This window comes from Scatophagus argus, chromosome 18, assembly GCF_020382885.2.
Source record: "Scatophagus argus isolate fScaArg1 chromosome 18, fScaArg1.pri, whole genome shotgun sequence".
NCBI classification, from domain to species: Eukaryota; Metazoa; Chordata; class Actinopteri; family Scatophagidae; genus Scatophagus; species Scatophagus argus.
The window spans coordinates 20,503,590-20,575,264 of NC_058510.1; the positions used below are offsets into that span (position 1 = coordinate 20,503,590).

A 71,675-nucleotide genomic window follows, 5' to 3' on the forward strand; every position below is an offset into this window, starting at 1 on the left:
CCAGTAGGTGGGAGAGACAGAAGAGAGAGAAAGACTGGATCAAGTACACTATATTGCCAAATGTCCTAATGCATTACAAGCCCCATTAGTGAATATTTTGTTTATAACTAGTGGAGAGCATCAAAAAGTCAAATCTATAATGTTTTCTGACTGTTCATGTAGTGCATCAGAAAGCATTATGTGTGCTATTGAATGTAGTCAGAAAACATTTTGAATGCAGTATAATACACTATGAAAGCCAATATAATGCCATTTAGATGTGATGTGATGATGTGATGTAGAAAGTGAATAGAAAGTGTTACTATAGAGTCTGTACTGAACATAATGTAATTTTCGAAGATACCTACTGTATTTGTGTACCATGTATTAGTCATATCATATAACTACCAGTCGAACTTTAGAAGGCATTTTTCTGTGGATTGTGACACTTACTTACCCCTGGTGACTGACTGCAGAATACGTCATAAACTCCTCCCTCTCCACGTTAGCAGACGGGACGTGGACCAAACTAAAAAGCAGCAGATCCACTGAGCCCGACTCTGGTTCCAAATAAAACATGGTAGTGCTTGTATCTGGGATACTGTGCCTTTAATTTTTAATTTTAGAGGAATGGACACATTGTCCATTTTTATATATTGATCCAAAGTTACCAACCTTGAGGCCAGGGCAGTTTTTAGACATATTAGACATAGGCAGAATATGTACAGGTACACACAGGGCCCCTATTCATTTGCATGTATCACTGCATAAGAATCATGCAAATAATCCAGCTCCATGCAAACACAGGAACTTGAAACACGCTGGGACAAAGGATTAGTTGTTGTATCTGTTTCAGGTATATAATAAATATCCCTAGTCCTAAAATGCAGTCAGAACATTGATGAAAGGTTCTCTGATGAGATTTGCACTTCAGTACAGAAATAACAGAGACTTTCTGTCATATGGTGGCCGTTTTACAATAGTAAACCAAGCCAAGTCCTCCTCTGTCTATGCCCTGTGGGTCAGTGGTCTGTCTTCTGCCTTTCACAGCTAATGTTTCACCACAATGTGAAACCTCAGTCTCCTGTTTCCACTCTGTGCGATGAGCCAAGTGACATGGAACAGGGCTTGTGGCAGAAGCTGTGTGCTTCCATTTTTACAAAAATCACCAGGTATCAAATCCTCACAGCACAGGGACATAGGACATTTGATGCTGTTCAAAAATATTGGTTGAGACTATTTAATGAGAATATGTTATATTAATGAACTGAATTATGTTTTTACAGCAACCTTGCTTTTTCACCTCACAGTGTGGAATGTTTTTGAACTACGGTTGCATCTGTTGACAGAATGCCTCATCTGAAACATATGGAGTCCCCAAGAAGCACAATAGGCACTTTTCTAGCTACCACTGTCTTAAGTTCCATTTTATTTCAATGTCCATTATTAAAAAATTGTAGCCAGAACAGCCAGAAGGAACCTTTTAGTTCCTTGATAGCAAGATTAGTAGAATTATTGTTTTTATATTATTTTGTATGGCAATTCTTAAATACAAGAATTAATCAACCCAAATGAGCTTGAGTTGAGAGTTTGGAGGCTTAAATCTGAAGTCAAGTCAGTTTTATGTCAGTGTCAGTCAACACAAAAGTTATCTCATGTCACTCTCCAAACAGAGACCTAAAATCCCCCCATGACTCGGGTGTAGAGATGCAACAGCAATAATAATAATAATAGTGCAGACAAATGAGAACTATGACTAATAACAGTGATGGCATCTACCACAGCATAAAGGCCAACTGCAGTCTATAGGAACCTGTGAGATAAGAAAACATGCTAACATGCATTAATGGGACATGAATGTGTACAGAAGGAGAGGGAAAGGACGAGACAGAACCTGTCAAGCAATTAAAAAAAAAAATCTAATTAATTACTTGCATTCAATTAATGCTCTGTGATTAACTAATTGAAATTACTCACATACATGAATTTTTGCTTTGAAGCTTTTTAAAGGATTTAAATTCAAATGAATATTAGCGCATGGGGGAATTAATGGATAATTGACATGACTTTAAATTTCAGTGTCTCTTTTATTTCAGAATTAGAAATATTTTTTTTTTCACTGTCCATATTCGTACTCCCTTTCCACTCTTTGCTAACCCCCTGTCCTCTACCACTTAAACTGGTCTGCAGTCCATTGCATTCCATTTTGCAAGCGAGTTACAAGGGAATTGGTCACACGTTGACTTGCTCGGGTAGAGTCTAAACGTCTGGTCTAGTGTGGCTTGATGAAGCTGGCAGCTAGGCGCTAGTATCATGGGTAGTGCTAGCTTAGGCCTCTGGTCTCGCTGCAAAATGCTTTGCATTAAGGTGATATTTCAGACTTGAAGTACTCTAATGGTACAAAAATTCCTTACTGCAGAAATTGCAAAGAATGATGCTCTTGTCAACAGTTCCATCTGTGTGTTTTTTAACCCCTTTCTGCAAATAGGAATTCAGCAAAATTTGGAGACGTTTTGTAGACATAGCCTTCAGCATTCATTATCTCATGCTATACATGTAGCACATGGCTAAATGGGGGCTTAAATTAAAGAAGACACATGGGCCAAGACATGTATTGATGTCTAGCTGTTTATTTTACTCATTAAGTGTCCATTTCAGAAGATCATACATAGCATAAAATGTCAAAAAAGTAAAAATCGCCTAACTTTTTTTTAGTTTTCAGTGAGTTCAAGGCTGATAAGAAAAGATCAAACTGTCAAACTGTACATGCCCTGATTCTACATGGTCTTGGAAAGTAAAATCCAAAATTTGAAGTAGATACATAAAAGTACATAGGTGCTACACAACCATTTCCATAGGGTACAAATAGGCGTCTCCAACCTCTCCAAAAACCTCTCCAAAACCTCTCCAAGCTCTCCAAAAAAAAAATTGCACCATACAAAAGGGGGTGATTGTAATATTTTTTTTCCTTCATTTTGAAATAGTACAAATACATTTTACTGCATTCCAGACTAAAATTCACAAGAACTTCAGTACCTATAAATACTATAAATACCTATAAATACCTATATAGTACCTACTAAATAATATGTTTTGGAGTGATTGTGAGTATATAAGTGAAAACAGTCCATACCAGAGCCCCGTTTGCCAGCACAGTTACTTACATACCTGCAATATGCTGTTACCACCTCCTACGACGTGGACGAGGGGTTGGATTTTAGGAGGCAAAAATTGTGTAAAATAAAAATAAATAAATAAAAAATAAAAACTGGAACACTGGAACACTGAAATAACACACTGGAAACTATTTACAACTATTTACAAAAAGAGTGCTTCATTGTGTGCACTGTAGATCATGCCACTCTGTGAAGCAAAGTCTGTCCACAATAATGCAGAGTGGCACTTCACAGGACCTGCACATGAAGATAGTCTTCTTCTTGCAGTGGACACACTTCCTCCTGCCCTCGGTTGCCTTCAGTCTGGGATCTGAAGAGGGGGCTCCAATGGGGACAGGAAAGCACCCTTTTGGCCTCTGCTTTTCCTGGCCAGAGGTAGATGGCCCACCAGTGGCTTCAACGGAAGTCTCTGCTGGTGGACATGGCTGTTGTTGCCCCACATCAGCAAGCTGACAGCACAGCACCTCTCTGTAGGCCTTTTGAGTGAGGGCCCTCTCACCCTTAGCCACTGCCATCTCCTTGTAGAGGAGGAAGCTGTTCACGACAGCGATATCCACAAAGTGCAGGAAGAGCTTCATGTACCACCTCCTGGTCTTCTGGGTGACAGAAAAATATTTGATCAGTGCATCGGACAAATCCACGCCCCCCATGAACTTGTTGTATGCACTGACTGGCTCGGGGATGGGAATGTTTTCTGTTGACCAGATGCCAGTCCGCTTGTTTTTCACCCGCCGTGCGCTGGTCTTCCCTGTGTAGGCTTTGTGGATGGTGGAGCACATTGCTACTTCTCTTGTGTCCTTCCATTTCACAAAAAGCAATGGCCCACTCCTGATCCACCTCATGTCACCCCGGGCAGCGGCTTTTGGCAAGGCGTTGATGGTGGTTCGTGGGAAGCCAAGCCTGCTCTCCCTGACTGTGCCACAGGCGCCGAAGCCAATTCCGTGGAGGTGAACAAACAACTTGGCGCTGGTGTAAAAGTTGTCCACAAAAACACCATACCCAGTGCCGAGATACGGGACTCTGAGCAGGTTCACCACAGAATCAAAACTCAGGCCCTGGCCAGACGGCGTCCTTGCCTTTCCCTCGTAGATGGTGAAGTCACAAGTATAGCCATTTGAGCTGTCCGCCAGCACAAACAGCTTATACCCCCACTTGGTGGGCTTCTCCTTCATGAACTGCTTCATCCCAATTCTTGCCTTAGTGGCAACCATACGCTCGTCCACCGAGAGGTTCTGACGTGGATGGTAGTATGCTCTGCAGGCAGTCAGGATTTGATCCTGAAGTGGATTGAGGCGGCAGAGACCATCAAAGCCAGGCTGGCCTCGAAGCAGGTCATTGGCGACGTCATCAGCTGGATCGCTCATATGAAACAACGCCAGTATTGCTTCATAGCGGTATCCAGGCATAACGGACGCAGGGAAAGCCAAACTGTACAAACGGCCCCTTCTCCACATATCACGCCCAGCTGTTGTCTTCACCAGGCCGTGATAGATGACAAGGCTCAAGAAGTGGTAAACCTCATCAATGGTCACATCACTCCACTTCCTCTTCTGGCCACCAGCTATTTTTTTTGCAGCGTAGATGTTTGTGTTCCTGCACAAAACACGTACAACTTCTTTGCTAAAAAAAAAGCTGGAAAAGATCACATGGACTGTACTCCACATGAGGATCCAGCTGCACCCCAGGGGTCCTCCTGGGACGAAATGGTAGTGGAGGAGGCTCCACATCATCCTCTTTCATCGAGTGCCAGTGTTCCTCCTCCTCCACCTCACTGTCCTCTTCAGCAGAGTCGGGGTGTACTACTGCAGGGGGGCTTGATGAGGCTGTGGTTTTGCGCTGCGCCACAGCTCTGGCACGGCGCTGAGGTGTCCTGGTGCCTGCTAAAGCTGTGTGCTTGTGCTTGCGCTTGCACTTACGCTTCACTGCTGTTGGAGATGATGTAGAGGGCCCTTCCACAGGGTCACTGGGATGAAGGGAGAGAGGGACAGGACTGGCTGGTGGTTCAGCACTGTAGGAACACAAATATTCAAATTCAAAAATGGTTTGATTTATAAAGCATTCCCATTGTAAAGCATTTTTTTTTATTTTGTACCAAATACGTATAAATATAAATATAAATAAACAATAACCCATCAATAACAATAACATAATAACATATCAATGCCTATTGTATTGTACTGCATTGTATTCTATCCTACTGCTAAGTAGTGTTATATACTATATTATCCCTATAATATTCCTATGCTATACTGGATATAACAAGTTGTAAAGGCCACTAGTCTGAAGCTTGGACATTGCTATTTGGACTGATTCACTGCTTAGGTATGAGTATGCTGATGCACAACTTTGACAACATTATAATCTGAAACAATATATCTGAATTTATAAACATAGTCACTTACATGTCGAGGACGACGTCGACACCGTCCTCAAACGCGTCCTCCTCGACGGAGTCTGCACTCGCAGCTACAGACTCAGCATCACTCTCTCCGCTGTCAAAATCGTCGTCTGCCTGAAAAAGTGCTGCGTGCACTTCTTCAAGAGTCAGACGTTTAGGCCTGGCCATGATGTGTAGAGGTAAAAACTTGCAGGAACTGCAAACTGCAAACTTCAAACTGCAAACTTCACCAAACAAACAAAAGTTTGCCAACAACACGGTGACACTTGCTAATTCGCCAGGTTACACATGCGTAATGACGTCGGTCAATGACTCCCGCTGAGTTCAGCTGCGGCGCAGGGCTTTACGCACGCCTCCTGTCCACAGACATCATTGGCGCAGGGCTTTACGCACGCCTCCTGTCCACAGACATCATTGGGGCAATCATGACACCCTACCCCCTAAATGTTCATTTGTCGGTTTACTATTCGTTGAAAGAGGTGTCAATCACTTCAGATGAGCCTGACACCGGCAACAAGGAAGAAAGTTGGACGATGCTTTTGTGTTTACAACTCGGGTGCACGGCGCACACATGAAACACAGCGTCTGCTTCGGAAATTACTCAGCGGATTACAAATAAATACCTTTTGGTTTTGTAGAGGACATCTTCAAGTTTCTATTCATGTATAACCTTACGAGTAAATTTGCGATTGCTGGTCAGAACGAGTTAGAGAAGACCGCGGTGGATTTTTATGGGGAAATACGACTATTTTACACGATGGAATGACTAAGGATATAAAGCATTGTTTTGACCTTTCCCATGCAATGAAGACCAGTTTCCACACGACTAAAAGGTAAATAATGACATTATGCCTTCATTTGCGCTCACTCGAAATGTTAAAACTTTATAAATATGAATGTTTCAGAAGGATGTTACTTCCTGTGTTCGTCAATGGGAATTGCTATGCTAAGCTAATGTGGCTATTTCTGAATAACGTATTTATAACATAAGCCAATTTTCCTTTAGCACAAAGCTCTGACATGACAGAAGATAGATATATGGGTATTTTGTTTGTATTTCGAAAATGGGAGACGTATATGAGCAGTAAATCCCCGAATTTGATCTGGACCCGCCGGCGGGTCCGTTTTAACCCTATCTGCACAAACAGGTTAAATGTAAATGTTCCATTCATTGGACCAAGTAACATGTTCTCATCTGCCTCCATCATGTTACAAAACTCTTGTGGCTGGAGCAGGTCAAAGGACACTGGAACGTGTTTAATCAGTGTTCATTTTTAACATTATTGTTGTTTTGTATTGTATATGTTAAACATTATTTTTTCTGTGATTAATTTATTGAAATTAACATGTTATTTTTTCAGCTCTAATTATATACATTTACATCATAAATAAAATTAAAGTAAAAATAAAATAAAAAAAGTAATAACTGACTTTTTTACATGATATTTCCTCATTTTATGAGTTCTTGCGAACCAGCCAAAAACACAGTTGGTTGTAGAATACTAAAGGTTGAAGAGGGTACACTCACTGTGTCCTCCAAAATCACTTTTTGTTCATTTTAGAGAAGCATTGTTGACCTGCTCTGACGTATATTTTCATGTGATTTTCAAACGACAACACCACAGCTCTCATGTCTTAATTATGGGAAAAGTACATTTCTGTACTCAGTCACTCAGAACTGGGTATGCAGTAGAATAGGTGGGAATCAAACTACTTAGTACATAACCCACTGTACCTGCTGAGCCACAAATGGCATATTATATGATATGAACATATGATGCAAACTGTTTGTACTATTTAAAAAAATAAAATTGAATCATCACCATTCTGACAAGCTTAACAGACTTGAACCGTAGAGTCTTGTCAAGTGAATAATTCAAATACCCGTGATCAATAATTTAAATATACATACTGGAAATCTGAAAGATGGCTCATTCAAAAGGATGAGGAGCCTGACAAATTATTTAAAGGTGCAGTGCACTGTGTGCTGCATCAGGTCTGTAGAGATATCTCTGCTGTGGTTGGCAAAAAAAGAGAGTTACACTGTTTGGCTTCCGGTGATTCATGTTTTCAGGATTTTGTTTTATTTTGTCTGTTTTTTTTCCCCAATGATTATGCTATTTTTGATTCATCTATCCATCCATCCATTTTCTATGCTTGTCCATCAGGGTCGCATCAGGGAGCTGGAGCCTATCCCAGCTGACTACGGGCGAGAGGCAGGGTTCACCCTGGACTGGTTGCCAGTCAATCGCAGGGCTGACACACAAAGAAAGACAACCACACACTCTCACACTCACACCTAGGGGCAATGTAGAGTAGCCAATTAACCTAATGTGCATGTTTTTGGTATTGTGGGAGGAAGCCGGAGTACCCGGAGAAAACCCACGCAGGCACAGGGAGAACATGCAAACTCCACATAGAAGGGCCCAGATTCAAACCTGGAACCCTCTTGCTATGAGGCGACAGTGCTAACCACTGCACCACTGTGCCGCTATTTTTGATTCAATTTTTTCTTTTACAGCTGCAAATAGATACAAAAATCTTTATGGTTTAAACGTGTATGGTCTCAGAAACAATAAAAAATCATTTTTCAAGCAAACAAGTTTGCTTGAGGCATCCTGGTGACCTGGTGGTGGAGACTCTCTCTGGAACAGTTTCCGCCAAGGTTCCTTGTTGCATGTCACACCCCTCTTCCTCCCCTTATTTCCTACGTGTGTCTCCAAAGACATTGACATAAATCTAAAATTGAAATCTAAATTTTCATTATTATTATTATTTCATACAATAAAAATGTTAAATGTTTTTTTTTTATTTCTCAGAAATATTGGTATCAGTCATATCTGCGTAGTAACCCTAAACCTACTGCTAAATACAACTCATTTGAAACTCTTACTCTTAGCTTCTCACACCCTGGACAGCAGATAAACCACTCTTATTTGCTGTGGTGTAGTGCCTTAATCTGAGTCCTTAAATGAATTCCCTGACTTTCTATCATACTTAGCAATAAATTCAGACAAAGTTATTTATTTCAATTTCAATTTTATTTATATAGCACCTTATATGATCAAAATTGTCTCTAGATGCTTTACAGGGACCCAGAGCCTGAACGCCCGAGCAAGCAGACAGTGGCAAGGAAAAACTCCCTTTTAACAGGAAGAAACCTTGAGCAGGACCCGACTCACAAGGGAGAACTATCCTGCTGATAGTCGGCCGGGTGAAGGGGGGGAAGAAGAGGTAGACAGGACAGAGAGGAAGAAAGAGAGAGAGAGAGAGATATTTACATGCAATAAACATCATAAATTACAAAGGACAAACAGGTTGTTATAATTGGAATTCTGAAGACTATGTGTTGTATGTATTTGTTCTTTAGACGATACGTTGTTCAAGTTAGTTAGTTAGCACTACATAGAAAAACAACATGGGCAGATGTTGATAGTAGACACTGAGTTTGTCACTGGGTTTGTCAGAGGATGCAGTTCAACATGTAGATCTGGATGGAGAGATACCTGCAGAAAGATACAGAGAGAGAAAGAAAGGGAGGGAGAGACACAAAACTACGAGGAGAACTGGACACACAGTTAGTGACATAAAATAATGAATTATATGTTGATCTATGAGAGGAGAGGAGGGAAGAGAAAGAACAGGAGAGGAGGTGGGGGAGTAGAGATGGTGGTGGTGTTGTGGAGGTGGGGAAACTGCTCGGTGGATCATGTTTGTGTCCCCCAGCAGCATAGACCTATAGCAGCATAGCTAGAGATTAAAGATTAACAGTTAGTCAGACCTATTCTACCTGTGGCTGTATATCAAGAAGTGACTGTAACTATGCCTACCAGCCCTACACACTTTGTTTGAGGCTAACTATATGCTTTACTAAACAGAAAGGTTTTAAGTCTGGCCTTAAAAGTGGAGGTGGTGTCTGCCTGTCGAACCCAGATTGGCAACTATGGTCAGACGCATTGTTGGCACAGTGCAAATTGTTTCATATATAAAATAGGGAAGCGTATTTAGTGCAAATGTCTTGCATTCATTTTACACAATGCAGATAAGCAAGTTATATGTTGCATTTGCAAATCTGATCTTAAGATGACCCTATCCTGGAACTGGATCCTATCCCAGGCAAGAGGTGGGGTACACCCTGGACTGGTTGCCAGTCAATTGCAGGGCTGACACACAAAGACAGACAGTTTTTTAAATTTATTTCTTTGGTTGCTATGCATTTAATATGGTTGCTTTGATAACATAAAGTAATTTTGGATATAAGACAATGTTGAAAAAAATTCCTTTAACAGGAGAGACAATGAGACACTCAAAGTGTACTGCAATGCAACAACGGATATGCCTGATTTAAACTGACATGGAGCAAAGAATGAAAATGCTCTAAAAATAATCTAAAAGTGCATGCATGTATGTGTAACATGTAGTCTGTGTGCTATTTATATCGAAAACTCCAAATATGGCCTTTGAAAACAGCAGAGAGAAGCTGTCTAACCCTCCAGTCTCAGCTTAGTCTACTCTGCCATCCAACAAATCAAACTTGTTGCAGATCTGTATTGCTAACCTGTAGCTCTCTAAGACTTGACGACAAGTAAACGTAGGGAGGAAGAAGAGAACAGTAAAGGCTGAATCTCCTGAGAGGCCATGATCCAGATTAAAACAAACTGAGGAGGCACCGGCTGCCAGGAGAGTGAAAAAAGAGGAGAAAGAGAAAACTTGAGAGAGAGAAAAGAGAGAGGAGTGAGATTCAAACAGCTTGGCAACGTAAGGAAAAAAGAAACCAGAAGTTAAAGAAATGTAGAGTTTATCACAATTTCACAGCTTTTGCTCTATTGTTGTGAGTGGTGAGTCAGCAAGAAACAAGATGGCAGGTGACCATGTGAGTGATGAGTCAGCAAAAACCAAGATGGCAGCAGAGTGACATGCAGGGTGTGGCTTACGTGGCAGCAAAGGAGGACAAAGGGCGAGGACCCTCGAGCATCACGTGTTCCTTGAGGAGGTTCGTGATCGCATGCTTGGCCCGTGGCTTCACTGCCGGGGAAAAAGTGTGAGGGAGAGAGATATGGATAGGAAAGAAGGAGACAGAAAGAGCCCAATAAACATCCACCTCAGTTCTTTTGAGTCCCACACTATCACCACACAACAGCGGAGTCAGTAAACCGAAGTTTATCTGATCAGCTATTGGTCCTTTAACTGGTGATGCGTGGGCTCACTGAACTGATGAAAGTGGACGACTGGTGACAAAAATAAATGAGTGCAGCACTTGCAAGTTACAAATCATTAGTAAATAACCCTATTTTACAATGCCCCTGCCCAGACACTTTGAGTCGCGCCAGTCCTTCGAAGTTTCAAATTTAATTGTATGCTTAAACGTCCGCAGCGCTGTCCTCAACAGGGTGCTGACGGTCCGTTACGGTGCTGTTAATAGGTGTAAGGTTTAACCCTCCTGTTATGTTACGGGTCAAACTGACCCGTGTTAAAGTTTGAAGATTAAGAAAAAATAGTTACTAGATATAGAAATAGAAATAGATACTGTTCGGGTTAATCTGACCCAGCAGTCAAACTGGGGGTAAAAGGGTGTCAGAAAAGTGAAACTGAAAGTGGTGAAACATTAAAAAAACATTGAACATGTATTTTTTCTTATGAAAAATTGAACCATCATCTGTGAGAGGTAAGGAACACCATCGCACTAAATATTGACAGAATAGATAGTAATGGAGTTAGTAATTAAATATTAACAATGCTTATGAGGATTTTTCTTTTTTTATTTTCAGCCTTATTTTGGATAATAAAATATGCACCAGGTCAAATTGACCTGGGAACATCTTTGCTGTTCCTGACAAATGAACACAACAGGGGGATTAAACTAAATGAAAAATAAACACTTAAGTGAAAATTAAGGGAAGGAAACAACTTTTAATTTTAGATTTTAAGGCCTCACTTGAGTCAAACTGTCTGATGCCAGTGGGGAGATGAATAATATGGGAAAAGAGAGGAGGCATGTATTCTGTAAGGGTAGTACACGAGTTGGGATATAAAGTTTCATAAGGTTAGATGGATATGAAGAAGTGTCAGGAGAAGCACCTTAAAGTCTGATCTGACATGACAGGAAGTAAGGCTAACATTGGTGTAATGTGACAAAATGTTTTGGTTTCAGTTATGATTTCTGCTGCAGCATTCTGATGAAGACTTTTAGAACTAGCCAACAGTAGAACAACTCATTATAAATGAAAGCATAAGTTGAGATCTATGCTTCAGCAATGGACAGGAAAGACCTAATTTTAGCTATGTTGGGTAAGGCAAAAATTGCAATCCTGGTAATGTGTTGATCAAAAGGGTAAGATCAAAAGTAACACCAGGATCCTTGCTTGTTAAAGGCCCCCTTCACAGTTCAGTGCTTGACCTTCACTGTGGACAATCATGTATGTACAGAGTTTGATACTGGAAGGCTTTTCACATTCATCTGCTTAAAGAGGAAAGCATGATTTGCGACATCACAACTAATTTAGAAGTCAATCCAAGTCCATTTTGCAACTTATTCAAGTGTGATGTAACTTGAAGTTGCCAGTGCACATACACTGAGAGTGAACTTACAGTGAAGTAGGACACATCTTGTGTCCAGCAGAAAAATTTTAGAAATGAACAAATTTGCATATTTATTTGTAATATTTAATGAGATGCCTGAGTAGATGCCTTTTTTAAAGCTGTTAATGAAAAAAAAGACAGGAAAAGACATATCAGATCCACGTTATTGTTCCAAGCAGACTATTTGTATCTGTATATATAGAACTGCACAAATGTCTTAGTACTCGTGCACGAAAACAAGGTATCTTTAAAGTCTGAGAAATCACAGATTTGTCAAGGTTTACTGTTTCTTTATTAAACTGGTGTCTATATTGACTGCTGCCAGTGATCATCGCCTTAGGCTTAATTTAGCCCTAAAAGCATTCAAACAAATTGGTGATGTTTTTACTCTGCAGACCTTGAAGAAATGGTTTAGCGATAGAATCAGAGTCAGGAAACAAATATTCTCTCTTATTCATTCCCGTTACATTCTCTATTTAAATTAGCCCCATTTCTCCCTCTCTGTAACTATCTCCATCCTTCTTCCTCAAGGTTGCCATAGCAACAGGGTCCCTGTCTCAGTGTATATTGTCTCCAAAATGAAAAACCAAAAGCTCTGTGCCTTATGCTGGAAGCATAAAAAGATGTGATAATTCTCTGTTCTACCAACCAAACAGGGATAATTGTTGCAGAAAATATGCAATCCCTGCATTTCAAATACCACAGAGGGGTGACGCTGAGTTCTTTTATGTAACTCCAGCTTAAGCTTTAAAAGCACCACCCCCTTAATTATTAATGTAGTGGTAAATCAAAATCAAAAATTCAACTCTGCTTGGTAATCATCATAATTTCATTATATAAAGCCAAAAGAAAAACATGTTTTAAAAAATAATCAGATTGTGTGCAGGCCATATTAAGAATGAATGGAGAGGAAATATGCATTCCTCCTCTCTCTTGTGGGTTTTACAGTGCAGCTGCTGGCCTTGCCCTACTTTCTCTGACTGAAATGATTAAAAAAAGAGAAGCACTGAGATCAGCAGGGATCTTCGCTATTACCAACAGTTCCATCTGAGAGATGTCTCATTTCTGTCTCACATATTCCACTCCATTCCAGTCATCTGTGTTTAGCATTTTCATTACCTTTAAGAGCTGGGCTGCACCAGGCCTTGATATGATACGGACCAAATGGCTGACTGAAGAGAATAACAGCCCTCCATGAACATCTGCCACGTTAGATAAACCAGCTCCTGAAATTAGTGTCTCACCATAATTGACTAACACAAGGGAGACAAACACTGGTCATAAAGTCAGTTGCTCACTTGCTGTCTAACTGTTGCTCACTAAGAAAACTGCATTAACGCGCTAAAATAAAAAATAATAATTGTCAATTGTCAGTTAACGCAAGTGTGATAGTAACACATTGACTTGCACAGCCTTAATTCATTAACGCGTTAATGTTTTGACAGCCCTACTTTTTTTTTCCAACTTTGTTTAATGAATTTTCAACACATAAATGATGTTATAAAAAAAAAAGCACACTTGCAGCGTAAGAAAATTGTACATAAATATATAAACAAACACTTATAATAATAAAACAAACAAAATGACAAAAAAGGGTAGGTCACCTATACAAAATGAAGAATATGACAGTTACACAGATGGCTATTATTATGGTCAAACTGAAGTGTACAATCACATACATCTGTACAAAGCATGTCAAGTCAAGTCAAGTCAACTTTATTTGTATAGCCCATTTTTACAAGCAGTTTGTCTCAAAGGGCTTAACATAACATCAGCGCAAGTTGTCCTTGGTTTGATTTCCTGAGTGGATTCTTTATGTTCAAAGTGAGGGCTTTTGACAGATAACATTCGCCAGACTGTGCAGTCTAGGCTTTTAAGGTCGTTAACAGGTTATAAGTCCCTTACGAGGTACTTGATCTCGTCATTATGTGTTAATAGGGCCATATAAGTGTTGACAGAGGAGGGTTCGATTCCTGGCCATCGCAAGTGGCTTGCTTTTTGTCTGGGACAATGCTCGTATCACAAAGTGCAATTCCTCGTGTAGGAGTGAGAAGTATTGTTGCTGACCTGTGTTATGTCAAAATTCAGGTGTCCGTTCTCAATGAAGCAGAGGCTGGACTATGTGGAAGCAGTTTATACAGTCAGTAGTTTTGTTACTGTTTCCTACCAGAGAGTGAACAGCAGTTACAGAGCTTTCTTTGCTTGTTGATGTACCTCCCCCTTCTTCTCCTCTTCTTTTCCCTCCCTCCTCTTCTTTGCTGAAGTCCTGCCACAAAGTGCTGAGCGTGCAGTGGAGTGGAATTTTCTTGCATTTCTTGCAGAGCGATGGTGGTATAGTGGTGAGCATAGCTGCCTTCCAAGCAGTTGACCCGGGTTCGATTCCCGGCCATCGCAAGTGGTTCCCTTTTCCTCTGGGACAATGCTCATGTCACAAAGTGCAATTTCTCGTGTGGGAGTAGAGCTTCATACACGTTCTGTTCAGTTCATGTCACTCTGATGATTCCCCTACCTGCTCTCTTCCCAGTGCAGATGGACTCATGTGAGACTCAAAATGAAACAACTACAAGCCCACCATGTGAAGTAAAATTGCTAAAAGTTTCTATTCTTGAGTTGTTAATGAGTTCACTGTGGACACCATGTTATATTCCCAGGGTTTCACTTTTTTCTGATACATTTTGAGTGGCGTGCAACCACTCACAAAACCCCAGCTCTGTCTGCCCTGATGCCATGAGATTGTTCTCTGCTTTGCTTTGTTTTGTTTTTGTTTTTTTATTTTTTCAATCAGATGTTCAAATCCTCTGCAAACATAGTCAAAGCGCGTCAATACCAACTGCTACTGGTCGACACAGACGAGATGAACACAGTACACACTGCTGTGTTGTCGTGGCCGAGTGGTTAAGGCGATGGACTAGAAATCCATTGGGGTCTCCCCGCGCAGGTTCGAATCCTGCCGACAACGATGGCTTCAAGTGGCGGCTGGCGTAAGTGATGAGGCTGGGCTGTAAGAAATGGTTGCGTTGCTTTCGCTGGCCTTTTTCAACAATTCTTCGCGTCTGTCCAAGTCAACGACTTACTAGTGCTGATGTCATGGACAGAAGATTAATCCATTGATTTGCGGGAGTCATTTATGAAATGAAGAGCTGCCAAACATTTGCTGTTCCAGGCCTCTGAGCTTTGACTATCTGCAGCTGCCTTTGGTTCGATATCATTGTAAATGAATGCGTTTGGGATTTTTTGTCAAAGCATATCAAACAGTTTGGTGACATCATGTTCAGTGTGTGGCAGTCAGAAGGCATGCGCGCAGTTTTATCGCAAGAGACGCTGCTGAGCTCTGCAGAACGCGAAAGTCTCGGGATCAGAAAATTGACATGCTGTCATTGAATGCCTATTCAAAAAAAATGCCCCAATGTTTTTCTGAATGTGGAAGATGACCCCTCAGTGTGCAACGGATTTTCTCCATGTTGATAAAGTAAAAAATGATGTCCTTTATCCATTCATGGCAGGTTGGTGGAGTCTGGGATTTCCATTTCATAAGAATGAGGCGTCTAGCTAAGAGGGTTACAAAAGCTACTAGGTTCTTCTTGTGATTTGGTATAGCCAGTATGAGGGTGACTCTAAGTAGGGCAGTGACTGCAGATGGTGTAAAAGAAACCGAGGTGATCTGTGAAATAGTATTAAAGATCTCCAACCAAAAGGTATTCAGGGAAGGGCACACCCAAAGCATATGAAAATAGTATAGTAGAACTGACATCTATCACAAATAGGGTCAACGTCACCATATATTTTACACAGTCGCACCTTTGAAAAAGGAAAGCAATGAATAATCTTACATTGTAGCAACACGTGCCCAGCAGAAATGGAGGAAGAATGGACCAGCCGCAGACACTCATCCCAAACATCATCTGTAAGTTCACATTGTAAATCATTCTCCCATAGCATCCTAATAGTACGAAGTGAGGCTGGGTTTAAAGAGTGAATGAGATTATATAACACAGAGATCATGCCCTTCGTTGATCTCTGATCTCTGATCTCTTTAGACATTGCTAATAAAACTAAGGATTTGTAAGTATCTGAAAATGTTATTTTTAGGAAGGACCAACTTCTCTGAAAGCTGCTGGAAAGATGAAAATATGTCATCATTATACAAGTCCTTGATTGTTCTGATACCCCGCGCCCACCAGGAAGAGAACGCTCCATCTACTAGTGAAGAGTGAAATAAGTGGTTCCTTCTCGGGGCCAGTCGAGAAGGAACCAGTAGGCCGAAATATCGTCTAAATTGTCTCCATATCCTCACAGTAGATTTAACAATTATGTTCGTTGAATAGGGAGAAATGGGGTGACTTACAGGAGCATGGACAAGTGCAGGCAAAAGGCTGGTTTGGCAGACATGGATTCCAGTTCTTTTGTATACTGAAAATTGTGAACTGAACAAATTCTTTGAGAGTGAAATACCAGTCTAAAGAATTAGCATGCGTGTGCAGCTCCTGTGTCTGTGTTGCACTGGGTGTATACAGTGTTTAAAGAGATCGTTTTGGCTTTCTCTAGCTTTCATTTGGTGAATGTTGCTGATAAAAAGACACTTTCAACAGCTCGGAGTTACGGAGCCCTTGCAGGATCTCAGTCAGAAAAAACCTGGATCTTCTTGGGCTGTGTCTGCCCCGTACAGAGGTTGGACTTACTCGCAACCTGGTCAGTTATCTCTGACGGGAACAGGCCAACCATTGTTAAGTCAAGTCAAGTCAACTTTATTTGTATAGCCCATTTTTACAAGCAGTTTGTTCACCTAAAAAACACGAAATAGAACTAAATAGAAAAATACAAATCTAAAGTGTACAGAGTAAAGACCAATTATAACATTTCCCATTTTTGACATAATTTTAGTATGTCAATCAAATACAGGTGGTAACATTATTTCTGTATTGTATCTCAACTCTGTGCAACAGCCACCTCAACAGGCCACTAAACTGTGAGTGACTATCCGCCATGAGCTATGACACAACCAGGAGATTTTTAGGTATCCCCTTTTGATATAATTCTATTATATCAACACAAATAAAAATCTCATAATTGTACAGTGGATATGTAAGTATGTCTTCATTACGTTGTGCATCCCATATGTATGCCAGTGTGGAATCTGTTACTGGGAGCTAGCAATTCTTCATTACACCGGCATGCGGAAATGGTAAACAGAGCAATGTTGATTTAATGAAACAATCATAATGTCAAAAGCATAAGCTAAACATTTCATATCAGGAGTAACCATAATGGTACCAGGAACAATCTCTTTCCCAGGAGAGTACAACCTTTTGTAACTCTACTGATAACATTTCTGCAATGAGCAGACTAATCATAAGAGAAAATTATGTGTCTCACACCAATCAACCAATTTATAGGCATCAGGTAGACCTCTGGGAACTTCAACTGCATCTAAGTAGGGGAGCTCTAATACAGATCAAACAAGCTGTGTTTGGACCTATGGGAGCGAAGGGAATCGTAGTTGGCTATGGGTAGCCACAAGGCTGTGTCTGATGCCGAGGCTTTGATGATTTTAACTGGAGCTATTAATGACAAGCTAATACACTTACCTGTCCAGTTTGGAGGGAGTGTGTTTCTCAATAAATTTTTCCACCAGTAGACATCTGAGCAGGCATGGGAACACTGGTGCATTACTAGTAATGCACCAGTATTGACCCAGACATCTTGGCAAACTATAGGGCGATATCCAACCTCCCATTTTTGTCTAAAATACATGAAAGAGTAGTTAAGTCAGTTAACTGATCACCTACACAGGAACAGTCTGTTTGAAGTGTTTCAGTCTTGTTTCAGAGCCCATCACAGCACAGAAACAGCACTGGTTAAAGTTACAAATGACCTCCTCATAGCATCAGAGGAGGCTTGTCTCCATACTCGTTCTACTGGAACAGTGTCAAAAGCAGCGATCACAGCATTTTATTACACAGATTAGAACATGAGACTAGGATCACAGGGACAGCACTAGGCTGCTTTAAATCATATCAGATAGTGCTCAGGCCTATCCTGTTCACCTTATACATGCTCCCTCTAGGAAATATTATTCATGGCATAAACTTTCATTGTTATGCTGATGACACCCAGCTATACTTATTCTTAAAGTCTGAAGAAACAGATTCGTTAGCCAGGCTCCATGTCTTAAGGACATAAAGGCCTGGATGACCACCAATTATTTATCATTAAACTCAGACAAAACTGAGGTCATTGTTGCTGGCCTCAAACATCTTAGAATATCTGATAATATTCTCTTTCTCTGCACGGCATTACTTTGGCCTCCAGTACGGCTGTGGGGAACCTCGATGTTAGCTTCGATCAGGACGTGACATTGATCCATCATATTAAACAGATCTCCTTCTTTCACTTCTGTAATATTGCTAAGATTAGGAGTGTCCTCTCTCAGAGTGATACTGAAAAATTTGTCCATGCTTTTGTTACTTCTAGGCTGGACTACTGCTATTCATTATTATCCAAATTGTCAAAATTACTGCAGCTGATCCAGAATGCAATCATGAATCAGTAAAAGAGATCATATCTCCCCCATCTTAGCTTCTCTTCAGTGGCTTCCAGCAAAATTCAGAGTAGACTTTAAAATTCTCCTACTTACATATAAGGCCCGAAATGGACTAGCCCCATCATACCTGCAGGATCTAATAGTCCCATATATTCCCAATAGATCACTCAGATCACAGAGTGCAGGTTTACTTGCAGTTCCCAGAATTCATAAAACTGGAATGGGAGGACAAGCCTTTAGCTATCAGGAACCCTTACTGTGGAACCAGTTGCTAGTCTGAGTTCAACAGGCAGACACCACCTCCACTTTTAAGACTAGACTTAAAACTTTTCTGTTTTATAGTTTATTCTGTATATATTTAAAGCGTATAGTTAGCGTCAAACAAAGTGTGTAGGGCTGGTAGGCATAGTTACAGTCACTTCTTGATATATAACCACAGGTAGAATAGGTCTGACTAACTGTTAATCTTTAATCTCTATCATAGCTATGCTGCTATAGACACAAACATGATCCACCCAGCAGTTTCCCCACCTCCACAACACCACCACCATCTCTACTCCCCCACCTCCTCTCCTGTTCTTCCTCTTCCCTCCTCTCCTCTCATCAGATCAACATATATTCATTATTTTATGTCACTAACTGTGTGTCCAGTTCTCCTCGTAGTTTTGTGTTTCTCCCTCCATTTCTTTCTCTCTCTGCATCTTCCTACAGGTATTGTTAGGAACTATATCAGGAGGGAAGGAGGATCCAGGTGCGGGTTCTCACAAAGAGATTTATTCACACAAAACCAACAAAAGGTGTCCTCAAACGGAGGGTAAATTACAACAAAAGGAGTCCTCAAACGGAGGGTAAAAATACAACAAAAGGTGTCCTCAAACGGAGGGTAAAAATACAACAAAAGGTGTCCTCAAAAGGAGGGTTTTAAACACAACGAAAAGTGTCCTCAAACGGAGGGTCTCAGAGGAGAAAAACACAACGAAGGGCGCCGTCACTGCCGGGCGGGGAACTGGAGCTGGCGATCTGAAAGAAACAGAGGATCAGGAGACAAAAGGTCTTTTCCAGGAGGAGTTTTAGAATTTTGCCAAGTACTACCGCGAAGGAAAGCTGAAGAACTGGCGGAGAGTGGAAGCAGACCAGGTCCTTAAATAAGGAGCGGAGAACAGGAAACAGGTGAGCAAAATGACACAGGTGATGGCACTCAGCTCCAATTCCCCGTCCTGCCGACACGGCTGTCCCCGGCGTGTCTGAAGGAAAAAGAATAACAAAAAAAAGACCAAAACAAAAGGGAAGATAGCCGAAAATTCGGCCACAATCCTAACAGTACTCCCCCCTCAACGACCGCCTCTCGGCGGGCGGACAGGCCCGTGAGGACGGGCGGAATGAAAAGCCCTGACCAAGCGGGAATCCAGGATAGCGGACCGAGGAACCCAGGACCGCTCCTCCGGACCATACCCAGTCCAGTCCACCAAATACTGGAGGCCCCGGCCCCAACGACGGACATCCAACAGCCGGTTAACCGTGTAGGCAGGCGCGTCATCAACCAAACGGGGAGGCGGAGGGGGCGTGGCGGGAGGCTGCAAAGCACTGGAGAGGTGAGGTTTTACTTGGGAAACGTGGAACACAGGATGAATCCGCATGGAGGCAGGCAGCCGGAGTTTCACCGTCACCGGATTTATGACTTTCAGGATGGAGAAGGGACCAATGAAGCGAGGGGAAAGTTTGCGGGACTCGGTGCGTAGGGGAACAGACTTGGTAGAAAGCCAGACGGACTGACCCTCCCGATAGGGGGGGGCGGGAGTGCGGTGACGGTTGGCGGAACGCTCGTTTGCCTGAGTGGAGCGAAGCAGGGCCCGTCTAGTCTCATCCCACACCCGTCTGCAACGCCGAAGGTGAAGTCGCACGGAGGGAACCGCAATTTCGTCCTCCTGGGCCGGAAACAGCGGGGGTAGGTATCCAAGGGACGCCTCAAAGGGAGACATACCGATGGCGGCGCTGGTTTGGGAGTTGTGGGCGTATTCCACCCAGGGAAGATGGGCACTCCAGGTGGATGGGTTTGAGGCCGCCACACATCTCAGGGTGGATTCCAAATGCTGATTAGCCCACTCGGTTTGCCCGTTAGTTTGGGGATGGTAACTAGACGAAAGACTAACAGTAGCTCCCAACGCCTGGAGGAATGCTGACCACACCCTAGAGGTGAACTGCGGGCCCCGATCAGACACCACGTCACCAGGGATACCATGAAGTCGGAACACATGGTGGACGAGGAGCTGTGCAGTCTCTGAGGCAGTGGGAAGCTTAGTTAACGGGACAAAATGTACAGCTTTAGAAAATCGATCCACAATGGTGAGTATGACGGTGTTACCCTCAGAGGGTGGAAGACCGGTGACGAAGTCCAAAGCAATGTGGGACCAGGGTCGAGAGGGCAACGGCAGGGGACGAAGGAGGCCCGCGGGAGGGCGATGAGAGGTCTTTCCCCGAGCACAGACTGGACAAGCTGCCACAAACTCCCGGACCTCATTACCCATGGAAGGCCACCAGAAACGGCGTTTGAGGATAATCAGAGTCCGAGGAGCCCCAGCATGACATGCCCACTTGGAGGAGTGGGCCCACTGCAGGACCTGAGAACGAGCAGCCAAAGGAACATAAGTGCGGTTAGGTGGACCATTACCTGGATCTGGATCGGTCTGTAGTCCCTCTCGAATCGAGTCCTCGATTCCCCAGGTAATGGCTGCCACCACTCGGGAGGAGGGCAGGATCTCTTCAGGACCAGCCGAAGTCTGGGACGAAGAAAACTGGCGAGAGAGAGCATCGGGTTTAGTGTTCCGAGAACCAGGCCTGTAAGTTAAGGTAAAGTCGAAGCGGGTGAAAAACAGCTGCCAGCGTGCCTGACGGGCATTAAGTCTCTTGGCCGTCTGGATGTAAGATAGGTTTTTGTGGTCTGTCCAAACTAAAAAAGGCTGTTCAGACCCCTCCAGCCAATGTCGCCATTCCTCGAGAGCTAGCTTGACAGCCAACAACTCCCGGTTTCCTACGTCATAGTTCCTTTCAGCTGAGGATAGGCGCTTGGAAAAGAAAGCACACGGATGAAGTTTGCCGTCCACTGCTCGCTGGGAAAGGACCGCCCCCACCCCTGAGTCTGAAGCGTCTACTTCTACAATAAACTGTGAAGACGGATCTGGTTGGATAAGGATGGGAGCACTGGAAAACAGATCTTTCAGGGTACAGAAGGTAGACTCAGCTTCCGGAGACCAGAGGAAAGGCCTTAGGGTGGAGGTGAGACGAGTAAGGGGAGCCGCCACCTGACTGTAATTACGGATAAAGCGACGGTAGAAATTAGCAAACCCAAGAAATTGTTGGAGTTCACGTCTGTTTGTGGGGCTAGGCCACTCCACCACTGCCTGTACCTTTTTCGGATCAGCTTTAACCTGACCTGGTCCGATGCAGAAACCCAGAAAGCTGGTGGACTTTGTGTGGAACTGGCACTTCTCTGCTTTAACAAAAAGTTTATTCTCAAGTAACCATTGGAGGACGGCTCTGACGTGTGCATAGTGGGACTCTAGAGAGGGAGAAAAAATCAGAATGTCATCGAGGTAAACAAAAACGAACCGGTTTAGGAAGTCGCGTAAAACATCATTAATAAACGATTGGAAAACGGCCGGAGCGTTGGTTAACCCAAACGGCATCACCAAGTACTCATAATGGCCGAGGTGAGTGTTGAATGCCGTCTTCCACTCATCCCCCTCACGAACTCGAACCAGATAGTAGGCGTTACGTAAGTCGAGCTTGGTGAACACTTGAGCCCCCTGAAGGAGCTCAAAGGCGGAGTTCAGGAGGGGGAGAGGGTATTTATTTCGTATAGTAATACGATTAAGACCTCGGTAGTCAATACAAGGACGGAGGGTGTTGTCCTTCTTTTTAACAAAGAAAAAAACGGCCGCAAGAGGGGAAGATGACGGGCGAATGATGCCTGCTGTTAATGACTCCTGAATATAGCTCTCCATAGATTCTCTCTCGGGACGTGACAAACTATACAGGTCAAATCGTGATATTGCGGAGGGACTAAAGAGAGGTCGGGAGGAGCCGTAGCCGGAATGCTAACCGACGCCGACAAGGGAGACGCCGATTTGAGGCACCTGGCGTGGCAGTTAGCACTCCAGCTGAGGATCTTACCTGATTCCCAATCAATATGGGGGTTATGAAGACGGAGCCAGGGTAAGCCGAGAATTACCGGGGAATTAGGAGAGGGCAACACCAAGAGACTTATACGCTCTCAATGATTCCCGGAAGTGATCACCTCCACAGGAAGTGTCTGGTGGGTGACGCACGCCAGCAGACGTCCGTCTAGCGCTGTGGCCGGAATGGGAACTCCTACAGGTGAGGAGGATAACTGATTCTGTAAACAAAACTGAACATCTATGAAATTCCCATCCGCACCAGAATCAACTAAGGCAGAAACAGAAATGGAGCTTAACCCAAAATTAATGGTGACAGGGAGAGAAATACGGGGGTTTAAACTAGGTTTAAAGGTGGTTGGACTCACCAGTAACCCCGCTTCTACAGGTGAGCCCCTTCTTTTGGCCTAATGGAACAAACCGAAATATGATGACCCCTCTCCCCACAATAGAGACACCTTCCCTCCCTGATCCTGCGCTCTCTCTCTTCAGGGGCGAGGCGAGTCCTTCCTAATTGCATAGGTTCGGAACTATCCTGGCGCTCATCTCCAACGGGAGGGAAGGACGGCTGGACTGAGGAAACTGGAGACAATGGGGGGTGCTTAGGGGAAGCCTCCCAGCGGGAGCGCCTCACTCTTCGGCGCTCTCTTAGACGGTTGTCCAGCCTGATGGTAAAATTAATGAGATCATTTAGACTGGTAGGTTCGTCACGAACGGCTAATTCATCCTTTAATTGATCGTTAAGACCCTTGAGGAAGATGCCACGGAGTGCTCCTTCGTCCCAGCCTGCCTCCGCCGCCAGAGTACGGAACCGAATGGAGTAATCGGCGACTGAAGACGAGCCCTGGGAAATCTGCAGGAGTCGTTGGGAGACATTACCAGCATAATCAGGAAGATCAAACACGGTTTTAAAGGTGTCAATGAAATCATGGTAGGTCCTGAGGGAGAGTGGGCTCCCTGAATCCTCCGCTTCTGCCCATTCCAGCGCCCTGCCCCGAAGTAAACCAACAACAAAAAAAATCTTCGACTTATCTGAACGATAGCTCTGGGGGCGCAGAGCGAAGACGTGGGAGCATTGCAATAGGAATCCTCTGCATCTCCCCAACGTCCCGTCGTAGGGTTCCGGGTCAGCGGTGTGTGGTTCGAAGGGCGACGGAGGCTGGAGTTGGGATGAGACTGTGGATGGTGAACGAGAGGTAAAAGTGGAGATTTGCAACGAAAGATCATTCACAGCTCTCAAGAGTGGGCTATTCTCCGCCCGGAGTTCACTGAGCGTCTGCTCGTGTTGTCCGAGTAAAACCCCCTGACGTGAGAGGATGTCCCGGAGATTATACCCCTCAGCTGAACCCGCTGGATCCGAGTCCATGGCCAGTTCTTCTGTTAGGAACTATATCAGGAGGGAAGGAGGATCCAGGTGCGGGTTCTCACAAAGAGAATTATTCACACAAAACCAACAAAAGGTGTCCTCAAACGGAGGGTAAAAATACAACAAAAGGTGTCCTCAAACGGAGGGTAAAAATACAACAAAAGGTGTCCTCAAAAGGAGGGTTTTAAACACAACGAAAAGTGTCCTCAAACGGAGGGTCTCAGAGGAGAAAAACACAACGAAGGGCGCCGTCACTGCCGGGCGGGGAACTGGAGCTGGCGATCTGAAAGAAACAGATTATCAGGAGACAAAAGGTCTTTTCCAGGAGGAGTTTTAGAATTTTGCCAAGTACTACCGCGAAGGAAAGCTGAAGAACTGGCGGAGAGTGGAAGCAGACCAGGTCCTTAAATAAGGAGCGGAGAACAGGAAACAGGTGAGCAAAATGACACAGGTGATGGCACTCAGCTCCAATTCCCCGTCCTGCCGACACGGCTGTCCCCGGCGTGCCTGAAGGAAAAAGAATAACAAAAAAAAGACCAAAACAAAAGGGAAGATAGCCGAAAATTCGGCCACAATCCTAACAGGTATCTCTCCATCCAGATCTACATGTTGAACTGCATCCGGCCCCCTGACAAACCCAGTGACAAACCCAGTGTCTACTGTCAACATCTGCCCATGTCATTTTTCTATGTGGTGCTATTATAACTAACTTAAACAACATATCAGCTAAAAAACAAATACATACAATACATAGTCTTTCAGAATTCTAATTATAACAACCTGTCATGTCTATCCTTTGTTATGTATGATGTAGTTCTCCCTTGTGAGCCGGGTCCTGCTCAAGGTTTCTTCCTGTTAAAAGGGAGTTTTTCCTTGCCACTGTCTGCTTGCTCTGGGGTTCAGGCTCTGGGTTTCTGTAAAGCACCTAGAGACAATTTTGATTGTATAAGGTACTATATAAATAAAATTGAATTGAACTGAATTGAATCAGTCATCAGGAATTTCGAATTTCATTCATGAATTTTCCCTTTGTATCCATAATCTTTTCCCGTACTAGCTATAACGAAATGCCAGCTAGGGCACAACTTTCCTCCATGTCCATGGTTTGGTTGTACAGATATATTTTGGCCCAGTGAATTTGGAGGATTCTCAGTTCATGACATCGCAGACCCTGAATTGTACAACACCTCTTGACTCTGGTTGCACTGCAATGTGGTCACCCCAGTTCAAGTTTTGGAGGACTGTCTGACCCTATGGTGTGGATCAGTGGGGGAAGGAATTGATGTATTACCTCTAGACTGGATTACTGTAACTCCCTTCTATCAGGCTGCCCCAATAAATCCATAAAGACTCTCCAGCTAATCCAGAACGCTGCAGCACGACTACTGACAAAAACCAGCATGAGAGATCATATTTCTCCTGTTCTGGCTTCTCTACATTGGCTACCTGTAAAATTCAGGATAGATTTTAAAATTCTCCTCCTCACTTGTAAAGCCCTGAACGGTCAGGCACCATCCTATCTTAAAGAGTTAATAGTACCCTATTATCCCACCAGAACTTTGCGTTCCCAAAATGCAGGGATACTTGTGGTTCCTAGAGTCCTCAAAAGTAGATTGGGAACCTTTAGTTATCAAGCTCCTCTACTATGGAACCATCTTCCGGTTTCGGTCCGGGAGGCGGACACCCTCTCTATATTTAAGAGTAGACTAAAAACTTTCCTCTTTGACAAAGCTTATAGTTAGGGCTGGCCTAGGCCGGCCCCTAGTTGTGCTGCTATAGGCTTAGACTACCGGGGGCCCTCCAATGATGCACTCTTTCTTCCTCTCCCTCTCCTTCTGCACACATTCATGTCCCATTAATGCATATTAATAACTCAACTTCTTCCCTGGAGTCCCTGTGCTTTCTTGTCCCGCAGATTTCTGTCGTTCATGACTGGACCTCCTGCTGTGGTCCTGCTGTGGTCCTGCTCAAAACCTGCTGCAATTACTACTGTTTAGTCATAATTTGATTTAAATCTGTTACAACTCAGTACAGCTACTACCATTATTGTTACTGCTATTGTTATCAAAATCACCATAATACCTTCTGTATACTTCATTGTCATTATCTACATTTCCGATACTTCTGGTATTATTACTGCTGCTATGCATCTCTGCTTGTGTGCTCCTTCTCTCACACCCCACCCCCTCTGCCTCTCTCCCTTGCTCTCTCTCTCTCTGTCTCTCTCTCTCTCTCTCTCACAACCCAGCCGGTCAAGGCAGATGGCTGCCCATCTTGAGCCGGGGTCTGCTCCAAGGTTTCTGCCTTCTAAAAGGTAGTTTTTCCTCGCCACTGTCGCCAAGTGCTTGCTCAAGGGGGAATGTTGGGCTCTCTCTATTTACAATTTAATTAAAGAGTTTGGTCTAGACCTGCTCAAATTGGAAAGTGTCATGAGATAACTTTTGTTGTGAATTGGCGCTATATAAATAAACTGAATTGAATTGAACTGAATGTATTGTGGAGTACTTGTCTGTTCAATCGTTGGCCTTCCCACCACAGAATCGGTGTCATGATGACAAATGTTAATGTAACCAATACAGTTACAGCCGCTCGAGTACTACAGCCTAGTCTCCATAGTGGAGTCTTTTTGGAGAGTCTCGTCAGTGGAGGTCTGTCCAGTCTCTGGTATGGTGTCATTTCTAGAGTCGTAGTCATGGTTGCGAGATTCTCAAATCAGTCCGAAACTCAGTCGGTGTTCTCTCTGTAGGGTCTTGGGTTAGTGCACGATGTGTCTTATGGATCCAGTTGCTTAGTCTGTCCTATGTCAGCCATACCTTCACACAGTATGATGTAGCTTCTGCTCCTTTGTATGGTTCCTTTCACCTGAGGGAGGGCCAACTGAAATTGTTGACCTTCCTTAGAACCCAGCTTGCAACCTCTACAGGAGATGTGTCGTGGTCCTGTTCTTTGGTGAGTATTCCAAAGAACAGTGGGAAGTGTAGTGCTAAAACATTTCATTCAGCCCAAATCTAAGACAAACAGCAGAAGTGAACAATAAAGACGAAATGCATGAAAATGAACATTTTGATGTTTTACAATATGAGTTTATTTTGGACAGAAGTGTCAGAATGTCTCCACAACATGTTTCTCCCTGGAACACTGACACTCACCTCCATCCATTCATATACACATATTTACTGTGGAAATGACTCTGAAGGATTTCTGACAGGTTTCAACCTTCCCAGGATCAATTACACACCAATAACATCAACATTAATATTAAAGTGATCAGGAAAAAATCTTTAGATGATGTGAGAGTCTGGTGTCTGATTTCATTGTATAAAGATGCTTATTTATGTGAGAAATCAGTTCAGATTGTAAAGTACTGAAAACATCAAACTAAACACTACTGTGTGTGTTTGTTTCCCTAAGACTCTCCCTCCTACACAGAACACAGAGACACTGAGGAAAAATCAGACCAGAGCCGAAATCCAGCATATAGTGGTTCAGTGAATGTGATGTTGAAGGTGTGGAGGTGGATCAGTGTGTCAGAGGAGACTTTGTAGAAGGACAGAGTGCCAGCAGGACAGTCCACATACACTGCAACTCTGTGAGAGACAGAGGAGGAGGAGGGGAGATCTGTACTTCTTCTATTGTGCCATACAGAAAAACCATCAACATCAGAGCAGTTCAGACTCCAGGACTGATTATTCCAACCAAACAGACAGTCATCAGTGTCTCCTTTCCTTCTGATTCCTCTGTAAGTCACTGATATGTCAACTCCTCCACTCCACTCGACCTCCCAGTAGCAGCGACCAGTCAGACCAGTTCTACACAGCAGCTGTTTCCAGCAGTCAAACCTCTCTGGATGATCAGGATGAGGCTGCTCCTCTCTCATTCGTATCACCTTCCTGTTGTTGTCAGACAGTTTGAGGTTTGTGTTTACTGTGTTTGTGTCCACTGTGAGTTCACAGGCATCTGATGGAGAGAACAAGACACAATACAGCAGGAGTTTATCATCTAACACTCCTGATGGCTTTATTTGTTGCTTCATTAACAGTTCATTAGATCAAAACTTCAGTGACTTATCTTGTTCTTGATTGATTTTCTACCAAACTAAGAGCTGAATGCAGATACACAAGCTTTAGATTGAAACTACTTAAACATGTGCTGCCTTGTTTTCATGAATCAAAGTGAACACACACTTACACTTCCGCAGACCAGGTTTCAGCCTCTGCTCTCCACCATGTTCCATCCTGGAGGAGGAAACAAAGTCAGAATGAACCTTCAGAAGTATCCTCATCAATGATCTTCATCAACCTTCACACTCAGATCCACCATGAAGACAAAACAGCTGCATTTCTGATTTAAATGTAAAGCATTAATTCACTTTTACCCCAGTTAATTTGAAAGCCCGAAAGGGAGCCAAAATGGTTTTATACCTCCATGATCGACGGGATGGACTCTTTTGGGTCAGACAAATACAATAATACGTCATCCACATAAAGCAAAAGGTGGTGTTCTTGCCCTTTAATAGAGACAGGTGATATCCTGGGTGCTGGCGTATTTTTTGTAGCTAGTGTTTCTACCACAAGGATGCACAATTGTATGAATATGTGTTTTTAAACGATTTGCCAGAATTTTGGTAATCAATTTTGTTTCATTTGGAATCAATAACACTGGTCTGTAGGATGAGGCTTCTAACTCGTCCCTGCCCTTATTTAAAATTAGTGAGATGTTTGCTCAATATAGCGTTTGAGGTAATCTGCCCCTTGCTGCAGTGTGCTTAACCAGGCGTAGCACGAGCGGTGCTAATTCCTTGTAGAAACACTTGTAGAATTCTATAGTGAACCCATCAAGCCCAAGTGTTTTGTATTTTGGAGATTCTTTAATTGCTTGTATAATGCCCTCGATAGAGTTCTCTTTATCAAGTAGTACTACTGCTTCAGGGCTGAGTTGAGGCAGGTTTAGTTGGGAAAGAAATGATTTAATTCTGTCAGTATCATGATTACCATTTGACTTGTATAGCTTTGAATAGAATTCCCTGTAATGTGTGTTTATTTCTTTAGAGTCTGTCAGGATAGTCCCTGAACCTGATTTTATTCTGTGTATAGCCTGCAAGGCTTGTATGTGCCTCAGTTGGCGTGCTAGTAGTTTCTGGTGTTTGTCACTTATGTCAAATTGCATCTGTTTGATTCTATTTAACTGCTTATTGACCTGAGAGAATAAAATTGTATTATATTCTTGTCTCAGGGAGATTATTGAATTCAGGGTGTTGGGGCCTAATGAGACTCGGTATGAATTTTCTAATTCTTCTATTGTGCCATACAGAAAAACCATCAACATCAGAGCAGTTCAGACTTATTGAATTCAGGGTGTTGGGGCCTAATGAGACTCGGTATGAATTTTCTAATTTTTTTTTTTTCAATTTTTTCTGGTTGTGTTTTTTCCTACTTGCCATATAAGAAATGATGTTGCCTCTGAGCACTGCCTTAATAGCTTCCCATAATCTCGAGTATCGAGTCAACATCTCCTGTGTCATTTGTAGCTATAATTTCTGGCAACCTTTCTGACATATATTTCAAGAAGCTTTTATCGTTTAAGATTGTGTTAGCAAATCTCCAGGTGTGAGTGCTCTTACAGTGTTTAAATCTGATATCAAGGGACACTGGAGCCTGGCCACTTATCAAAATATTATGGTAATGCGAGGTTACAACATTGGGAATCAGTTTAATCCAATTGAGTCTAACAGCATGAAGTCGATCCTCGAGTAAGAATTATGTACTGGGGAAAAAAAGGAATAGGCTCTAGTGGCCGGGTTGTACAGTCTCCAGATATCAACAAGGTTTAGACTGTGCATTATGTTTTTTAGGACCTTACTGCATTTGCTATTTACTGGTACCTTCTGTGACTGCTTGTTTAAGGAGTCGTCAGTTACACAGTTGAAGTCACCCCCCAATTATAATGTTTGTGTCACCCACATCTGGAATCCTGTTCAGAACTGTTTGTAAAAACAATGGATTGTCAAGTCAAGTCAAGTCAAGTCAACTTTATTTGTATAGCCCATTTTTACAAGCAGTTTGTCTCAAAGGGCTTAACATAACATCAGCAACATCCTCTGCCCTTCGACCCTCACATCGACTAAGGAAAAACTCCCAGAAAGACCTTTAACAGGAAAAAATGGAAGAAACCTCAGGGTGAGCAATGGATGTTGTACAGGCAGGAAAGCAGTTAACAACATGAGAAATGACATTACTAAAAAGACAAGTAAAACAAAATCTCAACTGTTTAGTTTCACTTTTTGCTACCACCTCAATATGATTTTAAATTGTCAAGTTTGGACCATAAATATTTATCAAGGTTCCTGGAATACCATTGAGTGTTCTTGATACAATCATGAATCTACCATTGGGATTCCCGATTGTGCATCTGTGATCAAATGATATGTGTTTCTTAATAATAATGGTTACTCCTCTGGCCCCAAAATTTGATTGGAATACTTGTGTTCCCCAGCATATGCATAGTTTTTGTTACCAGTGATGGAAAGAAGAGAATTTATCAACTGAATGAAGGTACACAGATTGTCAAGACTGAACTTTGAACCTCTTGATGGTTTTGCATTATATTTCATATTTCAACACTTTATATTATTTCATTCTTATGGCCCAACTGTTTGTCACACAGAGTGGGTGTGGTTATCAGTAAATGATGGACAACAGATCCTCATGTGATATTAGGGTAGCAGGACGAGAGGTCCCATCCTAGAGCTCAGTAGCAGATTTAGGCACGGGCGAACCAGGCAGCCGCCCGGGGGGCATTTTTTCTTAACACAAGGGGGGGTGGCACGAAGCGCTTGGAAAAAAATCTGCGCCGCTACATGGTTTTCTATTATTTTTGATATCACCGTGTGAGGAATCGGCAAATTGGCGCCCCCTGCAGCTGCAGGCGTACCTGCTTGCTGAGAAGGAGCCGTGCACTGAAGCTGTGTGTGAGAAAGGGAAAGAGGAGGGGCGAGGGACAGTTCACTTCTGGGTCTCTCCCAAATTGAACGGGGGGATCCACTGTATAAAATGGCTAAAGTCAGTCACACCTTGACTTTCTTCTATATATCAGGTGCCCGATTTAGAAAATAAAGAAAAGAAGAAGAGGTGAAACAAGCAAAAGATGAAGGTTTGCTATGTTCTCTCTGTATGATCACAGTATCCATGTCATGAATGAAGGGCTAATGTTAATTGGTGGTATATGTTTGTTAGCCTTCTTGCTATGATGCTTGCTATGCTTATACAACAGTAATTCGTCTTAACAAACACCAGATCTAATTTCACCATAAGGTTTTATATTATTGTTTGTTTTATAGGGATAGGCTCCAGCCCCGCCGTGGCCCTGACGGATAAGCGGTATAGAAAATGGATGGATGGATGTTTTATATATCTGATTGTATATATTTTTGCCACATTTATTTATATAGAGCATATTTTTGGGGGGGTGCTCAGAGGTGGTCTCACCTGGGGAGTAATTCAATGTAGAATCGCCACTGCTAGAGCTAGGTGGGTGAGTGGTTTGCCTGGCGCTCAGCGCATGGAGCTACTCTGTTTATGAGGGCAGTTTCCACCTCGTCTCCCTCTTGATCCTTGACGCTGAGGTCCTCCCGCTTCCGGTCACCTCACGGACCTTACATGTCCGGACCACCGCCGGCACAGATATCTGTGTTGATGGTGCTCAAGAGATTAGCGTAAGGGGAACTGCCGACCCCACACTTATGGCCGCGGAAAACGGCTAAATATCGCTGCTAGTTGAGCATGAAGTATCCAGCTCCTCTCCTGTGAGGTGTTGAATTGTCTGATTGTGCTGCGTGACGGGGACGAAGATCCGCTACTGCTTCGTACACCCATCTTCTCAGGTGTTGCACTGCCTGGCCTGACTCCGTGTAACCTTGTGTGGTCATGCGCGGCGCTGCCTCGCTGTGCCCCACTGACATGCCGGGAGGATACGCCTTGGCTTACTCTTTTATTTTGGTTCTTTGTTTTTCTGGTTCTTGTTTAATTAGGATTAATTTTGACTTATTTGTTGGGGTAATCTTGAAGATTTTCTTTTCTTTCTTTTTTCTCTAGGATTAATTTCTGATTGTTTTGTGTATAGTTGTTTTCAATCAATCATTTCAAATCATTTCATTCAGTTGTTTTCTTGTTTTTTTTCTTTTAGGTGCTGGAGCTTGCAGTGGTGTCCTGGTGTCGGTGTTCCCCTTGTTTGCGTGCTGTGTGGCCCCTGGTTTTACTTGTTTCCCCCTCATGTGAGTGTGTGTGCACAGAACATGAGGGACTAGGGTGCTCTTCTCCTGCTCTTTCACCACCTTTTCGCCCCACCTTTTAGTATTTAGTATCGGAACCCCGTCTCTTGCCTCGTAAGTAACGGACCTGAGTGTCTGACTTGGTACGTTGTTGTTTCCTTGGGTGCAATTTCCAGGGTGGCATCAACCCATAAGAATACCCCCCAACTCGTGTGTGTCGCCACATTAGTTAGGAGGCAGACAAACGTGTGTGAGCTCTTGTTGTATGTTCATACCTGAGAGTGTCCAGTCTCCAGTGTGGATCCTGCAGTCCAGCAGACAGCAGCTCCACTCCTGAGTGTCCTGGATGATTGTAGCTCAGGTCCAGCTCTCTCAGCTGGGAGGGGTTGGATCTCAGAGCTGAGGCCAGAGAAGTACAGCCTTCCTGTGTGATCATACAGCCTGATAACCTGGAGACACACAAATATGTACTCAAATATTTATGTGCCTCTGCAACAGAGTTTGAAAATAATAATAAGTAGTAAAGATATTGTGAAATTTTCTTGCACAGAGTTGTGCAGAGCCTCATTGTTTTTCAGTAAATTCTGCACAATAAAAAGCTACAGAAGCTGGGTATCTCCCAATGGCTGGTTATTGCCAGCCTGGCTGTAATTTCCCAGCCTGGGATCAATAAAGTATATCTATCTATCATTAGAGACATTATCCTGTATGTAAAATTAAAAATGAATCCTGACCTCAGAGTCTCCAGCTGACAGTTTGGACTCTTCAGGCCAGCAGACAGCAGCTTCACTCCTGAATCCTGCAGGTCATTGTTGCTCAGGTCCAGCTCTCTCAGACTAGAGGACTGGGAGCTGAGAACTGAGGACAGAGCTTCACAGATTCTCCCTGACAGATTACAGCCATTCAGCCTGAAGGAGAGTTAGCGATAAAGACAAACACTGATACGGTTTCTATTGTATACAACATAAAATATATCATATCTCACTGGCTGTCCCGATTAAGTTAATGAGGAACTATCACTAGAGGGCAGTAATACGACACTGCTGAGTCTTGTCTGTCTTATCCCAATTTCAACCCCAGGGATCTCACACACACACACACACACACACACACCCACATATCAGGTCAAATATCTGTTCTGACAGTGCAATGTATTGATCTTAACATTGCAATATCTCTTTACTGTTTAATCTGTTATTCTGTACTTCATTTTTAATTACATGTGAATGTGAATGTTGTGATGAATGGTGCTCGTGTAATTGTTGTGAGCACATTAGGAAGAACCAACCAAATTAAATTGTACAGTAAGTATAATGACAATACATTGTTTGTATTGTAGTAAATTGTATTGTCACTGTCTTGACAACAAAACAGCAAATCATCTCTTTGAGCCACACAGTAATGAGATAATAATGAAGACAAAATGTTGGAAAGAGGTTAGTTATGAAGAAAACAAAAAAACATTATATATAAAATATTGAAATATATAAAATATGAAAAGTGTAGTATCTCTTCTTTCTGCTGTATAGTTTGTGCCTTCACTTTACCGATCTGTTCAGGTCATGTGGATCTGCTCATCAATCAGGTTATGTAAATTTTGGAAGAAGAAGTGACCTTAAATACCACAATGTCTGTGATTAGCCTGAGAATTAGATTGTGGACGTTCCAAATTGATCTCTTGGACAGAATTGGTAGCACAGTGTTTTTAGTATTTAGATAATCTACACTGTTAAATACTACAAATGTTGGTCATCTGTTTTTAAATACAATGTCAGTCTGGATGTAAAGGCCGATCTCTGAAACAGAAGCTGAATCCTGACCTGAGAGTCTCCACTTTACAGTTTGGATTCTTCCATCCAGCAGACAGCAGCTTCGATCCGAAATCGTGCAGGTTGTTGTTGCTCAGGTCCAGCTCTCTCAGACTAGAGGACTGGGAGCTGAGAACTGAGGACAGAGCCTCACAGCTTCTCTCTGACAGATTACAGCCACTGAGCCTAAACAAAACATACAGGACATATAAGAAAACATTTCATTTTATATTTGATATGACTCACAGCGGTAGTTATTTGAGTAATAAAATGACAATAAAAATATAAAAGTGTATAACTGTTATGGGTCACCCTTCACAAGTTAATTCATCTCATTCCTGTGGAGGGTCAGCGAAAGTGAGTTCCCTGGCAAACCCTGTGTTCTGTGTTTTCTGATGTTCCCAGTGTTGCTTATGGTTTCTGGATCTTCTTTGTTTGGACCATTTTTACCAGGACACACTTCTGTTTTATTAAAGTTCATTAAAGTTCCTCTTCTTCACCTCAACTCTGCATCAGAGTCTGCATTTTGGCTCTTGATCTTTGATGTGATTCTAAAAATTTTCAGGTTTTTCAACTGATCAACCTATCAACTATATTTTTCGACTCTTATTTGACCAAAACACATTATTCGAGAACAACCCGTCACATGTGATCCAGTCAGTACCTGCAGTTGTGTGTTCACTTACAGAGCTTTGCTGGAGGCTTTGACCACTGGCAGCAGCCTCAGAAGAACCTCCTCTGAAGCAGAATATTTCTTGAGGTCAAACACGTCCAGATCTTCTTCTGATGACAGTAAGATGAAGCACAGAGCTGACCACTGAGCAGGAGACAGTTCATCTGTGGAGAGACTTACTGACCTCAGGGAGTGTTGGATCTCCTCCACCAGAGAGCCATCATTCAGTTCATTCAGACAGTGAAACAGATTGATGATTCTCTCTGGAGACAGATTCTCACTGATCTTCTTCTTGATGTACTTGACTGTTTCCTGATTGGTCTGTGAGATACTTCTTGTGTGTTTCATCAGATCTCGTAGGAGAGTCTGATTGGTCTGAAGTGAAAGACCCAGGAGGAAGCGAAGGAACAAATCCAGGTGTCCATTTGGACTCCGTAAGGCCTCATCCACAGCACTCTGGTATAGCTGTGTCTCTTCAGATTCGTCTGTTCTTGTCTCAGATTCCTGGGATGTTGTTTGTTCTTCAGCCAGCAGATTGACACCAGATTTGTTGAACATCTGATGGACATGAAGAGCAGCCAGAAACTCCTGAACACTCAGATGGACGAAGCAGAACACCTTGTCCTGGTAGAGTCCTCTCTCCTCTTTAAAGATCTGGGTGAACACTCCTGAGTACACTGAGGCTGCTCTGATATCGATCCCACAGTCTGTCAGGTCTGATTCATAGAAGATCAGGTTGCCTTTCTGCAGCTGCTCAAAAGCCAGTTTTCCCAGAGACTCAATCATCTTCCTGCTGTCTGGATTCCGGTGTAGATCTATCCCATCTCCTCCATCATACTTGATGTTCTTCACTTTGGATTGAACCACCAGGAAGTGGATGTACATCTCAGTCAGGGTCTTGGGCAGCTCTCCACCCTCTCTGGCCTTCAGCGCATCCTCCAGAACTGTAGCAGTGATCCAGCAGAAGACTGGGATGTGGCACATGATGTGGAGGCTTCGTGATGTCTTGATGTGGGAGATGATTCTGCTCGCCTGCTTCTCATCATCTCTGGATCTTTTCCTGAAGTACTCCTCCTTCTGTGGGTCAGTGAACCCTCTGACCTCTGTCACCATGTCAACACACTCAGGAGGGATCTGATTGGCTGCTGCAGGTCGTGTGGTTATCCAGAGGCGAGCAGAGGGAAGCAGATTCCCTCTGATGAGGTTTGTCAGCAGCACATCCACTGTGGTGGACTCTGTGACATCAGTCAGGATCTCATTATTATGAAAGTCCAGAGTAAGTCGACACTCATCCAGACCGTCAAAGATGAACACAACCTGGAACTCCTCAAACCTGCAGATTCCTGCTTCTTTAGTTTCAATGAAGAAGTCATGAACAAGTTCCACCAAGCTGTACTTTTTGTCCTTCAGCACATTCAGCTCTCTGAAAGTGAATGGAAATGTGAAGTGGACGTCCTGGTTGGCTTTGTCTTCAGCCCAGTCCAGAGTGAACTTCTGTGTTGAGACTGTTTTCCCAATGCCAGCCACTCCCTTTGTCATCACTGTTCTGATTGGTCCATCTCTTCCAGCTGAGGCTTTAAAGATGTCTTCCTGTCTTATTGTTGTTTCTGGTCTTCTGGTTTTCCTGAGTGCTATTTCAATCTGTCTGACCTCATGTTCTTCATTGACCTCTGCAGTCCCTCCCTCTGTGATGTGGAGCTCTGTGTAGATCTGATTCAGGAGGGTCGGGTTTCCTGCTTTAGCAATCCCCTCAAACACAGACTCGTACTTCTTCTTCAGCTTAGATTGGAGCTGACGTCGACAAACTGCAGCAACAGTTCCTGAATGAAAACACAACAAATCAGTGAGTGGATGTTGGTGTTAATGTGAGAAAAGTGGAGTGTGGAAAATCCTCTTACTGCTCAACAGACAGTCAGCCAGCTCCTCATGCTTCATTTTCCTCAGGAAGTGCAGTGTGATCTTCAGGAATGCGTCTCTGCTGCTGCTGCTCCTCTGCTCTTCATCCTCACCATCCAACACCTCCTCATCCTCACTCTGCCTCTCTAAGCTTTCTGGGTAATCTGGACTCAGAACCTTCTGGAACTTCTTCAGCTCATTCTTCACAAAAGTGACAACATTCTCCTCAAGATGCTGGAAAAGAATAAAGCAAAGATAAAAAAATTGTATTGATTTGAGTTGGAACTGAGGTAAAAGTTGTTGCTGGACATTTACACACCATGAATATGGAGTCCAGGTCTGCTGGATTCTGCTGGACAGACTGACCACCGAGAACATCTGACTGTTGCTGCTGAACTCTGTGGAGAAAACAGGACGTATGATGATTACACACATTTTAGCACTTGTTGCTTTTCAAGGATCAGCTGATGCAGTTTTCTGGCACCAATGAGGCCACGTTCAGGTTGGTCTAAGAAGCAGCTCACTGTCACCTGCTGACAAAGTGTGTGGTTGGTCAAACTACAAGTCTCATCCAAATTTCCTGGAAAACTTATGTGTTTCTGTGGACTAAATCTCCTGCTTACAGAAAACTGAAAAGGCTACAGGAAACAAAATGAGTTTGAAAAAAAATTTGCTGGAATCAGCAGACTGAGACCACCGAGCAGCTGCCTTACAGTAACTTTGTAATGACAAATCTGGAGCCACTGGAGTCTCTTTGTGGGCTGACTTGATAGAAGGAGAAGCTGCAAAATATCAAACTCGTCTGCTTTAAACTCTTACCTTCCTTTAGCAGAGTTGCATTCACCTCTAAAGTTAACAGGTCGAAACATGGAATCATCACTCTTCATGGACACACAGCTGGGTACAGGAGAGTCTGCTGTCTGCTGGTCCACACTGATAGAAACACACAGACAAACTAATCCTTCACTTTGATGGAGACAAGCTCAAGCTGGAGACAAAACATTCAAAGCTCTGCCTCTAACTCCTGGAGATGTGAGCATCTCAGTGAAGGTCAGAGAGAGGAAGAGGAGGGAACAGGAGCTCTCCAGGGAGACATGACAAAGGCAGGAGGACAGCAGGGGACGCTCCTCTGTCTCATGAGGATTTGCAAGCCTTCATGCAGGACTGAGGGGACAGTTAATGTGCTCGTCAGCAAACAGCATTTTGACTTCAGTGTGAATGTGATGACGACACACTGGAAGCCTCCCTTTGCTTTCTGATGTGGACTCTAACTGACCCTGATGTCATGTACCTCAAATGAACAGCCTGAAGGAGTCAACAGTCCAGATGTGCTATTGGCTGATTTCAATTGTTCACCCCAGCTCTGTAGTGAGAGTGAACAACAAACTGCTCTGAATCTTTTATAATATAAAAAAGGAAAATAAAATCCAACCTCATCCATTTTGTTCACTTTCACACTTTAACCACTTGATGAGTTGATTAGATGGAACAATCAAACTGAAGGGACAGCATGTGGTGGGGCAGAACAAATCCATGATCATCACTACCTGCTCTCATGCAGCTACTGAGTAAACATGAAGAAATATGAAGTTAATGAAGAAGAATCTGAAGCAGCCAGGATCACCCGGTAAGTTATGGGAAAGTCCCTGCTAACTGGGACTGTGTTGACTTACTGAGTCTCTGAAGGAAGTCGTCCTTTAAAGTGGAATGGTTGAACCACGAACTGGTGGCTCCTGATGGACACGCACCTGGGTTCAGGTTCAGGTTCAGGTTCAGGACCGTCTGGTCTCTGCTGCTGCTCGTGGCTTCAACACAACACACACAGAGCTTTGAGTGTGAATAATGATGGTGGAGTGATGTGAGTGCTGAGCTGTGACATGGAGAAGAGTCATGGACAGTTAGAGATCCTCATCTCACCTCTGAGCTTTGGTCTGGCTTTGGTCAGGTTCCCCACACAGAGTGGTTTTAGAGGGAGGGACTCCCTCCTCTGTCTCCTCACACTGATTCATAGCAGATCCCACACCTTCACACAAACACAACAACATGCTGTCAGAGCTCCAACATTCATGACAACAACATCTCCATCACACTTTACATGATTTCTGCTGCTGTCCCGCTGGTGGACGTCCTGCTGTGGTTTCTGTGTTGTGGCTGTTGGATTCAATTCGACCTCAGAGTACGTGAACTTGGATTCAGTATCAAATCCTGAGCTGAGCTGACATTTAGCTGCAGGAAGTCGCCCCCAACGTGAGGAGAGAACGGTGGAAACAGAAGCAGAACCCGAGACAATGGACACGCCTTCAGTTCCTGTGGTAGAAAAGTCTGTGACCTCAGTGATGGTCAGCATGAAGCTTGTAGCTTCTTCTCCATCATTCACACAGTTAACATCACTGGGTGAAACTGGAGTCAACATGAGGAAATGAATTCATCTGATTGAAACATCATCACATCTTTGTTGTAAAACAGAAAAGAGCTTCCACTTTGGAGCATCGATACTCTGGAGTTTTTGTTCTCTTCTTCCACCTCTACAAGTCTTCATTACATCCACTCAAACTCCACATTTTCTTTAATCAATTTTCTGTCCAACTTCTATTCTCAGCCCCTCAGATTCAGTGGAAACATCATCAGGAATGTGCAACACAAAGTTTGGGTTTATAGTTCATTTCCTGAGTTTAGTGCCTGTGGCTCCATGACTATAAAGAAAGTCTTCATATTTGTCTGTGGAGATTCTCAGTCATCCAGGTCATATTCACTCATAGAGTTGAAGCAAGGCGTCTGGACTAGTGAAGATTAGGCTTGAAGATGTTTCACTGCTAATCCAAGCAGCTCCATCAGAAAAAACTGTCTGGTGGGGAACAAATATATACACCTCAGTGGGAGTGACTATTTTTTTTCAGCTTTTTCAGAACTGATGAAGCTGCTTGGATTAGCAGCGAAACGTCTTCAAGCCTAATCTTCACTAGTCCAGACGCCTTGCTTCAACTCTTTGAGTCTTCATATTTGCTTTGTTCTTCATATTTTTTACTGTCTTATGAAGGAGAAACTACAGCTGAAAGCCCTGACTGAAGTTCTCTGGTGTCTTACCTTGGACTGATAGTCCTGTCCCACCACAGCAACACAAACCATATTAGCATTTCCTGGCTTCATTAACTGACAGAGACGGTGGCGTGTGTTAAACCCAGACTGCAGGGTTCAAAGTTTCCTTTCAGAAACCTCTGGGCTTCCTCACAGACAATCTGAAAGTCTTTCGATTCAGTCTATGGGTCAGGACTAAAAGGATGCTTTGCTACTGTAGACGACGGGGGTCCACCAACTGAAAGATTCACACTTCTGATAGCAGGAGGTTTGTGACACACACCTGCCAATCAGAAACACCAAACCCAGGGACCACAACACGAGCCCCGCCTGCTCGAGTGTCTGCCATCACAACATGAACTTTCCTAAATTTGTTTCCAGGTAAAGACAACAAGCAGCAGGAGTTCTTTGATTCACTGCTGGGTGATGTTTTGTACAGTCAGAGAATAAACAGCTGACCGAGTTTCAGTCAAAGATAAAAACCAGTTCAGGCTGTCAGACCAGTTCTGACTGTCCCTCATCTCTCAGCAGTGAAGTCAGCTCAGCTCAAGTTCTGACTTGTTTCCTGGTGCAGGTGAAATGTGAATAAACTCAACATGAAAAGGCTCATTTTGGACCAAAAGTAACATCTCATAGACTCATTAATTCATTCATGAATATTCAGACCTACAAACAGGAAACAACAATGTTGTCAGAATGCATCACTGCTCTCATCTACAAGTCTGGTATTTAGCTCCCAACATAACGAGTGAAAGCAGAGTTTCTTCATCAAAGGTGTGTCGTCTTACCTGTCAGGGGTCTCACCTGTTCAGCTCCACATGCGATCAAACACACTTTGTTTCTTCGTCTGCAGACGCCGACAGATAGACTGGTGTTCATCCGACTGACAGCCGTCACATCCTCATACCTTCAAATCCAAATCCAGAAACGTCAGTCTGACGTGATAGCAAAGAGCCAGTGTGAGCTGCAGTGCTGCCAGTCAGCAGCAGGTGGCAATGTTACTGAAGGTCTGTCAGTCAGTCTGAACCGCAGCTGGAGACACTGACGGAGCTCCACAAAGTCCAGACTGCAGCAACACTGAAGAAGAGGATCAGCTTCATTACTGGATGAGCAGGGACAAACAGTCTGTGAGCTCATGTGACAAACACAAACTGCATCAACAAACACAGAAGAAAACAATGTGTGGACAATGTGTGGACATGCTCCAGAAGGTATTTTAAGTTGAGCATGTTTGTTTATTGTGTCATAATGAACGATTAAGCTAACCGCTCGTCATGCTAACGTTTCTGCCTGCACGTAGTTGTAATCTGTAGCCATGTTACTGATATTTCTGTCTGAGGCTAAAGGCAATGTGTGGCTACCAATGAAACAGAAGCTGAATGTTACTGATTAGGCATAAGATAACTGTGTAATGCTGTGGTTGAGATCGATGTGCACACTGTAACACCAGTACTGACGTTCTGATTATTGCCAGTGGTTATCATACGAAGCGATCACACGCATGAGATGAGGAAAGTTTGTGTGGCAAAGGACTGACCCCTCAGAACAATCTGATTGGCTGCTTCTGCGGTAGCCAATCACGGACACTAGAGGGCAGTTGCAGTGTGGACATTGGAAAGTTCTAGAGAGAAACGCATTTAAGACTGTCGTCGCACTTGCGTTTCGGTGTGATTTTCCCTCCATGTGTGCGTTCACATCTAAGTAAGTATACCCACTGTTCTTCGTTCATTATTTGGGTGAATGGGAATGGGATGAATGGGAGGACAAGCCTTTAGCTATCAGGCACCAGGGGCCCGTTTCATGAAGCAGGTTATGTGGAAACTCTGAGTATGTTAAGCCTGAAATCAGCGAAACCCTGAGTTAAGCATTTCAAGAAGCGAGGTAAGTTAACCCTGAGATCGGGGTAAGTTCAGGAGTAAGTTAAGCCCGTTTCATAAAGTGAGGTAACTCATACTCGGAGTCTGTTACCGCGGTAACTTAGTCTGTGAACATAACCTGGTCGGGAGCAGGTTTTATCCCAGAAACCCTGACTTTGTCTCTGACTCCTCCCCTTTACGGAACATAAGCCTGAACCGTTTCCTTATTCACTGAGTCTCTGTCGAACCTGCTAGGTTTACGAAAATCGAGTGTCTGTTTCTGGAGGAGCCTGCAGACGAAGAAGCAATACTGATTCACAGAGAAATGTGATTGCGTCGGGCGAGGATTTTCCAAGCACGTCTGGGTAATTTTTCATCCTGTTCCGACTTTTCATATGAGCCTTATCGTTTTTCGTTACAGTCACTGCAATACATTCACAACCTCATCCGTCCTCTCATCACTCACATCACCCACCGTGGCCGTGAACTCACCACTGAGCAGATACTTTGCGTTGCTCTACGTTTCTGCAAACGGGAGTGTTTTATACAACACTGGAGATGCAGAGCACATAAGTAAAGCACCTGTTTGCAGAGCTGTCCGAAAGGTGAGCCTCGCTCTGAAACGGTTTCTCTCAGTTTGTCTTGTTTTTCCTGGCCACAAGCCTGTGAGAGCCATCAAATGAATAATAATTTTTCTGTTAACATGTTGCTGAGACCTCTGGGAGCAAAGATTTGAATGTCTTTTAGGATTTCCCAATGTGACTGGCTGCATTGATGGCACTCACATTCCTATCACTGCTCCTTCACAAAATGAATATTATGTGAACAGGAAGTCTCATTTTCTGTACTGTTAAAATCATTTGTGATGCAGCTCACATCATCACAAATGTGGAAGCCAAGTGGCCTGGGTCTGTGCATGACTCCTGTATATATCGAGGGTCTACTCTGAGCAACAGACTGGACTGTGGTAAGTGGCCTGAAACACTGCACTGGTGGCTGTTTGTCACTGTAAAGATCTTTGTCTAATGAAAAGATCTTTGAAAAATATCAGTACTAAATAAATGTGACTTTACTTGCAGGAGAGATTGAAGGCTTCCTTCTGGGTGACAGGAGTTACCCCTGCTAACCCACACTCATAACTCCTTACCCAGACCCTCAACCAGGCCCCCAGCAGCACTTCAGTGTGGCTCACTGCAGGACAAGAGCCAGGCTAGAGATGACTGTAGGCCTGCTGAAAGCCTGTTTCCAGGGCTTACGTCATCTCAGAGTAACCCCTGAGAGAGCCTGTGACATAAGTGTGGCATGTGTTATTCTCCATAATATTGTGACTATTAGAGGAGAGCAACACTCAGAGAAACAGAAGACCATGAGGAGGACCCCATCCACCTCCCAGAAAACCAGGATGGAAGAGCAATCAGAGATCTCATATGCAATAATCATTTTCCAGGTTAAATCAATAAAAGCACGACCACACTGTCACACATTGATTTTATTTAGTCTTCCTTATATCCTACAGACAGAGAGAGACAAAGAGAACATTTTTCTGTTAGTTTTTCATATTGTTCCAATAATAAATTAAATTTACCTGTGACTGCACACCCACCTCTAAGTTGTATTTAAGTATCTCGATTTCCAGATCTGCCTTTTGGATCTGGCGGTCCAAGTGCACCATTTCCTTATCTGTTATATATTATTCTACATGTGCAATTGTACAGAATTAAACTGTGTTATTTACTGAAACTCTCACTGTGTTCATTGGTGCTACAGAGTTTGATGGACGCCCTTCATGCTGTCCAGTTACGCTCTGTTAACAAAGGATAACAATGTCAGCTTCCATGTCAATATAAATCCATACAAGAATGTCACATGTACATGTAAAGCTGATCTGATATGATACCTCTGTAGGCCTTTCTGTGACAGCAGACACAGTGTCTTCATCTTCATTATCCTTTGAAGACAAGCATTTTATTCTGTGAACTTTACACCACTATTGGTTATGAGTTTTGGTGTGTTGAGTTACATACAACAGGTTGGAGTCTGGAGTCTGCCCTCTTTCTGTTGGCTAGGCAGGAGTCAAATGTTAACTTCACCACATTAATTAATGAAACATTACAGAGAACAGAATGTGTGAAAACATCATGTGGGGATGAAAGAGTTGTACAGTAATAAATTATTTAAATACATTTAAATAGTTTGACATGTCAAATGTTAGCAAAGTGAGATACAACCAGGCATGTTATGTTTCAGCCTCACCTGACGGAATTATATTTTTTTATTTCACCCGTTTTTCATCCCCTGGGTTGCACCTACATGAACAGAGGGTCAATACCATATTTTACATGCAATATTTTATGAGTGATTAAACACAAAACTTACGCATTGACTCGAGCAGTGATTTTTTCCCCACGCGTTTTCGCTTTCCTTTTGCCGCAGGTGTTACTTTTTTCCGGATTATATACCGATATTCACCGTACGCCAACAAAACTAATGCGAATCCGCTTTGTTGAAACAGGAAACTCTGAGTTTTTCATCTCAGAGTTTGTCAACTCAGAGTTAACATACATACTCAGAGTTTGTTGAACCTGCTTCATGAAACGGACCCCAGGTCTAGATGTTGAACTGCATCCAGCTCTACGACAAACCCAGTGTCTACTGTCAACATCTGCCCATGTTGTTCTTCTATGTAGTGCTATTATAACTAACTGAATAACATATCAGCTAAAAAACAAATACGTACATTACATAGTCTTTCAGCATTCCAGTTAAAACAACTTGTCATGTTTGTCCGTTGTGATAAATGATGTTTGTTTGTTGATTGTTTAATAACGTTTGAGTTTGTATTACTTTACTATGTACACCAGATATCTGTCTGATAGTGCTGTGACTACATTTAAGGAAGCATTTTTTTTTTTTTTTACAATATTTTATTGATTTTTAACAAAAAAAACAGAACAGAGTCAACATACAATATAAAAGCAGAAATACAGTAAGATCATTTGCATGGGCTAACAATCAGTCTCTCAGTATGTCCAAAAATAAAATGTAATCCTCCCCTACCAATCAACTCTGCCAGATCCCTGGGCTTCCAAGTCACATAGAAAGCATCAGTTACCCTTCAGAATCGCACTAAGACGCTCCATTGGAAAGTTTTTAAAAGTTTCTCTGTACCATTGTGTAACTGAAAGAGGCTTCATCTGAATCCACTGAAATAGTATACATCGCCTTGCCAAATGTAAAAGTTTAAGCGGTAAAGTCAGCTGCCCAGAGAATGAAAGCCCCTCTGTTGGCAAACCAAGAATATACAGTCGTGGATCAGCGGTTAGGGTGTCGGACCCGTAACCGGTGGATTGCTGGTTCGATTCCCCGTACCGGTGTCCATGGCTGAGGTACCCTTGAGCAAGGTACCTAACCCCCACTGCTCCCCGGGCGCTGCACGCGGTCGCCCACTGCCCCGGGTTTGCTGTGTGTGTGTGCACGTCACTTGGTTGGGTTAAATGCAGAGAACAAATTTCGTTGGAGTGAGTTCCCTCCAATGACAAAATATGTCACTTTAATCTTACAACACAGGGTCCATGGGAATTGTCTGGTGAAAGATAGAAGTGAGCTCTTTGGTAATATTTTTCCAAAATCTAGCTAGGGGACATTGCCAAGTTTGCCACATCCCCACTTCTTTCTTACATGTTACACAAAAAGGAGAAATCTGAGGGTGAATATTATGCAACTGTGGGGTGCGTTGCAATCTGTGTAAAATTCTGTATTGACTCTCTTGGAGTCTGTTAGATGTAAAGATTTTCTTGGCAGATACAAAAACTTTCGACCATGCCTCTGCACTAATCTCAGCTCCAAAGTCCGTTTCCCAATGAACCCTGGACCTCTCGGTTGTGAGAGAATTCAAAGAAAGTTATTTCTCATAAAAGAGAGAGATAATTTGCCTCTCTAAATTTGCAACTCTAAATTGAGTGTGTGGTTCTCTGTCTGGAAAAAGTCTGAAATTTTTATTTGGATAATAGCATCACTGAACTCTACATTAGCCTAAGTCTAAATATGTACTCAGACTATAATGATAACGACAAAAACAATTATTTTTTTCTATAGCTGTTCTCTATGCCAGCATGGTTCTCTCTGCACTGTTCGTGGCACTGCGTTGACGGTCTGTGCTGCAACACCAAATAAAGAAACGAAACAAGTATAATAAACAAACTCTGGTGGATTATCTGTTGTTTCGTAATGACAGTAGAACTCTTATGTGACTTATGTGAGAAATATGATGTGACAGTTTTGTTTTGTTGTCCATACCAGTGTTGCAGATTGTTTTTATTTGTATAGTAATCTTTTGTCATAAAGAATGGGAATGTTACATCATAAGCCACAAACTGTCCATTTTTGGATTGTTCTAGCGCCATTTAATACATTAATTCTGGCTTGTCGGTTCTGGGCTACTCTGCGATTGACTGGTCCAGGGTGTATCCCGCCTCTCACCCATAGTCAGCTGGGATAGGCTCCAGCTCCCCCATGACCCTGACGGATAAGCGGTATAGAAAATGGATGGATGTATGGAGGTTCTGGGCTACTGTAGAAACATGGTCGAGCAAGAGGACCTGCTCTCTTGGCAGATATAAAAGGCTCATTCGAAGATAACTAAAACGCTGTTTCGTTATGTTTTCACTCATGAAAATATCATTGTGAATATTTTCATGAATGTATGAACATGAATATATTTTTCCGATCTTTGCCCCTAAATCCTCCACAGTCCTACACATTGGACCTTTAAATGAGACATTTCACTAGTTATGTAGGCTATAGCATCTTATCTGTTACTCATGATGTGAACTTCATGTACAGGGATAACAACTCCCTCTGCTGATTATTTACTGTAGATATTAATAAGAACAGCTGAACAAACACAGAACACCACACATTGAGATCCACGCTGAAATGTGGCAGACTGATTAAGATTATAGTCTAACTTCTGCTTGTCGTTCACATGGTATTTTCCACCATCGGCTGTTAATATATTAGATATGTGTGGAATTTTTTTTAGTTTGCAAGTGATTTTCTCTTACCACAATGAAAGCTGTTTGATAAATAAATTTGGAGTTGGGTAAAATATTTTATTTCAGCTCCCTAAAAAGCCAGTTTATTGTACTCAGTCCTTTGACTGTCCACCGTCGAAATCCAACAACCCCCACTGATGGAAGGAAGTCTCTGCTGGCAACTACTGGCACATAAGCTTGTTTCTACCAGCCAGCAGTATGAGTTTACTGCTGCTGAACTACTGTAAGCACTTCATTGCTAAAAATTCATTGTGTTGTCTTTCAACAGCAGATTATCTAGATAATCTGCTAAAGTATAAAGTATATATACTTTATAAGTATAAAGTATATAAATTATCTAGATAATCCAGATTATCGTTCAACCCCCACAACTGTATCCTGATTGATATCTACATCTGTACAGCACAGCAATTTCAATTTATTTATTTATATAGCACCTTATACAATCAAAATTGTCTCTAGATGCTTTACAGAGCAAGCCGAGCAAGCAGACAGTGGCAAGGAAAAACTCCCTTTTAACAGGAAGAAACCTTGAGCAGGACCCGGCTCACAAGGGAGAACTATCCTGCTGATAGTCGGCAGATAGCAAAAGAAAACAGATTTTAAAAGGGAAATGCCATTGACATCTTTTAAATTTTGTTTTATTTTTTCACTTTTTAAATTGTTTTTTAAATTGTATTTATTGAATATAACTAAAGGAATTTAGAACGTTTCATCAACTGTATCATACAGAAAGTTCAATTTACTTGGTTAATTAATACGGCCAACATCTTCTACATATTTTGCAAAATTCAAGCTAATCTCTGATCACAAAACGAGGAGAATTATTGAATGGGGTGAAAATCGAAATTAGTCTGATCATGTTGAGAGCTGTAGATGTGGAAAAGGAGAATTGTTTAGCTCTGGTAGCACCGGTTCGGAGACCATGACTGAAGGGTGTATACGCTTTCCATTTTGCCTTTATTCCGTGGTACCCGCAAGTAATTTTACCAAATTTCGTGTCGATGCCACGTAATGCAGTATCAATCCGTGTGTATGTCAGGTATTTCTGTGAGATCAGGTTGAAGATAGACCCTCACACTTGCAGAAGTCCTGCGCCTAGCAAGACGAGAGGGGAAATTAACGTGCCACAGAATCACTGCCACAAGGTGTAAAAACCAGAGCAATACCAGATTACGCTACACGGTGGCACCTCCCTTTGTTTTACCGCTGAGTACTGCAGGACTCACTCTTGCATCTCTCTTCAGTAATGTGGACGCCGGTGAAGGCTACAAGCCACGAACTCTTTAGTGTCATTTATTGTTTTATTAAACGTCACAGAATATGCCGTGGGACCTGGCTTTATATGGTCCTTATCTATAAATAAATGTACCATGTGGAAATCCCTTCGCTTCTTCTGATGCCTTGCAACTTTATTTATATTGACACTATGCTACTAGCATCCCTGCTAAGCCTCCCTCCAACTTTACAACGTTACTATTGGTGCCCAAACATCGTTCTCTGGACCTTGCCTGGGCACGCAAACGAGGACCACGGACCGGACCGCTTTCTGCTTTTCTCCACCGTGGGAGTCCGCGTGAGTGTGTTTCACCGTTTTCTTCAACGCGGATGTCACCTGTTGGAAGCTAACTTGTGCTGAAGCTAATGTGACTATAGTTTATTGGACAGATTACTGGAGCTTCCTTCATGTCCGCGGCAAGACTTGACGTTATCTCCCTGTGTGCTGAGCGTAATGGATCAGTTCTTACTAACTGCCTGATACACGTCACACTCGGCGGATTAAAGACGACCATTAAAACAAGTCTTCTTCTTATGGATACACTCTAAAGACTACTGGGTTGAAAACGACCCAAACTGGGTTGTTTCTTACCCAGATGCTGAGTCACTATTGAACAGTTATGCTGCTATAGGCTTAGACTGCCGGGGGCCCTCCCATGACGCACTGAGCTCTTTCTTCCTCTCCCTCTCCTTCTGCACACATTCATGTCCCATTAATGCATATTACTAACTCAACTTCTTCCCTGGAGTCCCTGTGCTTTCTTGTCCCGCAGATTCCTAGCGATCATGACTAGACCTCCTGCTGCGGTCCTGCTGTCGTCCTGCTCAAAACCTACTGCAATTACTACTGTTTAGTCATAATCTGATTTAAATCTGTTAAGACTCAGTCAAGACACAGCTACTACCATTATTATTACTGCCATTGTTATCAAAATCACCCTAATACCTTCTGTATACTTCATTGTCATTATCATTATGTACATTTCGATACTTCTGGTATTATTACTGCTGCTATGCATCTCTGCTTGTGTGCTCCTTCTCTCACACCCCACCCCCTCTGCCTCTCTCCCTTGCTCTCTCTGTCGCTCTCCTGCTCTCTCTCTCTCTCTCTCTCTCTCTCTCTCTCTCTCAACCCAACCGGTCAAGGCAGATGGCCGCCCATCTTGAGCCGGGGTCTGCTCCGAGGTTTCTGCCTTCTAAAAGGCAGTTTTTCCTCGCCACTGTCGCCAAGTGCTTGCTCAAGGGGGAATGTTGGGCTCTCTCTATTTTACAATTTAATTAAAGAGTTTGGTCTAGACCTGCTCTAATTGGAAAGTGTCATGAGATAACTTTTGTTGTGAATTGGCGCTATATAAATAAACTGAATTGAATTGAATTGAACAGCAAACGCGCTGGGTTAGAATGACCCAGCAAGATGGGCTGGTAATTTAACCCAACATGTCGGTAGCTTAATCCACCCAGATATTGGGTTATTCCAGTGCTTCTCAAATAGTGGGGCGCGCGCCCCCCTGGGGGGGGGTGCGGTGCGATGCCAGGGGGGCACGTGCGACCCTGGGGAACATGCTTTTTTTTTTTGCCGTACTAGAATAAAGTGTAATTGCACATCCACTACAGTAGTTGGCAGTGGCGCTCTCATTGTCAGAGTGTGCGCAGGGAGTACTAGCTCTATGGTGTAGCGGTTTCTTTGCACCGAGCAGGCGATATGAAGTGCAGTAAACGAACCCTTAAGAGACAACATGAAGAAATTTTTAACAGGGATGAAAAGAAAGGCGGAGAGAGACGAAGATAATGAGACAAAAGTAACTCACCCGAAAGCTAAGACGAGGAAATATGACGTAGCATATGTAGCGCTTGGCTTCACTGTGACTACAGTGGGAGACAAGGAAAGACCGGTGTGTTTACTGTGTCTAAAAATGCTGGCAGCGGACAGCATGAAGCCAAATAAATTAAGGCGCCACTTGAAGACATTACATCCCAATCATGCTGATAAGCTGCTGGAGTTTTTTCAGCCAAAACGTGCCGAATATCATCACAATCATCCCGCTTTGTGAATGCTACTTCAGTAAACCAGCGAGCACTGTTAGCATCATATTATTACATATTATTATTACTATTATTTATAGTCGCGGCGGAGAGTGAGTGGGTGGGTCGGTGGGGGGGGGGGGCGCGAATTGTTTTTTCCTTGCTGGGGGGGGCGCAACAGAAAATAATTGAGAAGCACTGGGTTATTCTGACAGGGACGTTGGGTTATAGTAACCCAGAAAATGGTTGTAACCTTTTGACCCAATAACGGTTTACATTAACCTTTTTAGTTGGGTTTATTTGACCCTTCAATTATGTTGAATTATGTTATGCTAATTTTTTAGATTGCAGGTTATACACATGTCATTTAAAGAAGCAAACAAGTTTAAAGAATATAACACTGACAATTTTGAACAAATTACTCATTTAGTACTTCATCATCATCACTCATCTATCACTATTTTTACGTTTTTTTTCAGGAACCAAAACATTAGAAATGTACTCTCTACTAATGACATGTAATGAAGAAAATCTTGCATCTTAAATTTACTTAAAATGGGAAAAATGTACAAAAAGTTGAAAAAAAAACAGTAAAAAGTAATTATAAGAACAATAATTATGTACAAGAACAAATAGATAAAAATATATAACAGAATGAACAATTCAACTACACCATAAACCTTGGGACTCAGTTCAGTTTCTGGCCAGTCCTTCCCAGTCGCTTTATGTGATAAAGGCAAAAGTTAAACTTTGTCAGCCTCTAAAGTGGCCATGACAAAAGCCATGGAGGGAGTTGGGGCTTTTGTGCCCAACTGAAATATGGCACTTTGGAGAAACTCCCAAATGGAGGAGCATGGGCGGGGGAAATTAACAACAAAAACATGAAAGCTTTTGAAACAAACATATACAGCATGGAGGACACTGCTTTCTTCCAGGGCGTTTCCAACCAAAACCACAAATGCCTGGGAGACTGTGCCTTTATCTCCCAGGACGAGAACAAAAGGATATGTTCGGCTGCAGTCCACATCCCTCAAATATTCAACCATGTTGATGCCAACCTGCAATACAAGAGCATTCAAAATGACAAAAAATAATGTGTTCAATGTTAAGACAAAGCAACAAAATGTGATATTTTCTAAAGTTTCTAAATATCACTTACAGGTTGAAGGTCAATAAAGGTCTTCAAGGCTTCAGAGACTGTGGGCCGCATCATATTTTTGCCCATTTTGAAGGCTTGTGGGGGCAAAAGGCTGGGTAGGAGCCTCAAGACCATGTATCCCTTGACATCTAGAAGAAGGAAAAATGGGTTTTAAACAGAAGACTAAGAGCTGATTATTTAAAATATGCAGTAAAAATGTTCATGGTCAGGGTTAGCTGTGGTAATATACATGAAGTAGATGTAGACATGGAAGTGCTGGAAGTTGTACATTACTGTGTAATGTAACTACAGAGGAGACAGCAACCAATTCCAAATCACAGTTGCTTTCTAGGACTTTCTCAGCAATGGTGACGTTCCATGTCTCAAAGAGCTTCGGCGCTCTTTGAGAAAATAAATCAGAGTGATTGCTCTTATACTGTATACTAAACATTACACTCACACAAAATGCATAAGGAGTACCTACCATTCCAGGACAAAGGAGTCTGGGGAACTCATGAAGGACCTCCTGCACAGTTTTCGTGCTGTTTGCTTTCACTCAGTCAGCCCGATAAACTGCTGTGACCTGCATGTATTCCTCCACCTGGTTGGTAGGCCTTGAATTTTTCTTCAGCCATTCCAGCATTTGCTCAGCCCTCTCTGGGAATATAGGTGAGGCTACAATTATATGGAGAAACAATTGAGAATAAAATGGAAAATGAATATTACTTTGTATTGTATCACTGAGGCAGAACAACAATAATGTATAAAAGCATTTCATGTAATTTGCATAATTTTCCATTAGTTCCTGAGTGTAGGTTAAATTCTTTGTTTAGAATGGAGGAACTGAAATCAGGGCTGAATTAGTGAACAGGCCAACCGAGCCCAGACCCAGATGGCCACAGGTCAGAGGAGGCCATGACGGGGGTCCTGACAGTAAATTCAAGTAAGCCTGGCATTCAAACTGTAGCCTATGATCTCTCATTCTGTCTAAAAAAAAATCATAGTAATCATAATTACGACATATTAAAAACAAAATATTTAAAGTATGTTAATATTATACAAATGTAACATATTTGCACGATAAGCCTGTGCGGCACCCTGCCTGCCCGTGGTGACCCCTCCTCCATCTCCAGGTGGTCTGTTTGATTATGCTTCAGTTTTACCTCAGGTTTGAGACAGACTTTGAATTTGATCTACAAGTTTGACAGACAATAATGTTGGAGACGGCCTCGACAAGGCATCAAGAATTGGGGGCAGAAAAGAACAACAAGAGACAGTGAGGTGCTTCTCATGCGGCTAGCTCCAACTAGCCGCATGTTCGGTGTTCTGTAATTGATGCTGGCTACTTTGAAGCCTTTGAAAACGCACCAAATTACACTATATGGTCGTCTTGGATGTTATGGGTTGTAGTAAAAGTTAATTGTCGAAATGATTTATTCATTTATTTATTTTAAGAGTAGCGTTTACAGTTTTCTGGCCAAGTGCGCTTGTACAAGTTTGCTCTCCACCAACAAGTCCAATTAGCCATCAATTAGTGTTGATAGCATTAGTCATCTTAAGGCAAATGAAAGCACACTAAACATTCATTAACACAATCATTCGTGATGCGGTGGCATTCCAGGTGGAAGCCTGTAGCCGCAGCTCCCGTGGTGGTTTTTCTTTCTTTCTTTTTTTTTTTTTTTAACCTTTGTTTATTTGTTTGTCTATTCCTGTTCATTTGTTTTTCTTATTAATCACAGTGACAATAGCTGGAACGGCTCTGTACCCCAGACATTGAACTGCTAGTGGTGGGAATGTGCCTGTATTATTTACCTAGGGAGTTCACATCTACCATTGTTATTGCTGTTTACATCCCTCCGTCAGCTGATGCAGTGGTGGCCTGTGAATTCGTCAGTTCCACCACGGCCAAACTACAGACTGAACACCCGGATGCATTCATGGTTATTACAGGAGATTTTAATGGACAAAAACTATAATAACTTTCACCAGTATGTTGACTGCCCCACCAGAGACAATAAGACACTGTATGCTAATGCCATGGATGCATATGAAGTCATAGCTCCCTTTATTTATGTAAATAAAGTAAATTATGAATTTATTCAAAATTCTGCCTAATCTTTGTGTACTTTGCATCATATGATAAATGCAGTCTTGCAGGAATGGGTCAGTGAATAGCTTGCATATGATGACACTTGGCTAGAAAATGATAAATCCTCCACCTATACTCTTAAAAGTAATAAGTAAATTGGTTCAGTTTAATGGTTACCTGGTAAGAATATGGGGCATGGCATGGATCCCTCTTCTCTCTGGGGTCATTGTGCAGACCTGATCCTCTTTCTTATGTTCCTCAGCCTCTCCTCAAGAAAGTCAGTGGCTGGCCGATGCAGGTGCCCCTTGGCATACCAAGTGTCCTTTAAAAACAGAAACAGTCACTGTCATTTAGCTTTTCAAACACATCTCTACCATTTGCTAGCCAGGCCAGCGCCACCTAGTGCTTCCGCTCAATATCACACTTTGCTACAGCACAGTCAGGGATCTCTCCATTAGCTTAGGTTTCCTTCCGACAATTTTTTGGCAGGGCAATTGGCCAACAGAGGGCTCTGGTATGCCAATATTTTTAAAGTTCACAGAAAGTATCTGCCCACGAGGAAGGAAATGTACACCAATGGAGGGATCCCAGATACTTTGCACAAAGCGAAACAATGTGAAAGCGTTTGATGCACCAGGCTCACCATTTGAAGCAATCATATCAGTATTAAAAGTACACTTTTAATCCTCAGTCTACAGGAAAGATATGATTGCTGTATTTGAGTTAATATTGTTAAGCTTAATTGTACTGCTGTTTATGTCCCAGAAGTGAATGACAGGTTTCCATGCGTGCTCTCATATTCTGAATTTGGCGGCTTAAAAGTAATGCATGTATGCTAGCATTCCTTGCAGTTGCAGTGATAAATGCTTCACAAATTTACCAGTCTGTAGGTAGTTGGTACGTCATATCAGTCCTAATTTTGGCATTTTGTGATTTCTTCACAGGCCCCGATCTCATAATGAGACACCAAGTGAGATACCCGGACACCCAGTGGCCAAGGATGTGACGAGTGATTGTGGCAACCCACACAGCCGCTGGTAGATGCATCCTTCAGACAGGGGAATGTTTGTACCAGAGAGGATGCCAGTGCACTCTTGGTGTCTGATGTAGATGTAGGTGTCTGTAACATAGGGAATATGATCAACTAACATTTGCCTCTCAAGATTGCACAAAACACCAGCATTAATTTGAATACCAGCATCAAGCATCCTTGAGTTTGATTGATTTGAGAAAGCACTACATAGATGTAATTATCATTTGTTATTATTAGTAATAGTGGTAGACTGAATGACCAGTTAATTCAAAACATGATCTACTCACGTTTCTCCAAATTTATCCTTTAGATAAGAAACCAAGATGCAGACCAGGCAACGCCTCTCCTTTTTCATTATTACACCGGTGCTATCCAGGCTGTTCAATATTGCCTAAAAGGACAAAGAAAACTGGGACAGAAGAGAGTATTGGTTAAGAATAACTTAATAACAAATCCATATTTGTTACCTACAAATATGATACAAACAAAGGAACACTTTGGAGCACAGTGGGGATTTGAAGAATGGGGGGGGGGGATTGGCTCATCCATAATTGTCCCCATGCCTGCCTCATGCACCACAGTGTTTTGTTGCCCAGGGATTTGTGTGAACGGTGTGGTCACGTCTGCATTATTGCCAGTCTGCACAGATGAATAAAAATGCAGACATGTGACAAAATATTGACTAATGATGCATACTGATATATGAGACTACTATAGTAGTCTCATATATCACTATAGTGAGTGCTAAAGCAGTACTTTGACGATACTCACCTGAGAATTATAAGGGAGGGAAGGAAGTAAGGGAGGAGGTAGAGGAAGTAGTTTAATCTCCAGAGAAAGTAATTTAGCCACAGAACAGGACTTGGAACAGAACATGCTGAACTATATTCAACTATACAAGAAACCTGACAGAAATGGCAACATTAAAACACTCTGTAACGGAGAGAGATGTAGAGTCTGTGGTCACTCTTTCTGTGATCTGGCAGCATGCAGTGGATGGTGATCCAGCAAGTCTTACATCCACAACGATTGGGCTTGAAGTGGGGAGCATGGCACAGGAAAAAAGTGCCTGTCAAAACCCAGTGTCTCCCACTTTTGTGTGACTAGCTTAATTTCCATGTTCTGATTTAACAGCAGCACTGTTTTGATTGCCCCGAATTGTGACTCCCCCTGAGTTACGGGATAGGATTGTCATCCCTGATCTGTATTCAGTACCCTTGAATGTAACCCACAATGGGAGGTAGATCTCGCTGAAAAGAGGGACATCTAGGGCACCCTGAATGTCTCTCATGCCTTCAATGGCAGCAAGAAAAGTGCTGTGCCCTGTGCCAACCTCTTGGATGTGGGATAACACTGTGTTGGACATGAAGTGATGACACTGCACAATTTGGTGGCCAAATGCCATTGTTTTGCATGTTTTTGAAATTGCAAGTTCTGTTGCTCACTCTTTTAAAGAAACCATGCTTGGCCTTGAACCTCATTGCCCAAAATTTCCGTAATGGCCCCAGCTGTTTGATTGCACGTGGATAATGGAGCATAAAATGATGCTTTGGCCTCAAGTGGAGGTGGGGGAATACGTCCAGAAAGATGCTGTGGTATTCCTGAATGATTTTACTAAGGAACAGTGTTCCTGCAACTGTTAAAGATGGAGAAAAGATGAACTCCATACACAGCAGTAGCAATAACAAAAGCTCACACTCCTGGTTACCCTCTGGTACTAGGTCTCCTAGCAGTAGTCTCATCAGACACCAAGTTTGTGCAGCTGACATCCATCCACATTTCTTTAGGTCGTTTTTGCTGATGGGTGACGCTGTAGTCAGCTTGTCTAGAGTTAGGTGTTTTTGCTCAATTAGTGCATTCAAAACAAGCTTGATCTCATAAGGTCCTACTCCCTTCTAAGATGCCATGCATCACATCTGGTGCAGTATTGCCTGTGATGTGAAAAAACATGAGGGAGTTTAGAACACTGTCCCTTTTCAGTCCTGTCATGGACGGGTTTGTTATCACTAGATCTGCTTGGTGTGTGTGAATAGTGCATAAGAGTGTGGGCTGCTCCTCGGCTTGAATTTGTTGGCTGTCTTTGTGAACTTTACACCACCGGCACACTTAGTTTCCTGAAAAGCTTTCAACGTACCCCAGAAGGGCGTTTAAGCCCAAATTGTCTCCCAACACCTGAACACTGGTAAATTGTATCACCTCCTTCAAGACTGCAGTGTCAAAGACAACACCCTCCTCCTCAAGGGATTTCACCTCCTCAACAATGGGGCGCAAAATGGCATCAATACCATAGGTTTTGGCTTCATCAGATTTGTATACAGCCAGTAAAAAGAGTGACCGCAAGTTAGAGATCAGGTCAGTTGGTAGACTCTTAACAGCAAAGTATAGTAAGCCCAATTTGTGAATGCCTGTCTTTGATCCCAATGGGTTCACAGTTTCACAGTCATCTCCATAGAGCATTAGGGGGATGGAGAACTCTTGATAGGAGAAGATGAGTTTTGAACAAGTCTCCATCATATATGTCCTGGAGGACATCACTTGTTCTGTGTTGCCAAGCACCTCTAAAGTACCAGGTGTACTAAGAATCTTTGTTAACAAGGGCCTTAGAGGGATACATTGGTGTCTTGTACAGCCACCTGTCTGACCGCACCAGAGGCAGTGTTCATTTGTTGGGCATATGATAATCCTGGAAGTTTTTCCTCAACTGGCTGAATGAAGTGTCCTGATCCTTATATCTGATGCCAATTTTTGGGATAAGGCTTGCAATGGCACCCTCATCTAACAGAAGAAAACTTTCCTCGTCTATCGCCTCATCTGCAACAGATAACAGAAAAAAAATATTATAGTTCTCATATGGCACAGATGCCCCTCCCCCCATAGAGTATAACTGAATATGCTATACAATTATAACATGTATCCTAGTAGCATGATCATATCATTTTGAAGTGGCATAGTTTTTCCATAGAAAGGTTTCCTGAAATTATCTGCGTAAGGTAAATCAGTTAAAGAAATCACAAATGGGTCTCAAATGGCTGCTCTGGCCAATATAATACATAATCATGTATCCAAGAATATTGTTTTACATTCTTTGCATATGTTATCTGTACATTTCATTGTTATTTTACTTGCATGTTATTGTTTTGTTTTCTTGTTAAAATAATTAATTAAAAAGTATTCTGGACTGTCACAATCTTTACCAATGAAATGCTTACCTGCAAAACTGTATCAGCTCAGAAAGTTGTCATTCTGTCAGTTTATTTATTACAAAGCTGTCCATCTGTGGTACATGTAAAACACTGTAGGAGAGAAAAAAAAACAATTTTAATATAAAAACAATGAATAAACAATACTTTATAATATGTAGTAGTATTGTATCAGTGTGTTTTATCAGTGTTATAGTGGCCATTTTTTTATTATACCTTATTAATCCCTAGCTGTTCTGTTGTTTTAACAAGATTAAACATGCTGCAAACGTGCTGCATCGTTAGCTGCTACAATCGTTCACATGATCGCGTCGGTAAGAAAACGATGGGGCGAGATTGTTCATTTGTAAAGGGTGGGGAAGACGTGTAAGCGACAAGCCCCCGACCATGGCTATTAATCTTCCTCTGCTTATTTCTATTTATACTTAACATGTCATTGATATGTCAGGCACAGGAAAATCTCCTCACCTGTTACTTGCTCATATGATGACAAACACCAGGCCTACACTTTTGCAAAGAAAGTTACTAAAACTATGCCTGATGGTGATGATGAATATTGTAGTTCAGTAGCAATATATGAAACTATATTCCAACTACTTTAATTGAGTCATAAGATAAGATAATCCTTTATTAGTCCCATAACTGGGAAATTAGTATTACAGCAGCAAACATGATATAGAGGGTGCAAAGCATGCAAGGATAAGGGCATTTAAAAAGAATAAATACACAGGAAACAAGTACCTGCAGCTGTACACAATACAGAAAAGAAAAACACTATTCACACTAGAGTCCCTCAAGTTATGATTAGTGGATGGATTGATTATTGTACCGATTTGTTTCAGGATTAGTGGATGGATTGATTACTATAAGCGATTATAAGAAGTCCTCTGTGAGACCATGCCATTTACTCAAGCAATAATGTCTGAACACTTCTTGTTTTAAAGTCTTTTCAGTTTATTACAAACATCCTTGGGGGGCAGTCGTGGATCAGCGGTTAGGGTGTCGGACCCGTAACCGGTGGATCGCTGGTTCGATTCCCTGTCCCGGTGTCCATGGCTGAGGCTGAGGTACCCTTGAGCAAGGTACCTAACCCCCACTGCTCCCCGGTCGCCCACTGCCCCGGGTTTGCTGTGTGTGTGTGGGGAACAAATTTCGTTGGAGTGAGTTCCCTCCAATGACAAAATATGTCACTTTCTTTCTTGTGCAGTGCAGTGACACTTAAAGTTCCAGTAACAGCGCAAACAAGGTGCCAACAGCAAAAGACAGATAAATATTATATAAATATATAAATACTACAAACGAGGTAATAAAGTAAAATACTATGTGCAAGTGCATGTTCACTTGCCCTTTCCTACATGGATGCTGTGATGTGATTGGAGCAGAAGCAGCCAATCACAAGTTTTCACCAAGTTCTCTGATTGGTTGACCTTGGTGGCACATTTATAACGTGCAAAACTCGAGGGAGCGCCCAAGTGAAGTTGAGCACACGTAGCTGGGGTAGACTGAAAGGAGGAGGAAGTTATTTTTTGAGCACAGAATCGATTTTTGGTCTGCTCAACCACATTTTGTGCACACAATTTTAATTTTTTGCACTCAAAATTTCCCTGTGCGCGATCTGAATTGTGGCATGAATATAATTTTATAAAAAAATCGTGAGGGTTTCCAATGGCCCACAGACTACAATGACCCCTGATGCTACCCGGAGTCTAGTATGCCGTAATGCAGTGTTTCTTTTTTTGAGCCGCAGCACACATTTCACATTAGAAGGATCGCGTGAACGAACTATCTGCTTATCTGGCTAGGTTGCTGCCTGACTAAACACATCATGAATGGATTATCGATATCTATGGATCACCGCTATCGGACCACAAATGGATTACTGTGAAAGGATATATCAGTCACAATGGACGTATGGATTAACCACTACCAGAGCACACATTGACTGAGTCATTCTACCAAACCAGTGCCATTTGTGTCCACGTTTGATGAAGTGTATAAGGCACAAAAAATGTACCAAAGTATGTTTCTAAAGCTTAAAGCTTTTAATTTCATTGTTCTTGTTAACATGATATATGAGTAAATACTATATTTTTTGAAAGTGACATACTATTTTTAATCATTTTCATGAGTACATGGCCATTTTCACATGTCCATATTGACCAACATAACATTTGCATCCAAAATATCACCAAATACAATTCAGATTTTTATCAAACCTTTATTATTTCCACGAGTATAAGTGTGTCACTGATTCCTTAAAATGTATTTATTCACAATAAAAACATTCTTTTTGGTAAAAATTGTATTATTTGTGTGCGTCCCTCAGTTTGTCTTACCACCCCGTCACACTCACCAGTTTTGTCTATAAATAACTGACTGTTGCTTTAAGTGACATCACAAAGAGGAAGTGACATAATTTGAACCTCTGGAGCAGCCAGGAACAAAGAAGGCAAGTTCTGACATTCTTTTTCATTTTTTGTTGTTTTTTCATCTTAGATGAGGTCCGTCAAGCTCAACCCAACCACCCCGTCATGCAATATTGAAAGGGAAAACTGTTTTTTATTAAAAAATTTACATTATTAATGTAAAGAAAATGATATTTTCAATTGAAAGTATACTCACTTAGGTCAGGAACTTGACCACTTGGAGAACAGCGGCCATTTTAGGATGAAATTTACCACCCCGTCACATACCACCCCGTCACATGTTTTATTGTGACGGGGTGGTAAGGGATGTGACAAGGTGGTTCTTCTTCAACTCACGCACAAAATTATGTCCAAATTATGTAATACTGTAGTTTCAATACATAGAATAAAAGTCTTGATCACGTGTTACAAAATATTTGTGTTGCAAGAATAATGTTACATTTCATAACAGATCTGTCTCCAGCATGGCTCCATTAAGTGCTGCTGAGAGACAACGTCAATGCCGTGCACGTCGTGATGCTGACCCTGTGAAAAGGCAGAAATACTTAGAGAGTGAGCGTCAGAGATGGAGACGGGATGTAGAGCAAGGGAAAAAGAAGAGGATTAAGGATCTAAGTGAGCGAGGGAAACGTCAGCTGCGTAAAAAGTGGAGGAAGCAAAACAAGAAGAGGAAAGAGAAAGCAGAGACTAGGAAGCAATTGGCCACCCCTCCTCAGAGTCCAGATTCTGTCCAACAGCCAGAGCAGCAGCTAGGGTCTTCAAGGTCAGGATAGTAAGCAGTTAGGACTGAAAATAAATGGACACATGTAGAGAATAACAAGCAAGCCTATCATTGATGAAATATTGTTTACATATGGTATGCATGACTGACCTACTAAGTAACCCAATTAATTTTTATTTTGTTTTGTTTTAGGCAAAGTAAAGAAGGAAAGCGAATGTCCAGGAAGAACAGAGATGTACTACGCAAAGAAATTGAAAAACTAAAAAAATCGCTAGAGAAGGAAAGAAAACGAGCTGACAAATACAGAAAAAGATATAAGCGCTCAATAATAGGAAATAAGAACAAATCACCTCGTTCAAAAGTATATGAGTTGACTCAGAAAAGCAGAGTAAGCTCCAGAATCAGAAAAACACTACTGTATCACGAAGCCTTGATTGCAGATATAAAAAACAAATACTCTAAAGCAAGAAAAGAAAAAGAAAAACAACTAATCGCAAAGGTAACAGTGGGAAGGATTGTGAGGAAGTACAGGCTACAAGGATTTGCAGAGAATGCCCTAGGATTCTCAAAGAAGCGCCGCAATGTTCAGAGTGAAAACCTCTGCACCACCAACAGACAACCCACAAATAGGTTCACCGCTGCTTTCAAGTCCAAAGTCAAAACATTCTTCACTCGAGATGACATCAGTCGGATAACGACAGGAAGAAAGCAAACAATTACCAGGAACAAGGTGAAGAAACAGAAAAGGTTTCTGGTTGACACAATGAAAAATCTCCACAAGAAATTTCTTGCTGAAAACCCCCATAACATATCATACTCCCTTTTCTGTAAGCTTCGGCCATTTTGGGTTGTACATCCCACTCTTTCTGACCGCAACACCTGTCTGTGCAAGATCCATGAAAATCTCAGATTTGTTGTTGAGAAGTTGCATCATTTGAGGTTTATTGGTACCTCAGATCTTGAGAGTCTGACCAAAATGATAACCTGTGACACCTCCAGCAAAATGTGTGTGTATGATGAGTGTGCAGAGTGCAAAGACAAGACTGTTCAGCTCTCCAGTTTTGATGGCTTGACAAAGGTTGCATACACTCAGTGGGTCACAGCAGAGAAAGAAAGAGAAGATACAAGGGAGGGGCCTACCACAGTCAAGACCACAGTGAAGAAAACAATGGAGGATACACAAGACAATCTTGTGGAGTTATTTCACACTCTCCTGCATAAATTCAAAAGGCACACATTCAACATAAAACAACAGTACTCCTACTGCAGAGAGTTAAAACAAAACATGTCTAAAGAGGAGGCAGTGATTCACATTGACTTCTCTGAAAACTACACATGCAAATACAGTTCAGAGATACAAGCTGTCCACTTTGGCTCCTCACACCAACAAGCTACTCTGCACACTGGTGTTTTGTACATTGGTGGTGAAAAAGAGCCCATTTGCTTTTGCACTGTGTCATCCTCCAAACACAAAAGCCCCCCAGCTATATGGGAGCACATGAATCCGGTGCTGGATTATCTGCAAGCCACATATCCGCAGGTATCAGTTCTACACTTTCTGAGTGATGGACTATGTACTCAGTACAAACAGAAAGGGAACGTCTTCCTTTTCAGTACAGAGCTTGCAAGACGTAGTCTGAAAGGCGGCACATGGAACTTTTTTGAGGCAAGCCATGGCAAGGGGGCCCCTGATGGTGTTGGGGGGACCCTCAAAAGAACAGCAGATAAGCTGGTGACCAACGGCCGGGACATACCTGATGCCCGTGAGCTTTATAAGGCCCTCAAAGAAAACACTTCAACTATCAAGTTGTTTTATATTGAGAATGAAGCAGTGGAGCAGGCAGTGGAAAGAATGCCAGGCCAGATCAGCCCAGTGCCATCTACAATGAGAACCCACCAGGTGGTAACATTCACTCCAGGGGAGATCTTTTACAGAGAGGTCAGCTGCATGTGCTCCACTCACAAGCAGCTATGTCAGTGCTTCACAACAAAGCACTTCTCTTTTAACCAGACAGCCCAAAAGGGGCTGACAGAAGCCATTGCTTGGGAGTCTGGAGATCTCCTTGGGAAGTGGTGTGTTCTCAAATATGATAATGATCTTTATCCAGGGATCATCCTGAATATAGACGAGACGCATGCCCTTGTGAAATGTATGCATCGTGCTGGAGTCAACAGGTTCTTCTGGCCTGCAAGAGAGGACATCCTCTGGTACCTTTTCGATGAGGTGCTTGAAATCATTCGAGCACCTCAGTCTGTGACATTCCGTCACATGGAGGTTCAAAAAGATGTATGGAGGCGACTTTCCCAGTCCCTTTCATGATGCTTCTGAGGCTTTCAAGAGTTCCCCCCCTTTTTAGGAGCACCCTGATATAATATGCTCATTTCTGAATGTTCGGTCCATGTTTCTTTTCAAAGAGTTAAAGTTAAATTGTTCTTTGCCTTTGAACCATTTTTCATAATTACTGTTAAAATGTCCTTAAGGAGAATGAAATGCTAATCAAATTTTTGAATATTGCATATTTCATGTTGTTATTCACATATTAAATGATCAGTATTTGCTAAATTTATTACAAGCATATGAATATACTTAAACTTTAAGTTGTTGTTTTGTTTTTTTGTTGTATTAATAAATCCTAATTTTTGATATGTGATGTATGAAAAAATATATATATATATATATATATACATATGTATATATGTGTGTGTGTGTGTGTGTGTGTGTGTGTATGAATATATTTTGGCTCTTGTATCATTAAGTCATGCCTACTTTCATATCCAGAATTAACAAAAGTGTCTAATGTCACAATACCAATAGATCATATAAAAAGACAGTTTGTCCATACCACCCCGTCACAGCAATAACCACCCCGTCACAGGGTCATCTTGTTAAAAAATGGATGGAAACAGTGAAATGCTTCATAAATTAATGTTGAATAACGTTCTTGTTTTGTGGACTAATCAAAGGACTATAAGTTTTATTTCAAATTTTGAAGTCGATCTATATTTTTTGCAAAAACAATGACACCGTTGACATGTGAAATTCATATTTCACGGCTAATGAGCCTAAAAACGAAAAAAAAAAACAGATTAAATTACATACTGTATTGATGGTTTCCAAAAAAGGACATTTTACTAGCAGCAAAACATTAGATTTTTTAAATTTACTTAATGTACCATCACTCAAGTAGTGTACATATTGTCCGTGACGGGGTGGTACAAAAATGGCTACAAGGTCTAAATAAAAAGGATATTATTAATAAGGATTTTATGTCTGAGGTGGGAAAATATGTTTTCTTGGAGGATTAATATGTCTTTCATGTTGTGGATTTTGAAAAAAGGAGTTTGCTCTGCATGAAAATTTTACAAATTGCAAAGTGGAAATGGCACCTGTTTCGGAGAATGACTCGACTATACAGAGTAATTGCCATCAGGTAGGATAAGTGTTTCCCTACAAATGCTAGCCATTGCTAATGTGACAACGAAAAATAAACAAAAAGGCAGGGACAGGACTAGCGCTGGCTTTGCGGACAGACTAAGACACAAATAAGAACACACGGGGGGATGCAAGTCAAACCAAGGAAAACCACTACATACCAAATCATCACCTGCCACGCCAGATTATAGGGAGTAAGAGGGGAACCACCACCGGGGACATCTACCATTCCACTGCTGCCCTGGAAAGGAACAAACACAGTTATAATACCGACGAACATACACACATGGACAGCATGGAGCAAACTGGCAACAGTAGTCAATAAAATATATATAAATAATAATAATGTGTACCTGGGAAAACAGGAGCAAAAATGTCTCACAGGCAGGACTGTAACAAACTCCGCGACAAACATGCACTGAAAGATTAACCATTATTGTAGCATTTAAGCTAGCGACTTTCCTATAATTTAGTGCACTTTAAATAAATAAAAGTACAATGGAATGTTTACAGGCCGGTTACTGTCGCATTTGAGAAATGCCAAGCTATACAAGTACTATATAAATTTACAGTGTAGAATAATAAAAGTTCGTCCTTTTATTAGCAGAGCTCATTACGACACGACTGTTGTGCACTAGTAGGGGCAATTTGGTTATCCCTTACGAAACAAGAGTATATTGCAATATACAAGAATTTATATTGCAATACATTAGGAAATATATTTCAATATATGAGAAACGTGCCCATATATTTTAACATATATAGGAATATATGGATAGACAAAGTATTGATATGTATCGATTTTTATATTTTAGAATATATTGCTGTGTGAACAAACCTATATTACATTATTGCTTGTATGTTTCTTGAAACAAAGTAATTCTATGAGCTAAGTAAGCTCCAGGCTCCAAACCAGCATTTTCCATGACAGTCATATTTCATATTATACATCCATATGGATACATTATATGTGGCTATATATTGATTCATATATGGTAAAATAAGTACCAGAGTATTATAAAATACATAAATCATTAACAGCAGCAAAAGTACAAGAGTCCACTTTTTATTTCCCCACATTTCATTCTCAACATTGTATTTCAGTCCTCCACACTGGAACGTGGAGGAATACATGCATAAAGGCTGGCATAATGTGGCAGATCAACTAACATGCATTTCCTGTTGAATTTCATAACATCAAAGACCTGTTTCCTGCCCTGCAACACTCTTTTCAAGCCAACTACATTTTCTAAATGTAGCAGTGAACTGTGTGATTTGTCATACCGTCTTCCAACAGCAAAACATTTTCTGTCATCAAGTCTCTCAACCAAAATGTAATAATACACAGTGATTATGTGTCCATTATGCAACAAAACAGTGAAGCTGTTCCTTTTCATTACTCTAGTGAACTGCTCAGAGTAATACAGTTCTCCTTTGACCAAAATTCTACTGAATATTTTCACAACTGTATCCGTAGTGACTGAAAGTGTCTCTCTCATGGCCAGTATCTCTTCGTTAGTAAGTTTTCGTACAAAGTGTAAACCAAGCGTAACAACTTGGTCTGCAACTCTTTCAAAATGTTTCAGCTTCTTTTCACTGTCTAGTGGGCCACCATCTTTTTTCAGATTATGATACATTTTACCACAACATATGTCATCATAACTTTCTGAATTACATGTGACATTTCCTGAATTGAGACAACATGCAATATCTTCTCTTTGAAGAAGATGTTCCAGTTGTGTTTGAATGGGTAGATATAGGAAGAAATTTCCATTCTTCACTGAGCTGTTTCTATCCCATACAGTGTTACATACAGAACACTGCCCTTCAGTGACTTGGTCGCCAATGTAATATTCACAGTTAGGGCAATATATATGACATTCTAGGTGACCTTGTATTGGTTTAAGCTCTTTTAGGAACAGATGTTTTGAAGTCAGGACATTTTCTGGACAGTGGATATTAATCAAATCTAAAAGATCAGACAGGGCCACACCAGTAAGTGAGTGTCTCAAAGCATATGAAAGTATAAGTAAAAAACTCTGAGCTTTTGTTAGTTGTGAGCCTGTGTAAAGAGGCTCATCATTTACTGGCAAGCATTCATTAATGTGTGATCCCTCATTTACTGATTTGTCTGTGCTGTCTTCCATGGGAAATTCTTCTCCACTGCCAATGGATTCAGAGTCAGTAAAAGACTGCAATAGTGGTTCAAACACACCAAGGTCAATACTCTCCTCAAAACTGTAGATTGATGACTCTGTTGTTTGGCTCAAATTTGGTGGTAGTTCATCAGATTCAGCGTCTGTGTGCAGGTTCTGTAAGGGGAAAATACAAGTCAAAGGAAAAGTTGACTGACGTTTGTAGCATTTGTGTATAAAGTGTAAAAATAACTCTTATATTCATATTCATATTCTGTATTTTGGCCTGTTGTGACACCCTCCACCGCTCTGATTTTGGCAACCTAGCTTGCAAAATGTTGTCTGGGAGGAGGAGTAGAGCATGCTATGTTCTGTTGAATTTGTTATTACAGTACCAGTATTTGGCCAAAATCTTACATACAGTTCCTATAAGTTCAAAGACACTGAATTCATATGTGAGATTGGCCTGTTAAAATTACTTACTGTAACGTCATCACCATTGATGTCATCGCCTTCAGCTCTGCCGTCAGAAGATTCCTGACTGAGGTTCTGCTGTGTAAGAATAAAGAAGTCTTAGATGAAGTGCTATCAGTGAAACAAACATAGAACAGAAGTTTAGAAGTAGTTATCTGTAGATTACTTACAGTAATCCCACAACCGTCATGTTCGTCTTCTGACCCATTGTCAGAGTCGAAGTCAGAGGACTCCTGATCCAGTTTCTGCTGTGTCAGAATGGAGAACAGTTTAAGACAAAGCATATGTACAGTATGGTATGCATGATTATTTTAATTCTGTTTTAAAATCCAGCGTTAATTAGCAAGAATGGGGGCTCCAAAGGACTTCCTTACAAATGCCAAATATGTACAAAGTGAGTGGAACCATTCAAAACAATATTCTAGCCATACAGTATCAATGTCAAAAGTAAATTACACTTACTGTAACGTCATCGCCATCGATGTCATCGCCTTCAGCTCTGTCGTCAGAAGATTCCTGACTGAGGTTCTGCTGTGTAAGAATAAAGAAGTCTTAGAGGAAGTGCTATCAGTGAAACAAATACAGAACAGAAGTTTAGTAGTAGTTATCTGTAGATTACTTACAGTAATCCCACAACCACAATGTTCGTCTTCTGAGCCATTGTCAAAGTCGAAGTCAGAGGACTCCTGATCCACTTTCTGCTGTGTAAGAATAGAGAACAGTTTTAGACAAAGCATGTGTATGGTATACATGGTTATACAGTACACATGTAGGATGTGCATTGCATTGTACCGGTAATTAGGTCGTACTTTATTCATATTTAATAGCCTAAATCCTAACAAAAAAAAATACTCTTTAAAACGCCAACCGCCTGCAAAGTGGAGGCAACGATAAGATTTTACCACCAAATGCCTCAAATGGAGGGCTTTCCAATTGTCCCACTAAACAGTTGGTCTGACACAGGACTTTGCTCAACTTTCCAAATAGATATTAATCAAGGAGGATTATATCTCAATGACCTGGTTAAAATATGTTAATTTAGTGTAGCATACTGTCCAATGTCCACAAAATAAATAATAAATACATAGATAATAAATACACGCAAAACGTCATGTTCAGGACTCACCATTTCCTGGTTTGACTGATGCACGTTGATGGCCTCAATCAGTTTCCTAGAATAAGAATTATCTTATTTCAATGAGTATCTACTGTAAGAGGCTGAGAGTAGGCTACAATAGGCCTATGTGACAGTGTGTATGTGATCCCACCCCACCACACCCACATGAAGGGCACGACTTGTAACTGAGCGGCTCTGGAGTCATCTGTATAATTGTCCGTTTTTGAATACTTTTGATTTTACCTTTATATTTCAACTTAAAAATGTTTTACCTTGCCTTGTTTGGTATCATTTTTTTCAGAACAATCTCTCAAGTGTGACTTTACTGTTAATTTTTCATTTTGACCTACTGTATTAACACACTGGACCTAAAATCACACAAAAATGTAAAATCCGAGTGGGGAAAAAGTTTGATTTTTCACTGTGAAAATCACAAAAATTCTTAACGAACAATTTTTATAATTTAGAATGCAAATATAAATTGTAAATTTGAAATAATTATGTGCAAATTTAGCAAACAAGAAGTTATTTACAATTATTCACACTAAAATGCAGGAAATGCGTCAGGCGTTTTATTGTACAGTAATGTACAGTATGTACAGTACAGCTATAGCACAACACAATCAGTGTCACAATAAAATACACCACAAGTTATTTGTAACTCCAAAGACCAGAAAAATGACTAAACTACACACTAAACACACTGCACTACACACTAACTACGCTAAACTACACTCCAAACACGCCAAATGTCATAAATCATATCTCAAAAAGCGCTCTCGCCGTTCAGAATCTCTCGTTCGCTGCCGTTTCTCCGGCAACTTTTCCCTAGCAACAAAATGCCATGTGTGGCCAATCACATATTCTGATTGGTTCCTGTGGTGTATTTTTTCACCAATAGGAAAGCGAGTGTCATGTTTCCTTACAATGAGCCGGTGTTTACTGCGTTTTCTTGCATAAAACTCGCACCAAACGTGGCGACAGTGTTCAGAAAAAAACACCGCGTATATTGTTTATCATAACTCGGGTTTTACTTTACATATTAAGAAATTTTAAAAACTTGTATATAGTTTGAAGTGCTAACTTTTGACTCAAATTAAAACGGAGACTCAGCGAGGCTGCGTCTTGCAGCTACGTCATCTTAAATCGGTGACGTCAAAAGGACGCGCCGGCGCGTCCGTCGACTCCTAAGGCTGTGGCAGCCGTCGGTAATGATTGTCTGTCTGTCTCTCTCCTTTTTTGTGTGCATTGCGCCCTTAAATGGTTCATCATGCCGTGTAGTAGAAAAACACTCTCATGTCTGTGAACCAGTGTGCTGCATCATGCTAGCTACGTTTAGCTAAGTCTCAAGCTTGTAAAAAGTCACGGAACAAATCACGAAACTACAACAGTAGCCTAAATACAGAACAACTGTTTGATAATGTAATTTAAATAGACTAGGTTGGGGTAAAACACAAACCTCCTTTTCCAGTATCTCCTTGTTCTTGATGGAATCTCATATTCTGAATCTGGGGAAGTGTATTTCCTTCTCCTTCGGTCCATGCCTGCCTCTCTTCTTCTGGAGGAGTGATGAAACGATGGAACAACGAAAAGACGAAACCCTCCACAGCATCAAAAAAGACCGCAGCATCGACGTCTCGCTTGGTTTCCAGAGGTAAATATCCCATTCATTTCCCTATGTTTTGTACGGTGAGCACATTATAGTAAATCAAGACTAAAACGTTAAATTAACCAAGAGAAGCGGGAAAAAAATAGATTTGCAACATTACCCAGAATCCTACAGTGTAAAAGCAACGTCAATGATTGGTCGAGCTACTCGTTACCATAGACACGATAGTTTAATGGGCGCGAAGAACGACAAGTCACTATCATTGGTTATCACCATCCTCCGCTCTATTCTCTGCATGTGGCAGCCGTCGGTAGTCGGTGAGAGGAGAAAATGAAGTTCGCTCTTGTTAGCTGGTCAAAGGGAAATGATAAAGGTGCACTTAGTATAGTCCCCGTTAACTGGATCATAGAATTTGATCCGGAAAACACAGAAAAAGAGTATCTTATCGAGTGCCGCAGCATCGGTGCGAAAAGGCCTTCTAATGGGTGGTCAGTTGAATCAGCATACATTTTGCAGTTGGCAGGCAAGTACTTGTGTTTGTCATTATGTCTTAGTCATATCATATTGATCATGATTGCAATGTGGTCAAGTAACGTTAGCTTTGGGAACATGAATGAAGCGGACTAGGCCGAAAGTCAGCTGCCGACCGTTAGGGGCTGATAGTCAAGGAAGTCCCGCTTCATTTGAACTTCTATCCAGCTAGCTGCTAGCTAATATTAGCTTTAGCTACTTCATTTGAATTTTTCGCAGGCTAGCTAACGGTCATCAGTCATGGGTCTCATGTCAAGAATTTAGAAAAAGCATTGAAACATAAATTAAACATCATTAAACCACATTAAACATCAATTAAACCTAATTTGAAAATTGTCACGTAAGATTTGAGTTGATTTGTAATGAATTCTTAACTACCACTCATAAATGCCTTCATTCCTTGATTGATAACATTGTTAGGCAACATTGTACAGTTAGTAAAAATCAGTATGATGGCTGTAGCGCATTGTGAAATTAAAGGAGAGGTTAACCAGTCAATATAGACTTGTGCATTTATGAAAAACACCATCACAACCCTAAAAAAATTCTAACAAATGGTTTCGTAACTGTTTTTTGTAGTATTAGGTGTACTTAATGACATACTAAAGGTTTACCAAAGTTTGACACCAATAAAGGCCTGATTTCAATTATGAGGTAAATCTCCCATTGAAATGAATGGAATTCTGGTGGATTTTGAAGAAAAATGTCCATTATAGTATATTTTGATCTGAAGGACGATGGGGAAATTGGTTTCACCATTCATCCCATATATTTTCTGAAAGCATATCAGCCAAACATGAAATTAAGTCAGTCTCACCCCCAGACTTAAAACACCTGGTTAAAGCAACACTCCACCATTTGTGGAAATATGTTCATTTTTCATCTCCCCTTGAGTTAATTAATTGAGCCATACCTTTTTCCTGTTCATCCAGTCCTTCTCTGAGTCTGTCAATACCTTTTTAAGCTCCAAGCTGACATTTATCACTGAAACGGATTAGACCAGGTGAGATGCTAACGGTCCAATCCGATTCAATGATAAATGCTAATTGGAGCTAAAATTGGTACTGCCAAACTCAGAGAAAGACCGAATGAATAGGAGAAAGGTTTGGCTCAGTTAATTAAATCGAGGAGAGATGGAGAATGAACAAATTTCCAAAAATGGTGGCATGTTGCTTTAAAATCCGTCCAGGCATTGTCCTGCTGTGGGAGCAGCGTTTTTTGGCTTTAGCTTGGCACAGTTGCTGTAAAGCAAGGGAGTCACTCTTGCCAGCTTACATGCTAGTGACTCCCTTGGTCTTGCTTCTGTGTTTTTACTAACAGAAAAGGAGTCTACACTCAAAATTGCTGAACGGGAGCTTTTGGAAAAAGACCAACCAAAGGGAAAAAAAAGAAAGAGGTTACCCAACAAACTCTACCTTAACATCCAGGAAGAATCTGTAGTCCTAGTTGCCAAAAAGGTAAGGGGTTCTTTTTATGTCAGCTGTTTTAATAATATATTTTTTACATCTTTGATTTTTGTACTTGGGTTGTGAGCCAGCCTAACACAAACAATAGAAAATAAAAAGTATTTGAAACCCACTGGCTGGCTGAGGCCTTTTTGTGTGGAGTTTGCTATTTTCTCTGGGTACTC

General features: G+C 41.9%; 3 protein-coding genes, 2 long non-coding RNA genes and 2 other non-coding genes across 10 annotated transcripts in view; 3 read left to right on the forward strand and 4 right to left on the reverse strand.

The window, feature by feature from the left end:
- Positions 1-2,454: 2,454 nt before the first annotated feature.
- On the reverse strand, positions 2,455-6,206 carry LOC124049927 (piggyBac transposable element-derived protein 4-like). The gene is made up of 2 exons (XM_046372061.1): positions 5,558-6,206; positions 2,455-5,163 (listed from the first exon to the last, which is right to left on the reverse strand). Exon 2 carries the CDS (start codon positions 4,883-4,885, stop codon positions 3,314-3,316), a length of 1,572 nt encoding a protein of 523 aa, XP_046228017.1. The 5' UTR covers positions 4,886-5,163; positions 5,558-6,206; the 3' UTR covers positions 2,455-3,313.
- Positions 6,207-14,454: 8,248 nt separating this feature from the next.
- On the forward strand, positions 14,455-14,526 carry trnag-ucc. Its single transcript has one exon. It is a non-coding gene; the product is annotated as a tRNA-Gly (tRNA).
- Positions 14,527-15,009: 483 nt separating this feature from the next.
- Positions 15,010-15,091, forward strand: trnas-aga. The gene has a single exon. It is a non-coding gene; the product is annotated as a tRNA-Ser (tRNA).
- Positions 15,092-27,272: 12,181 nt separating this feature from the next.
- On the reverse strand, positions 27,273-41,679 carry LOC124049751 (NLR family CARD domain-containing protein 3-like). Of its 3 annotated transcripts, XM_046371746.1 has the most exons (12): positions 40,718-40,820; positions 38,772-38,877; positions 38,528-38,659; positions 37,674-37,787; positions 37,174-37,252; positions 36,857-37,088; positions 34,972-36,778; positions 34,298-34,471; positions 33,212-33,385; positions 32,753-32,926; positions 28,400-28,446; positions 27,273-28,168 (listed from the first exon to the last, which is right to left on the reverse strand). In XM_046371746.1, exons 1-12 carry the CDS (start codon positions 40,806-40,808, stop codon positions 27,633-27,635), a joined length of 3,666 nt encoding a protein of 1,221 aa, XP_046227702.1. In that variant the 5' UTR covers positions 40,809-40,820; the 3' UTR covers positions 27,273-27,632. The 3 variants fall into 3 exon arrangements, with proteins under 3 accessions (XP_046227702.1, XP_046227700.1, XP_046227701.1); XM_046371744.1 differs by lacking the exons at positions 27,273-28,168; positions 28,400-28,446 and having other exon boundaries at positions 32,692-32,926; positions 40,734-41,679; XM_046371745.1 differs by lacking the exons at positions 27,273-28,168; positions 28,400-28,446; positions 33,212-33,385 and having other exon boundaries at positions 32,692-32,926.
- A 9,627-nt stretch (positions 41,680-51,306) lies between these two features.
- On the reverse strand, positions 51,307-54,477 carry LOC124050011. Of its 2 annotated transcripts, none has more exons than XR_006841524.1 (3): positions 54,394-54,477; positions 53,544-53,688; positions 51,307-51,426 (listed from the first exon to the last, which is right to left on the reverse strand). It is a non-coding gene; the product is annotated as an uncharacterized LOC124050011 (long non-coding RNA). The 2 variants fall into 2 exon arrangements; XR_006841523.1 differs by having other exon boundaries at positions 54,247-54,475.
- An 11,303-nt stretch (positions 54,478-65,780) lies between these two features.
- Positions 65,781-67,417, reverse strand: LOC124049552. The gene is made up of 4 exons (XR_006841426.1): positions 67,251-67,417; positions 66,959-67,036; positions 66,798-66,866; positions 65,781-66,491 (listed from the first exon to the last, which is right to left on the reverse strand). It is a non-coding gene; the product is annotated as an uncharacterized LOC124049552 (long non-coding RNA).
- A 2,287-nt stretch (positions 67,418-69,704) lies between these two features.
- Positions 69,705-71,675, forward strand: part of LOC124050001 — a 4,939-nt gene continuing 2,968 nt past the window's right edge. The window contains exons 1-2 of the mRNA XM_046372165.1: positions 69,705-69,831; positions 71,366-71,502. Of these exons, the coding sequence (XP_046228121.1) occupies positions 69,705-69,831; positions 71,366-71,502 (264 nt within the window). The remainder of the gene's footprint in view (positions 69,832-71,365; positions 71,503-71,675) is intronic.

Excerpts from the sequence above, each read along its gene's own strand:
- LOC124049927 (XM_046372061.1), bottom strand. The coding sequence starts at position 4,885 with ATGATGTGGAGCCTCCTCCACTACCATTTCGTCCCAGGAGGACCCCTG.
- LOC124049751 (XM_046371746.1), bottom strand. The coding sequence starts at position 40,808 with ATGAACACCAGTCTATCTGTCGGCGTCTGCAGACGAAGAAACAAAGTG. Across the intron at positions 37,089-37,173 it reads ACCTGGACTCCATATTCATG|CATCTTGAGGAGAATGTTGT; the intron begins GTGTGTAAATGT and ends ATTCTTTTCCAG. Across the intron at positions 33,386-34,297 it reads TGTAAAGTGGAGACTCTCAG|GCTGAATGGCTGTAATCTGT; the intron begins GTCAGGATTCAG and ends ACTCTCCTTCAG.